Here is a 72,089-nt window from a genome sequence, read left to right on the forward strand (position 1 = left end):
CGGAATTGAAATCAGGGGTTTGGACCTTATTTACAAACGGAGCCTCGAATGTAAAAGGGTCCGGGATCAGAATAGTTTTAATCACGCCTTTGGGGGAAACCTTAATGCAAGCCATCAGAATGATCCCTTTAACTAATAATGAAGCAGAGTATGAAGCTTTGATTGCAGGGCTCGAATTGGCCCGGGGAATTGATTCCGAGGTTATCAAAATCAAATGTGACTCATAACAGGTGGTAAATCAGGTCTATGGGATCTTTGATACCAAAGAAGAACGTATGCAACAATACGTGGTAAAGGTCCAGGCCATTCTGGCACGATTCTGGGAGTGGTCAATTACTCATATCCCGAGAGGGGATAATGCAGAAGCGGATGCAGTAGAAAACTTAGGTTCATCGACGGAAATAAAGGGATCAGAGTCCGGAATGGTGGTACAACTGATGAGCTCAGTCCTTGATACGGATGGCTATTATAAGGTAAATTCGGTTAGTCTGGTCTGGGACTAGAGAAATGAAATAATCAACTACCTCGAGCACAGAAAGTTTCCTGACGATCCCAAAGCATAACGGGCATTACACACCAAAGTTGCGCGTTATAGCTTCAAGAAAGGCCAATTGTATAGAAAGTCTTTCCAAGGCCTGCCGGTCCGGTGGTTAGGAGCATCAGAAGCCAATTATGTCATGAGAGAAATTCACAAAGGGATATGTAGCAATCACTCAGGTGCAAATTCTTTGGTGCTGAATTTGGTAAGGGCAGGATATTACCGGCCTCGCATGGAGCAAGACGCCAAAGATTTCGTACGAAAATGTGATAAGTACCAACGCTACGCATCACTAGTACATCAATCGGTAGAACCCTTACATTCGGTTTTGTCCCCATGGTCGTTCATGAAATGGGGGATGGACATCATCGGACCACTGCCACCAGCTCCCAGAAAGGTAAGGTTTATTTTAATTTTGACTTATTATTTTTCTAAATGGGTGGAAGCAGGTTCTGATAAGAAGATCGGAGAATGCGATGTGGTCGACTTCCTATGGGAAAATATAATTTGCAGATTCGGAATACCAAAAGAGATAGCATGCGACAATGGGCCACAGTTTATCGGTGCAAAGATTACAAAGTTCCTCAAAGATTTGAAAATAGAGAGAATCACATCTTCGTCTTATCATCCGAGCGCAAATAGTCAAGCGGAGTCAACAAACAAAGTGATCATTGAGAACCTCAAGAAAATATTGGAAGCGGCAAAAGGCAAATGGCCGGAAGAGTTGCCCGGAGTTCTATGGGCCTACCAAACAACGGCCAAATCAAGTACAGGAGAAACTCCTTTTTCCCTCGTGTACAGTGTTGAAGCCTTAATCCCGGTTGAAGTGGGCAAACCCACTTTGAGATATTCTCAGACAAATGAAGAATCAAACAACGAAGCAATATTAATCAACCTAGAACTGCTCGAAGGATGCAGGGACTTGGCGCATGTAAGAATGCTAAATCAAAAGCAGAGGATGGAGCGATATTACAATCAAAGAGCCAACTTTCATTTTTTCAAAGCAGGAGACTTGGTTCTAAGGAAAGTAACCCAAAATACCGGGGAGCTCAACACGGGAAAGCTAGATCCAATATGGGAAGGTCCCTACCGTATTTCGGCTATCACCGGGAAAGGTTCATATGAGTTGGAGAACCAGAATGGAGACAAGTTTCCCAGCAACTAGAACATGGCACACCTCAAAAGATATTATTGCTGATGAACAACGCTCAAACGAAAAGTATGTGCTGCACTCTTTTTCCCTTTGTTCAGTTTTTGTCCCAATTGGGTTTTTCTGGAAAGGTTTTTAAGGAGGCAGCAACAGAAAGCATACTACGAAGACAGCAGCAATAAGACCTTTGATAGCAAGGCGAACGGACAATCTTCCACTTGGGGAAGATTAGATAATCTTTGGTTCGATAGCAAATTCCTATTGGGAAGTTAAGTTTGCTACCGAATAGGGGTTACCCGACTGTTTACGAGCACAAACCACTAGAGGACTGTTAGGTATTCTTTCGCTCGATAGCATGGATTCCTAAGGGGAAGTAAGATATGTTGTCGAGTGAAGGATTACCTAGCAATTCATTGGTGGAACCTCCAAAGGTACAAGACTGCTAGTGTTCAAATTCGCATTATTCGCATTCGAACACTGGGGGGAACAATATGAGGAAGGCAACAATGACTGCCACGTCAACCGGGAACGAAAATCTGGAAACAAAATGCATCATCGGGACCGGGGATTGCGCAGCTAGCCCCGTAGATTCAAGTTGTACAAGATAGCCACCAGCAATGGCAATTTCTTTTCTGCATAGTAAAATGCTTATGTAATTTCTGAAAATAGAAGGAATAAAACGAAATCCTTGTGCTTTTATCTTGTTTATTGTCTGAAAGATGAGCTAACTTTGTCATTTGAAAGTTAAACAAGTACTTCAAATGTTAATGCCGTAATGAACATGAGACATCCTCTTCAAGAGCACCGTAAACATAAGAGGGCCCTATCTTATAAAAATCCTCACGTTAAAGGGTTGGTTCCGGAAGAATCAATGCCCGGAATCTAAAATGCCATCGGGGAAAAATACACCCGAAGCCGTATATAAAAAGGACGCAAAAATCAAACTTGCACAACGAAACCCTCATGTAAAAGGGATAATGCTCGGAACCAAAATGCTTCGAAGAAGAAGCATCCGAAACTACACATAGTAAAACGCGAGCAGAACAACATGTGTAGAATGCTCGAGCAAATGAAAAAGTTAAAGACTTGCATGAATATTCAAATGAAAGTGAGACTCAAGCGATACTTGAGCAAAAAATATGCCTTTATTTATAAGGACGTGCCAAAACGACAAAAGTACAAATGGGAAAAGAAAGGAAAAGCTAAACTACAGTGCCTCCGGAACCAGGAGGAAGAGAAGTATTCGCATCCCCGGGAAACGTAGGTGGTTCCACTGATGGCTCAATGTTTTCCCCAGTTTGGTCTTCGGCTTCATCGCCTTCCGATCCTTCTTCAGTTTTTGAAAAATCAGAACCGAAATCAAAAAAAACTAAAGCATCAGACTGAGCTGAGACTCCATTTTTGTAGCCAATTCAAGCTCTCGGGCCTTAGAAATTTCGGCATCAATGTCAATGATACAGTTTTGGCCTCTTCCAAGGTTTTTCTCCTCATACTATACATGGAATAAGTTTTTTCAATAATGACGGAAGTTGCTCGATGCTTATGTTCTTCTTTGAGTTGAGTAACCTTGGCGAAAAGGTTTTCCCGGGCGGATCTAGCAGATTTGAGACTGACGTCGAGCTCGCAGACAGTTGAACTAAAGAGCCTATTATGCTCGATAGTTTTCCTGTACTTCTCTTCTAGCTGGACATGTTTCGCCTCCACAGCAACAAGCTCTTCACTTTTGGAGTTCAAGGCTGCTTCCAAGTTAATCACTCTTTCAGCGGAGGCAGCCTCACAGTAGGTTGCAGCAAGAACGGATGGACTTCTGCCCATTTGGCCTTGGCCTCATCAAATCTAACCCTCAGCGGTCCAATTTCTTGGATAAGGGTTACCACTTCTTGCTCGCTTTGCTGCAAACGAGCCTCCGAAACAACGGCCTCAGTAGCTCTGTTTTCCAGTTCCAAGAGGCAAAGAACAATCTGGTCCCGTTCTGCCAAAAGCTTATCCCGTTCAGAAGTAAGTTCTTCCTTCTCACGAATCAACCTTTGAATTCCCTCGGAAGCAAGAAAGCTGGCCTATAAAATAAGAAGAGGTAAAACTTAGAATACATTTGTTTAAAAGTAGAAGAAATAACAGAGGAAGGAAGGAACGTACTGCAGCGGCGTTATGCATAACATTGTTCAACAAACACTCTCCCGCGATTGTCTGAATCTTTTCCCAGTCTTTTTCTGTAGCCAAAGGCTTCAGGTAATTAGCAAGCTCCACCGACCGTGATAGCAGGTTGCACCCGGTAGAGACCGAAAGAATAATGTTCCTCCTCCTTTGTGGATCTTCATAAGGAGCAGCATAATTTTGCCCCAAATTCCCATGAACTGGGGACTGTGGAAGAGGAACACCTTCTTCATGGTCAGGTGCGGCCGATAGGGGTGGTGTAGCAATCGCTGGTAGAAGAGTGGACAAAGATGGGAATGATGTAGCAGTTGCTGGTGTTGGTGAAGGTGGAGATGAAGCTGATGGAGTTGAAGAGTGAGAAGCAGTTGCATCAAATACAGTGCTGGTTGTTTGATGCTCGCCAATGGCAAGGAGCCGATACTCAGCCTCGCAGCATCGGTTATAGCAATTGGGGCCCGGAAGCAGGAGTTGGCATATTCTACTAAATCAGATTCTCCCCAAAGTGCTGAGACGTCGTCTTCAGTTGGTGTAACTATCTCAACAGGTTGAGCATCTTGTTGAGATGATAAGGATCACCGCCTTCTACGTAAAGAATCCCCCTCATCACTAGCTTCTTCATTATCATCGATCATCACAGTTTCCAAGACCGGCCCGGAAGGAGGACCAGTCATCATCTCTACTGGAGATTACTCGGGGGCATCAATCTTTGCCCTTTTATTCTTTTTCCCGGTTGCGTAGGAACGTTTTATCTTTGTTTGTTTATCCTCCGGCGGGGGACTCCGTAAAGAAGTATTTGCACCCGAAACAGGCCCGGAGATACATGTTCGAGTAAGTGCTTCCTGAAGCAGCCTCGCTGCATCGGTAGGATCAGCCAGAACGTCCTCCTCGGAGGCAGGCGATCGTCCTCCACACTGAAGGACTTACTGTGCCAACCACACCTGGTAGCAAAGGCAAAATTCTGCAATCACGGAATCAAGCGCTCCGCTCAAAGAAAATGCACCCAAAGTAAAGGGATACGTAAAAAATTATGTAAAACCTTCCTTGGAAAGGGTCACTCGCTCTGATAGATCAGGAGCAATAATTTCCGACTCATTGCAGCGACAGTCCTGCTTCACAGCAGGAATATTGGAAGGACGAATGGAAGAAGGGTACCTGCTAACAACCCATGTACGAGGGTTAGCAGTAGGAAATTTTTCTTCAAAATTTTTCGAAGTACTAAGCCTTCTTGGGATGATAGAACCCACTGTTAGAAGAACGGAATCCTCAGTTTTGTTCTTGCTCTTTGTAGAACCAGCACGCTTAGAGGAAGAAGCCATTGGAAAAGAAGAAGGAAAAGATTTTGTGTTTGAAGAAAATTAGAAAAAGGATGGAAAACAAGGATGCAAATCAGAAGCTCAAGCAATTGTGAAACGCAAAGGAAAATAAAGTTGCGTATAAGAAAAATTTTAGCGGCTAAATTCATGGTCATGATTACCTCAATAATCGGCAAAAGCTATGTTGAATCATGGGATGACGCGTGTTCGGGGAATTAAATACGGAGAGGCGTGCGTCTAATCAACTGTTAGAGACCTTCAGAGGGAGTTATAGTAATTTCTGCCAAAAAGGTATTTCTACCAACTTTCCGGTAACACAAAGTTATGTCACCGGAAAGCAGGAGGACTATCTGTATAGGGTAAAATATGATATGATATATGGCAGACTAAAAGGAGGACACGTGGAATCCGAGATGGGATGGCTGAGGACCGAACGCAGCCACTCTGCCATTCACCGGAAAGGATAACGTTCATAAAGGTATATCAAATGCTCTGCGTCTGGTAGCATTTACTAAGAAATATTCTGCAGCATTAAGAGCGACGATCCGTTACAGAGAATTTGGCATTTATGTTCACCATTACATCTTCATCACTGACCCTCATAATTGACACTAAAGGAGGGCACGATCCTAGGACCTCTTTCCCTAGACATAGCTATAAATAGTGAGCTCAGTTATCATTGTAAGGGACACAAATTTTCTGGCAAAGCATATACTATATTATATACAAAGCTTTATACAATTTTACTTTCTTGCTTTCTGATCTCATCATTGTTGTGTCCGAAAATTGTATTCACGGAATCACCATCTTTGCTATTTCACCTGCATTCTAAGGCTAAGTATTGTATATTTCTTCGATTATTGTATTATTTCAGGATCAAATTAGTTCACTCGTCTAGAAACCACATATAAATTCAATTGTACCGTTTTACGGGTAAACAAGTTATTATCTTAATTTTTGATTCTTTATGGTTACTAGGGTTTAGTTTCTTGGTTGGTTAATACATTAACCAACCTAATTTGTTTGTTGGTGAACTTCTTGAATTAGAATTCTAGAACCAAAATTATTTTGATTTTAGAACAACAGAAACTGCGTGTATTCCTATCATCAAGCAATATATTTGCTACGATTTCGTCAAGTGATAAAGTTGAGAGTTGTACTTCTTCCGTGCTACTTCAATGTGAGTATTTGGAGCAAGGACAAACATAATCACAGATCATTGACGGACGAAGAAAAGAGTAGTAATATTGTTAATAGTATGAAAACTATCTGAGAGTTGTATCTTTATTCTGCAAGTTTTAGTACTATTTCTGTTTCTTTTTGGTTATTTTTAAGTTCTAACATACTTAATATTGCTAAAGATATCTACGCATACCAAAAGAAAGAATATGATTATGAAGAAGTTTAGAAACTACATGTTCCTATCCTTTTATGAGTTGATGCAATAAGGTTCAATGTTTTCAAGTAAGTCTGCATGGATGGGAAATAATTTAAATATTGTTCTCTTTTTCTTTTATTTCATGTGAGTTTTTCTGCAATTTTATATTATATCATATGATGCTAAAGCACTGTGGCACAGGTAATCCGTTGTTTTTCTATGTTTACCTTTGTTTTTCGTTTTGACCAATTACTTTTCATCTTATAATTGCTTTTAATTGTTCTTTTGCCAACCACTTTCATCTTATAATTGCTTTCAAAGTTTTGATATACATTTATTCTTAAACATTACTTTGAGTATGCAAACCTTAGAATATATAAAAGTGCTTCTAATTCTTTAGAATATGTAGAAGTGCTTCTAATAAATTTCCTTAAAAAAATAGATATAAGACTTCAACAGTGAACTTTAGGACAAAGAGTTAGGCAAAATCATTTTTTAAGAGTTGTAGGAGGGACAAACTACCTTATTATGTCCCTTTGATTCAACTTTAAGGCAAAACTTACTAAATGGTAGAAAGGTTTGAAGAGTCAGCAATCATGAATTTGGTTTGTGATAAATTGAGAGATATTATAATAATTATGTAAAGTCTTGAAAGGGGAAAAATATATAAGATAGATCGAGTTCTCTTTAAAAATTTAAGACGACACTTAGTTTTTAAAGAAAAACATGAACAAAAAGATTTATTCAGCACCGAGGAGAAGTATTAATTCTCCTTATACTTACTTTGGTTTGGACCATCTATATCTGATAAGAGAATTCTCCTCAATAAAGTCGGTAGCCCCGACCTGATATAATCATCTAAAAGTAGTTACAGTAGTAAATAGATGATATATGAACTTGAGATGAGGATTAATTTTAAAATAATATTTATATGATTTTTTTAAAACTTTGTACTTCTTAAGACGAGATACACGCGCGCGCTTATCATAAGACTAATTTATATAAAATCAAACGCGCTTATCATAAGACTAGTTCATATAAAATCACATAAAATGTATTTATTGATTTGATAAACACATTAATATTTTTCCGAATCCTCGATCTTCTATTTAAATATAGGTGGCACAAAAAGGCCTTTTGGTTCCTAAAATGATTTATAATGGGAATGACATTTATACTCATTAGCAATAAAAGGATGGCTTTTGTTTTGTAATTTGTGGGAACAACCCCACAAATGGATCAACCTTATCATGATTGTTTAAGATTGCTGTTTGGGATCTTGTTAATCATGTCTTTTATTATTTCTTTTTCTATATTATTTTTCCCATAGGTTGATGTCTGTTAAGAAATAAAGAACGACTAGTCATCATCGTTTATCCACGTTTGACCTAAAATTTGTTAATTAAAATAAGCCAAAATAGGACGAGCTAGCACACCTTCTTCAATAAACAACAAACCCCAAAAATAAGTACACTATTAACAAGATAATATTGTTTATTTAGACTAATGAAGTCTCCTTTTGGGATCATATCATAGTTAAACAAATATTAACGTTTAGGTGAACCAGACTACCCTTAGTCATATAAAGATGTATTCGAGGCGGACATACTACAAAAATTTCATATATATTTACAAATACTATCAATATATAGTCAAACATTAATAGTAGTCTTCGTACCGATCTTTATAAGCATTAATAAATCCAATCTTAATATTAAGGTACCCCACGACCCTTAAACTCTAGGTCGACCCTTACAAATACCGTAATAAGTTTTCTCATGTTCTTGGTAAACCAATATTTTTGCATCTCACCCTTGCTTTGATCGATAAAAAGAAAAAAGAAACAACATAAAAATAAAAATAAAAAGCAAATCATAGGAAAAAATAAATTAAAGCTCCATTACACTAAATTGTTTTAATACTTGAAAAAGGACTATGTAGAATGGAGAAATTTTGTCTGCTAAAAGAGGTGAACATATTTCGTAACTATGCCCGTATTAAGGTGCTTACAGAAAACTATTAGGTGGATTGTTAGAATATTGGCCTATTGAAGATGTGTCTTCAATCTACTAGTCGTCTTATTCAAATTTATTTAGCTGGGTTTGTTAGCACTATCTTGGTTAAAAGAAAAAAAAAAAGCACCACATTTGTTAACAAATAGATTTTTTTTATACCTTGTAGTTTGCATTCAATCAGATATTGATAATGCTAGATATAATTGTAATATGCATACCAAAAACTAGATAATTGTGTTAATCCTAAAAAATGAACACGGTTTAAAGGATATGTGATTTAGTTCAATCCGAATAATCTAAGAACAACATGTTATTAAGTTAAGATTAAAAAAAGATAAAACCAATCGTAATGCAACGATCTAGCCTGGTCTTAGATTGAACAGAGAAATTCCACCTCGATCAGACCCTCGATATGAGCTCGATTGCGAATAAAGAAGAGAACAAATGAAGAACAATTTGAACAATAGCTAGAAGACAAAAATAAACTTTTATTACTTTGATTTGCATGTCACATTGTCCCAAAATAAAAGAAACCTTCCCTTTTATATAGTAGAAAAATTTCATTCCTATTACAAGTCTAAATAAGGTAAAAATCTCATTTTTTGGTAAATGTCGATCTGCAGTTGATATCGGACGGGACTCGCGCTGTAATATCCGGTTGAGGGTAAATATTACGGCTCCCTACTCATCATACATAACCGTTCTCCGCGTTTTCCGTGGTCCAGAAACCTTACTTGGTTTGGGTCCGTTATTTCACCGTGCCCGATTCTAAACGCACCGTTCACTCCTCCCGGGTTCTGATACGAGGGATCCTTCGGCCTCGCTTGTATTCGTGTCGAGCCGTGCTTCCCTTTTGTTTCCTCATCGGTGAATCGGAAAATATTCTGCTCCCGATTTTACCCGTACACAGATAGTCCCCTCGCTTCTCGGGGAGCAGATTTATCGAAGCGATGGGAAGTGATGAATTAACCCTGGTTCCTTCTTCCATACGCTACAACCAAGCTGACGGGTCAGTGAAACGTCCCATCAGTCGCGTCGTTCTGACTTCGGACACATGTCAGTTGTCGGTTAACTGTCCCCGAATGCGAAACTTCACGCATTGATTACCCCTTCTCTATAAAAGCTTTGGTCCCTTTTTTACTTTTTTACTTTCCGATTCTATAGCTCCTTAATTTACCCTCGGACTCTTCACTCGTTCTTAACCCCTTCAAACCTTCATACATTATTTCCTAGATCTTCATATTTTCATCTCCCCCATCTTCAAACCTTCATACTCCATCTTCAAATCTGACCTTCATCCTTGTCTTCAAATCTTCATCCTTATCTTCAAATCTTCATCCTCACCTTCAAATCTTCATATTTTTCAGAATTCGATAGCAAAGACTTCGAAATTTGTGCCTCAATAGACCGGCCCTTCAACTTCTAACTCGGCCACGGATGTCGAGGTAGTCGTGCCTGAGGTGGCCCCGGAACCTCCCTGAAGAGCTTCATCCTCGGAGGCTGCTCCATTGATAATGACTTCAAATTCGAGAAAGCCTCCAGTCAACAGGACCGAGGCGATGGGGTATGGAGGTACATATGCTCCGTTACCGAGGATGCACTCCCTACAGTTCGGGAGGACTGCAATTGGGAGGGTAAGGAAGTGGTCGTCCCTAGTCCCGATGAGGACATTACCACTCATGTGGAGGGGTACCTAAGTGTTTACACTTACCCCTTCACCCTTGCCCCGATGGACCCTATAATCCTTAGCTTTTGCAAAAGGTACGAGGTCTGCCTTGGGCAGATTCATCTGTCCTTTTGGAGGATCATAATCCTCCTCCGCCATTTTGTCAACAACACTGAAGCACCTCGATTTACCATCGATCGCCTGCTTCATCTCTACAATCCCCGAGTTTTTCGATGGGGGTTCATCAAGCTCGTTTGTCGAGCAAGTAAAGCTCTGTTCTTAAGTATCGATGAAGATCGGGATCGAGACTGTTAGGGGAGATTTGTTCAGGTGAAAACAAAAGATCCCATTCCCTCTGAATTTTTTATGTTCCCTGAAAAGTGGAACTCAGCCCGTAAGTTCCTTTCCTTCCTGAGTACTTGGAATTTCTTTTGTTCTTTTTTCTTGTTGCATGTTCTTATCATCATGCAACAATCATCCAAGTTCCCAATGCAGTCCCTCGCTTCAAGGAGTGGATTGAGGGGATCTGCAAACAAATGTCGTATATTGAGTGTGAATGGCGCATACTTTCAAAGGGCAAGTGGGAGGCCCATTCCCATGGTGAGTGCTTCTCCCGAACAAGTCTACTTTTCATACTCAACCGTTATTTCTACTAAGTTCTTTTTCTTTTATAAGTTTTCCCAAGACCACTAAGCTTCAGCCATTGGACGAGGACGAGGCTTCGTCCTCACTTGTTAAACCCTCTGCTTCGAGACAGCCTGGAGCTGCTGCACAGGAGGAGCAAAAGAGAAAAAAGAGGAAATCTTCTGGCTCCCCGGACGCCGAAGCCAAGAAGAAGAGGGTAACTATCCGGGTCTAAAAAAGTAACAAGAAAAGTACCCAAGCCAGGGTACTGGATCCTGACTCCCTCTACCGGCTCAGGGATTACCCTGAAGACGATGAAGTAGAGTTCGTTGTCCATGGGTCGGCCATTAACAAAGAAGAACAGGCGGCAACCGGGGAAGGTGGCCGAGAGGCCAATCCCTCTTTTAGCTCGGGAACCAGAAGGAAAATCAGAGCATACGGCCTCCCGAGAAACTATCCCTAGCCCGAGGGAAATAGCCAGTGTCATTGACATTGCAGAATCATCGTCTCATACAGAGCCCATGTTCGATGAGGTTCAGGACGTCAAGGAGAAGCCAAATAAGATGGCACGGGCCGCAGACGAGGCCCTCAACATGTACTTCGATGGCGTGGACATGGGCACGCTGGAGGTTTATTCCCGATTTGGTCACCTGGAGATCCCAAAAAAGGATGTGTCGTCGGGAGCAGGCAAGCCAAGCTCGAGCCCAAAGATGGTGAGGCAGTTCCCTGCTCCGAGCGTGGATCCCGGACGTAAAAGAACGGTCATGTTTTACTATCTTGATGGACACCTGAGTGTTATCCGTTCTGGCGGGTGTAGCCAGCTATCTTCGTTGCTTGGTGATCGAAGAGGACCAGGCGAAAATGAATGAAGTGAGCACGTCGAGCCTCTTTAACGAGGCATAACAGGAATTGAATCGGGTAAGTTTCCCCATCCTTGTGCCCTTCATGCATCTTATTTAACTTCAGCGTGTCTTCATGATCTTATCGATTTATTTTTCAGGCTTTGGTTCTCCACTATGAAAGCTTCCTTCGGTCTCGGATAGATGTCAACCAGCTCGAGTTCGAGCTCAAGGAGCAAGTCCCGCAGAAGGACATGTACAGGGTGCTCAGCGAGCAAAAATATGAGGCCCTCAAGGATCTCCCCATTCTTCGAGCCGAGCTGGAGAAAGATCAAAGGGAGGCTTTGTCCGTAAAATGGGAGCATGCCGAACTGGTCGAGAAGGTAAGGATTTTTTAGGTTAAAAATGAGAGGTTACGCGTAGTGACTAAGGACGCAACCTCGCAGGTCCAATAGAAGATAGACTTGATTGACCAGCTCCGGGCCGAGATGAACGAGCTCAAAACTTCGGCCAAGATGCTGAGGAGAAGGATGGACCTTCTTACCTCATAAAAGGAGGCTAGGAAAGAGGAGTTGGCATCGGTCAAGGACCAGCTCCGAGTGGCGAAGGACAAGGCCGACAAGCGGTCTCAGCTAAATGACGAGCTTCGGGCACAACTGGATTCAGGCATCTCAAAATGGGACGACCTTGGCCGGGAATATACTGCGCTGAAGTCCAAGTTAGAGGCAGCCTCGATTGATACCTTAGAGGTCGAAGAAATGTTGGCCCAATATAAAACTGATGTAGAGATAGCCAAGGCCCGTTTAATAACAAAGGTCGAGTATGTAAAGCGATTGTCCCGGAGGGAAACCTTCGAGGAGATTCACACCCAAGGGTTTGATCTATCAGTTGAGATTGAAGAGGCCAAGAGGCTTGAGGTCGAGGCAAAAGAGCTTTATGAGCCCAAAGGTCCCGAAGGTTCCGGTGTCGAATCGAGCTCCGATGAAGATTATGCGGATATGCCTTAGATTCTCTTTCTCTTTTTTTTGTATTGTATATCTCTTTTTTGCTTATTTTGAGGTCGTTTTATCGTGCCTTTGTAAATATTTTTGAAATATTAAAATTTTCCCTTCGGCAACACTATGTCCTTTATTTTTTCAGTACATGTTTGCAATTTTTTATTTGAGGATCGTAGTTAATGCCTTGGCATAGAATTGGACGTGACTTAGAGAACCCGTTCTCCGGAAGATCGAGTGAGGCCCGGTTTTGATAATAAATCTGAGTTGTTTAGGCTTCGAAATATTGATAAAAAATGAAGAACTTTAAGATACTCGAGTGTTTTAGTCATATACGACAGTGTTTTGCTGAGGGTAACCTAGGTTTTAATAATACGTAAGGGCCTTACTTTCTGAGTAAGGACTTGAATATCTCCGAGCCATTTTAGGTTGGTCGTAGCCTTTTATATTCGGGCCCTACCTAATAGGCTCGGTGCCTTCTAGATTCGATAGCGTGGGCCATCCGACTTTTTATCGGACAACAGTCCTCGAGTCGGGGTAGCCCGTGGGCTCTAGTATTTAAGATCCATTATTCGTTCTAAGTAATTCAACTAATGCATCAATGGTGCAAAATGCGTAGTGATAAAATATAAAGGGCAAATTTCTTTTATTGCTTTGTATGTAAAGTACATAATCAGAGGTACATAAGCCTTATGTCATGGCAAGAGTGGGCTATATGTGTACAGTTCGTTTGATCGTTTGACCCTTACAACGAATCTTAATTACCAAGCCTTGGATTTTCATATCAAGTAATAACACCTTCTAAGGATCCTAACTTAGGGGGTAATGGCCCCCAGTATTTGAGGCCGAACTTGTGAGGGCTCGAATATTGTTGGTCCGGTGTAGGTGATCAGCAACTTCCGGCTTTAGGTCGGCCTTCGAAACTAAATTACCATGTTTTACTGTTGTCTCGTTAAAAATCTTTCCATAAAATCCACTTCAGAATAAAATCGGTTCAAGGAAAAAAGAGTACAACACGTGCTTTCAGACCTAATAGTCATATTTGCCCTCGGCCGAGTACCTGCACAAGTTAGTCTATAATATAATAAATATAAAAGGGGAATTGTGCTCGTACCTTAGCAGTAGTACCGCTTTAAGTGTGCCATATTCCAGTTGTTCAATAGTTGTACACCGTTTCCCGAGAGTTTATATGAACCTTTCCCAGTTATTCCGGCAACCCTATACGGTCCTTCCCAATTCGGGCCTAGTTTCCCATCCTTTGGGTTCCTGGTGTGTAGCGTTACTTTCCTTAACACCAAGTCCTCAACCTGAAAATATCGAAGGTTAGCTCTTTGGTTGTAGTACCTCCCTACTCGCTGCTTTTGGGCAACCGAACCAGGGCGGCTTATCGCCTTTCATCCAATAAGTACAAACTCGTGGTCATGGCCTTGCCGTTTGATATTTCTGTAGCATACTGGAACCTGAGGCTCGGTTCCCCCACCTTGACCGGGATTAAGGATTCCGCGTCGTAGACTAGGGAGAATGGGGTCGCTCCAGTACTCGACTTAGAAGTCGTTTGATATGCCTACAAGACTTCGGGGAAGATTTCCTTCCACTTTCCTTCTGAATCGGTCAATCTCTTTTTCAAGTTTTAGAGTATAGTTTTGTTCATTTATTCCTCTTGTCCATTCCCACTAGGGTGGTAAGGTGTTGATAATATCTTTTTGATTTTGTGGTCTTCGAAAAACTTACTTACCTTGTTGCCGACGAATTATTTTTCGTTGTCACAAACAATTTCGGCTGGTATCCCAAATCGATATTTTATATGATGCCAAATGAAGTTGATGACCTCTTTCTCCCGGACCTTCTTAAACGCCTGAGCCTCGGCCCACTTGGAAAAATAATCGGTCATGAGTAGTATGTATTGGGCTTTACCGGGCGCCCATGGCAGGGGACCGACGATGTACATCCCCTATTTCATAAACGGCCATGGCGGCATAACCGGGTGAAGCATATCTCCCGGTTGATGAATCATCAGGGCGTGTCTTTGACACTCGATGCATTTTCGTACGAAGTCTTTGACATCTTTCTCCATTTCATTCCAGTAGTAACCGACTCTAATTAACTTCTGACCCAGGGATTGTGCCCCTGAGTGGTTCCCGCAAGTGCCCTCGTGGACCTCTCTAATAGCGTATTCAGTCTCTCCCGGACCCAAGCACCTAGCTAGTGGGCCGAAGAAGGATCTTCTGAACAATTTTCCCTCGATTAAGCTGAACCTGGCAGCTTTGGTGCGCAGGGATTTTGATTCCTTGGGATCCGGTGGCAATTTTCCTGTCTTCAGGTAGTCTATGTATTTGTTTCTCCAATCCCAAGTCAAACTTATCGAGTTTACCTTGGCGTGACCTTCTTCTACCATCGAGTTTATCAGTTATACCACTGCCCCCGAGTTGAATTCATTGGAGTTGACAGACGACCCCAAGTTGGCCAGTGCATCGGCCTCGCTATTTTGATCCCTAGGTACGTGTTGTAGAGTCCATTCCTTGAATTTCTGTAAGGTCACCTCAAATTTTTCCAAGTATCTCTGCATCCATTCCTCGTTTACTTCGAATGTTCCATTGACTTGATTTACGACAAGTCACATTTGGCTTCGATCACTTCGGCCCTCAAGCTCTTAGCCAGTTCTAGACTTGCAATCATAGCCTCATATTCGTCTTCGTTGTTAGTCAATTTTACAGTTCTAATAGACTGCCTAATTACGTTACCCATAGGTGGTTTCAATACGATACCGAGCCCGGACCCTATCGCGTTGGAGGCACCGTCCGTGAATAGGGTCCAGATCCCCGAGTTAATACCCGAAGTGAGTAGTAACTACTTTGCGACCTCATGTATCAAAGCTGGCGTGAAGTCAGCCACAAAGTCCGCCAAAATCTGAGATTTTATAGCGGTCTAGGGTTTATACTCGATATCATACCCGCTAATTTCTACAACCCATTTGGCTAACCAGCCCGAGAGATCGGGTTTATGCATGACATTCCTCAGTGGATAGGAGGTCACAACGCATTTGGGGTGGCATTGAAAGTACGATTTTAATTTCCTAGAAGCACTTAGTAAGGCGAGGGCTAATTTTTCTAGGTGAGGGTACCTTGTTTCGGCATCGCCTAGGGTTCTACTAATATAATAAATAGAAAATTGTGTACCTTCTTCTTCCCGAACCAGGACACCACTTACCGCCACCTCGGAAACTACCAAGTAGAGGTATAGTTGTTCGTCCGCCTTCAGAGTGTGCAACAGGGGAGGCAAGGGGGGTCAATAGGTATCGCTTGAGTTCTTCCAAAGCTTGCTGGCATTCCGGAGTCCAAGAGAAGTTGTTCTTCTTTTTCAATAGTGAGAAGAACCGATGACTCTTATCCGACGATCTCGAGATGACGCGGCCCAATGCGACTATCCGCCCGGTCAGTCTTTGTATTGCCTTGACATTGTCAACTACGATGATGTCCTCTATGGCCTTTATTTTGCCCGGGTTGATCTCTATTCCCCGATTAGATACTATGAATCAGAGAAACTTGCCCGAGCTGACCACAAATTCACACTTCTCCGGGTTTAACTTCATGTTGTACTTTCTTAATATGTCGAAGGTTTCCTGCAAATGTTTCAAATGGCCCCATACTCGTAGGGACTTAACCAATATATCATTAATATAAACTTGCATTGATTTCCCTATTTGTTCTTTGAACAACGGTTGACTAGGCATTGGTATGTGGCACCGACGTTCTTTAATTCGAATGACATTACGTTATAGCAGTAGGTGCCGAATTCTGTTATGAAAGAAGTCTTTTCTTGATCTCCCATGTCCATCCGAATTTGGTTGTACCCGGAATAAGCATCGAGAAAACTAAGTATCTCGTGTCCGGCCGTTGCATCGATCATTCGATCGATGTTAGGCAAAAGGAAAGAATCCTTTGGACACGTCTTGTTTAGATCCTTATAATCTACACACATCCTAGGTTTATTTCCTTTTTTAGGCATGACTACTACGTTAGCTAACCAATTCGGGTATTTAACTTCCCAGATGGAACCTATTTTCAGAAGTTTAGATACCTCATCCTTGATGAATGCATGTTTGATCTCAGACTGTGGCCTTCTCTTCTACTTAACCGGATGGAACTTCGGATCCAAGTTTAATTTGTGAGTGTTTACCTCTGGTGGAATCCCTGTCATGTCTAGATGGGACCAGGTGAAACAATCGGCGTTAGCTTTAAGAAAATCAATAAGCTTTTTCCTGAGCTCGGGGGTAACCCCGTGCCCAGGTATACCTTTTGATCCGGTAGGTGCTCGATCAATATAACTTGCTCCAACTCCTTGATCGTCGATTTGGTGGCGTCAGTGTCATCGGGTGTTATGAAAGATCTCGGGATTCTATAATCATCCTCATCATCCGCTCCATGTTCCTTCTATTATTTTGGCTCGGCTGAGGCCGGTATCATTGATTTCTACTTAGTTTATTCTTCTTTGGTTAGTTCCCTGCTTTCAAGACCGCGGGCACCAGAATTACTTCATCGACGATGAACATTTCCTTTGCGATCGGTTGTTCTCCGTAGACTGTTTTTGACTCCTCCCGAGTCGAAAATTTCAGTGCCTGGTGTAAAGTCGAAGGCACCACTCTCATGTTGTGAACCCATGGCCTTCCGAACAAGGCGTTGTACCTCATATCCCCTTCGATCACGTAGAAATTTGTTTCTTGGGTGGTCCCGGCAGTGTTTACCAGTAAAGTTATCTCACCCTTTATGGTCTCGCACGCCATGTTGAATCAGTTCAACACCCAGACTGCCGGTATAATTTGGTCCTGCAACCCCAGTTGTTCTATGACCCTTGATCTGATGATATTGGCCGAGCTACCTGGATCAATCAACACACGTTTAACCCAAGATTTATTGATAAGTGCGGATATTACCAGTGCATCATTGTGAGGTTGTACGATGCCCTTGGCGTCTTCGTCGTTAAACGAGATGTCTCCTTCCGGGATGTAATCCCACATGCATTTCTTTCTCATGATAAAAACTCTGGTGCGCTTTATCATTGGACCTTGGGGGACATCAACTCCCCCAATGATCATGTTAATTACGTGTTGAGGCTCCTCTTGTTCAGCCTGTTTGTTGGCGTCCCTATTTTTGAAGTGGTTTTTGGCTCGCTTGCTTAGGAATTCTCGAAGGTGACTATTGTTGAACAATCGAGCAACTTTTTCTCTTAACTGTAGGCAATCTTCGGTCCTATGACCGTGAGCACTGTGGTACTTGCACACCAAATTAAGATCTCGCTGGGCAGGGTCAGACTGCAATGGTCTGGGCCACTTAGTCTCTTTGACTCTCCATATGGATGACACTATACTTGCAGTGTCCACATTGAAATTATACTCCGATAATCTTGGTGCCTCCATACTCCCGAGCGACATGTCAAACCCGCACTTTCTCATCAGGCCCCGGCCGCTCGGTCCTCGATCATTTCTCTTCTCGTTCCTTGTCAGGTGGCACTCGGATCCATTTTCCCTCTAATCCATATTATATGGCTGATATCGATCTCAGACCAGCCTCGGCTACTGATCAATGGTTCTCTTAGACCTGTCATCAGTTCTGATGGGATAAACATATCTTGAAGGGGCCCCGAGTTGGTCGTCTTCGACCCTGATCTTCTATTGATATCTGTTGTGGACCTCAGCCCAGATGACCGCTGGGTACTCCACCAAGTTTTTCTTTAGTTGTTGAGAGGCCACAGAACTTCGGGGGTTGAGCTCTTGAGTAAATGCCTGAAAGGCCCAATCATCAGCAACCGGTGGCATATCCATCCATTCCATCTGGAACCTCGACACGAACTCCCTAAGCATCTCGTTATCCCTCTGCTTGACTTTGAAAAGGTCTGACTTCCTGGTCTCGACCTTGATGGCACCGGCATGGGCCTTTACGAAAGCATCTGCAAGCATAGCAAACGAGTCGATAGAATTCGAAGGCAAGTTGTGATACCATATCATTGCTCCCTTGGACAAGGTTTCCCCAAACATTTTCAGCAACACCGACTCGATTTCGTCTTCTTCCAAGTCATCCCCTTTGATTACGCATGTATAGGAGGTTACATGCTCATTTGGATCTGTGGTCCCATTATACTTGGGAATGTCGGGCATTCGAAACCTCTTCGGGATCGTCTTCGGTGCCGCCCTCGGGGGGAAAGGCTTTTGAATAAACCTTTTGGAGTCTGATCCCTTCAATATCGGAAGCGCTCCCGGGATCTGATCGACCCTGGAGTTAAACGTTTCTACTTTCTTGTCGTTGGCCTCAATCTTTTTCTCGCCAGACTCCACCCGTTTTGTCAATGCTTTGAGCATCTTCATCACCTCGGAAGGTTTCCCGGGCCTGAATTGGCTCGGTTCCACGGCAACTTGTTCATCCCTCTGAGTATTTTCCTGTGACTGCTCGGGCTCGACCCTGTTAGGGGCATGGCTCTGGTTCTGTAACTGCGATATATCGCCATTTGCTGAGCCTGCAACATTTCGAAAATCAACCGCAGGCTCACCCCATTACCTTCGCCTTCGAGCGCCTCTCGAGCCGCTGGTCAGGGTTCCCCCGCGAACGCTATTTTCGGGATCAGTCAGTAGATTGATGTTGATAGCCATCTGTGAGTTAGCATCGACCAGTTCGGCAGCTGGGACACCATTAGGATCGACATGGGTCAAATCATTTCTAGGCATCACGTTATTATTCTTACCATGATGGCATGACTCACCGTCAACGTTCAAGTGAGCAGACTGAGAATTTGACAATCTTGGGTTTACCTGGAATCTAAACTTCAAAGAACAAACGTAAAATATGTTATGTTATGGAGATTCGTATCAAATCATCACTATTATCCTTAGCCCCACGGTGGGCTCCAAACCGTTTACCCTAAAAAATGAGTAACAATTAAATTTGTATGCGGTTTAAAAGATATGTGATTTAATTCAATAAGAATGATCTAAGAACAACAAGTGATTAAGTTAAAGATAAAATAAAAGATCAAACCAATAGTAATGTGACGATCTAACTTGGTCTTAGATTGAACAAAGAAATTCGACCTCGATCGGACACTCGATATGAGCTCGATTGCGAATGAAGAAGAGAACAAATGAAAAATACTTTGAATAATAGCTAGAAACAAAAATAAACTTTTATTGCTTTGATTTGCGTGTCACACTGTCCCAAAATAAAAGAAACATTCCCATTTATATAGAAGGAGAATTTCAGTCCTAGTACAAGTCTAAATAAGGTAAAAATCTTCTTTTTCCGGTAAATGTCGTTCCGTTATTGATATCAGACGGGATTCGCGCCGTAATATCTGGTTGAGGGCGTATATTACGGCTCCCTACTTGTCATGCATAACTGTTCTCCGCGTTTCTCGTGGTCCAAAAACTTCACTTGGTCTGGGTCCGTTATTTCACCGTACCTGATCCCAGACGTATCGTTCACTCCTCTCGGGTTCCGATACGAGGAGTCCTTCGGCGTCGCTTGTAGTCGTGTCGAGCCATGCTTCCTTTTTTTTTTTCTCATCGGGGAATCAAAAAAAACTCTGCCCCCAATTTTATCCGTACACAAATTGATATCATAAAAATAATGCGATTTCTGAGAACAAAAATGTTATCACCACTTTTAAATTTTATTGAAGAATTTTCACATGATTAATGTAAACACAAGTAAACCTCTAAAATATCAACTTGGCTAACGAGATGTACTGTTTAAATTTAAATATATATTAAGCCTAATTCTGCCAAAAAAAGCCACGGTGCCCTTACCATCACCCCATAAAACCATTGAAAAACAAAAATAGAAAAATATTTTTAAAAAAGTGTGTAAGTTATATATAACTAGTATTAAGTCCCGCGTAATGCGCGGTCGGAACTAAAGATTAAACATAAAAAGTTGTGACATGACTTGTTTTAGCAAATTTCATCATATTACTCTCACAAAATCGGAATTGTCATCTTGTTCCAATACGATATATCCAATAACATTTATTTTATTAAATTAACAATAACGACTCATATAATAATAAAATTATTTTTGACTGTAACTCAAGTAGCATAATTATAGAATTTATGAGACAGACAACATAAAAATATAACATGATTCAAAATAAGTAATTATTATTATTAAATAAATAAATGCTAAGTGACTAATAATATCTCAAATAAAATTACGAAAAACTATTTTATTTGTTATATTTAAATCTTGTTTGTTATATTTAAATCTCATTTGTTATTTAGCCATCATCATCATTAAAATCTCCGACCCCTTTAAAGATTTCCACTTCATATTTCTTTAGAAATACCCACATGAGGTAAGGATTCAACTTAATTTTTATTAACGATAATTTGAATAAAAATATTATATTAAAAATTATCTTGCTTGAATTTAAAAGGTGTTCTTGAATCAGATTGAGTCAATCATTATTGTAATGTCATTTTTTCTCCAAACATATTCTCTAATAAAATCTTGGCTTCAATAACTCAATTTTTTAATTCTTGTGAGTTTACATAATCCTTATGAATAATCTATAATATTAAAAAAATCATATCTTGACAAAAAGAAAAGAATAAAGTGTATTTATGTTACTTTTAGTTATATTTACATTTTTGAATGTATTATTTGAAATTATTATATTATATATGAAATTTTTGTTTTTACTTTATCAATTAAAATTTTAGTTACACATCATTATTCATAGTTGACCTTTATTATCATAATTCAAAAGACATTTTCAACTCAAATTAAGATAAGTCTTATCGTTTTGTATTTTACACTAAAATGTTTTAAGTAATTTTTTCACGTGTTATTCTAAGTTATAACTTTTAATTGGTGTAGAGAATAGAGAAGTTCTTTAACCGTTTGTCGTAAATCTATCGATATTTCATGATTGTCTTTTTAGTATTATATATCTAATTAGTAATTAATGTCTTTTTTATTTTTAACATAAAATTTTTGGATTTTAATTTCTTAAATCGTGTTTATGTGTGTTTGAGAGTTAGTGGAGAAATAGGGGTAAGGCACGTGCATAAGTTGGTTCTATTTAATTTACTCTTCTTCTTTTTTTCTTTTTTGTCTATTTCTGTGTCTTTTTATTTTTCTTATTTAAAGATAAGAGTTAAATAAAATGCAAAGATAAAATAGAGGTAATTTTTGTTGTTAATAAATATGTTTACTTTTCAAACCAAATTCAAATAATTATCCTCTAATCTAAAAACATTTTTTCCCTGGGATTATCTAATTTTGTAACTAATTTATAATGTATTGAAATGTGTGATAAAATAAAAAAGAAGTTCTATGTTTTTATTTGAAATCCGAATTTTGATTAATAAAATGATGATTATTTAAATGTAAAATAGTACTAAATTGTAGGAGATTTTTTATTTTTCTCAAATTTAAAATCAGTTTTTTTCTTCTAAATTCTTATCATTGTAATTGTAATAACGGTATGTTGTGGAAGTTTAGTTCCACTATAATAGGGCACTTTATTATGGATTTGAATTCACCGTTAATTTGGTTTAACGGGAAAGTAGCTATGCGATTTGTTTCTTTTGTAGGTTTTATTTTATAGATATTAAATTATGAATTATGTGTGGTCAATAATTAGTTACTCTGTCTGAATTTGAATTTAAACATAGAAGAAAAGTTTAATTTGAATTTGAAATAATTACAAGCAACATAGTAAAAAATATAAAAATTAAAACTTTATATTAAAAATAAAATAGAAGAAAAGTCTAATTTCTTATTCCATATAATGTAGAAAACAAAATTCTAAAAATATTGATATATTTTATACAAAATAATAAAAGAACATATAGTTTGGACGAAGTAAAAAATGTAAAAATCAAAACTTTAAATTGAAATTAAAATAAAAGAAAGTCTAATTGCTTATTTCATATAATGTAGAGAGAAAATAATATACGTATAGTACTAAGTACTTGACATATTAAGGAAAAATTTAAGACTTATAATTAGAATTATGATAACAAAAGTCGTACATATACACATAACTGAAATCATAATAAACAAAGAATCATAAAGGAAGAATACTAAAAAAAAGAAAGAATTATTAACAATATTGGTATTGGTAGATTTTTATAAAAATAATATGTCACGGCTCAAAATTCACTATAGGTCGTGATGGCGCCTAACGCCGCCGTCAGGCAAGCCAACAGTGATTTATTCATTTAATTACTCATTTTATTACTTTCGAAATCATAGTTTTTAATAAGGAAGGAGATTTATACTCCTAAATCCACGGTCACGTACAACATATGTATTTTATAAAGAATTGAAAGGCGTTAATGATGTACGAAACCATAAGCATCAACTAGTATAACCCCAAGACCCAGTGTCACAAGTGCATGAGCTTTTTTTAAGGAGTACAATAATAATACAACATCTGTCCAGAATGTACATAAGACAAGATAAAGTAAATAGTACGATGAAAACTCAGTGGACTGCGATGCATAGCCTGGAATGCAGCTCATATAAAGTCTCCTCAACAGGTGCCCACGCGCCAAGATGATCACCAAATAAACCTGTTAGATCCTGCACATTTAGTGCAGAAGTGCGGCATGAGTACGTAAATCAACGCGTACCCAGTAAGTATCTAGCCTAACCCCGGAGAAGTAGTGACGAGGGGTCGACATCGATACTTACTAGAGGTCCAATAAAATAATATAATAATTCATAACAGATATGAAGTGCACAACGATAGTGAGGTAAATCTGCAAGCTACATAATCTCCCAAATGTTTCTTTTAAAGTATGAATTTCTCGATCTTGTATTCTACCTTAACAGCTCAGAAAATGTCAAGTGCCAATATTAAATAAATAAGGAATACCACATAGAATGCCGAGCATTAGTGGAAAGATTATCTCGTGAATATTCGAATTACTAGCGATATAACGCACGTTTCTCCCAAGGTCATTCGGCCCAATCAAGAATAATGTATACACTGACGAAGGTCGAGAGGCACGAACCATACATGCATCTATTATACTGCCGAGGCGTTCGGCCCGCTCCACAAGAAAGGAACTAAGTTACCGAATTACGAGACACGTGCTTACAATACAGTACATGAGCTCAAAGTGAATATAATCTTTACCATTTCTCAAATAACTCGCTCACAACTCAAAGTAATAAGGCTCGGCCTAGTATACATATATTTATTTTTAAATAAATTTTAATTATAACTTCAATTAATTAAGCCAACAGAATGAGTTCAAATAATTCAAATATTACATGATAAGGTCCTAAGTCTACCCGGACATAAACATGCTTTAGCTACGTACAGACTCTCGTCACCTCGTGCGTACGTAGCACCCACAACTAGTTGCACATAACAATAAATAATACCTAGGGGTAGTTTCCCCCTCACAAGGTTAGACAGGAGACTTACCTTACTTCGAAGTTCCAAAACCGGCTCCAACGCCTCTCTAACTCTTCAATTCAAGCCAAACGATCCGAAACTAGTCAAATAACGTACAACTCAATCAAAATATACTCCAATGCTTATAATTAATCAATTCATAACAATCCCCAACTCCGCTCTAAAAGTCAATAAAGTTAACCCTCGGGTCCACGTGCCCGGATTCCAAAAATTTTCGAAGGTAAACTTTATCCATAGCGCCACAAACTAAAATATATAATTTATTTCAAATTCCATGTCCAATTTCGTGGTCAAACCCTAAAAATACCAAATTTCTAGTTTTTCTACTAAAATCCCAATTTCTATAAATTTTCATGCTTAAATCTATATATAAACCATGTATTTAACTCACAATGTGAAGAAATCACTTACCCCATAATAGATTATGAAAATGGCACTCCAAAATCGGCTCTTATGGACGAAATGAAGTAAAAATGGGCCAAACCCCGTTTTAAAAAAAAACCTGCCCAGAACATCCCGCTTATGCGGTCCAAAATGTCGCTTCTGCGATGACCGCTTCTACGGCTTCAATCTCACACCTGCGAGGACCCAGGCCAGGTCGCTGGCCGCTTCTGTGGCCCTGATGCACATCTGCGCCCTCGCTTCTGCGACGCCTCATCCGCAGGTGCAGTTTCGCTTCTGCGGAAACTCGACCACATATGCAGTCCCAACCTTTCCCCAACATATCCGCTTCTACGCTCCCATTTTCTCTTTCGCGATCGCGCAGGTGTGAAAAATATCTTCGCACCTGCGACCTCAGTCCAACCCTGCCCTTGCAGCTTCTGCGAGCCACTGCCTTGCTTCTGCGACACCGCACCTGCGGTCCTTCATGCGCATGTGCGAAAACACCAGCAATCAAAATTTGCAGCCTTTCCTTAAGTCAACAATCTGATCCGTTAACCATCCGAAATCCACCCGAGGCCCCCGGGACCTTGACCAAATATACCAACGCATCCCAAAACACATTACGGACTTAGTCGAGACCTCAAATCATGCTAAACAACATCAAAACTACGAATCAACGATCAAAAACCTTCTTTACACTTTCAAACTTCCAAACTTTGATGAACGCGTCCGAACCATATCAAAACAATAACGACCCGGCCAGTTATTTTGAGAATTTAAGTCCCGTTCGACAGCATAAGGTCTTGAGCATCTTCATATTATGTGAATTGACTTGTGTGCGTGGTCGAGTTCAGTTACTCGATGATTCAGAGTCAAATCGAAAGAAGGATTCTAGTTTTGGAAGTTTAAGTGGTAAGAGTTGACCGAAATTTAATTTTTATGTAAACGGCTCCGAAATTGGTTTTGGATGATTTCAACAGCTTCGTATGGTGATTTTGGACTTAGGCGTGCATCCGCATTTGGATTTGGAGGTCCGTAGGGTGATTTGAAGTATTTTGGCGAAAGTTGAAAACGTTGAAGTTTGGAAGGTGAAGAGGTTTGACCAATAGTTGACTTTGGTAATATCGTGGTCGGAATGTGATTCCGAGAGTTGGAACAGATCCGTTATGTCATTTGGGACTTGCCTGCAAAATTTGACGTCATTCTGGTTTGATTTGATAGGTTTCGACACGAGTTTTAGAAGTTGGAAGATTTGAAACTTCATAAGTTCGATTCTTGGTGAGATTCGCAATTTTGACGTTGTTTAATGTGATTTGAGACCTCGAGCGAGTCCGTGTTAGGTTATGGAACTTGCTGGTATGCTTGGACGGGGTCCCGGGTGTGTTTCAGATGGTTTTCATAGTTTTGGACAGGTTTGTTTCTAGTGTCTCGCACCTGCGAAAACCTGGAGCGCAGGTGCGGTTCCGCTTATGCGTGAGCCTGGTCTCTTTTGCGATCGTTTAGGCCTGGGAGCTCGCTCGCTTCTGCGGAAGCTGGCACGCAGGTGCGAAGACCGCTTCTGCGATTCCGCGATCGCTTATGCGAAGGAGTTCGCTTCTGCGCTCCTGTCAACACTTCTGCGGTGCCGCTGGTGCGGCTATATTGTCCTGAGATGCGGACCTGGGCCTGGTAAGTTAAGTTCGCAGATGCGAACGTCTGCCCACAAATGCGGTTGCGCAAATGCGTTTATTTGTCCGCATATGCGGAAGTCCTGGGCAGAGAGTTATATTCGAGGGTTTTGCCATTTTCTCCATATTTTGAGTTTTAGACCTCGGTTTTGAGAGTTCCTTTATGAGGTTTTCAAACAAATCTATTGGGTAAGTGTTCTTCATCTAGAATTTATTATATTTCATGATTTTATCTTTATTTTTATCATTTAATTTGAATTTTAAGTTGAAAAAAATGGAGGTTTTTGAAGAAAATTTTCAAAATGAAAAATCATAATTTTAGGGACGAATTAGTATCGGAATTTGATAATTTTAGTATGGTTGAACTCGTATCGGAATGAGTGTTCGGTTTTTGTAAAATTTGTCGGGTTCCGAGGTGCGAGCTCGGGGGTCGACTTTTGAGTCGATTTTTAGATTTTGATAAAGATTGAGGTTTTATGATCCGGAATAGTTTCTTATGAGTTTTATTTGTGCTTTAAAGATATTTTGGTTAGATTTGAGCCGTTCGGAGGCCATTTCACCAGAGAAGTTCATTTTAGAGTATCAGTGTGTCTTCTTTGAGGTAAGTATCTTGCCTAACCTTGTGTGGAGAAATTATCCCTTAGGATTTGAGTCTTCTATGCTAATTGTAGTCCATGTATGCGAGGTGACGAGTACGTGCTCGGACTTATTTATGAAAAATTAGCCCTTTAGGGTTCTTAGGTCCTTGTATTCACTGATTATGCAGTTGTTGTGTTATGAATACGTCTCTTAATTACTAGTTTCACCTCTACCTGCTTTAATTAGAATTAATTACTTCATGATCCACTCTTGTTGCTTATTTAATTCATCCGTACCTTAATTAAAATTGTTTTCTCTTCCATTGCCATGTTATCCTTTCCTAACTGCTTATCTTTATTTGAAGTTATAATTATCTCTTCCGTAAGTTTTCACCCTTAATTGAGGCTATGATTATCTTTCTGCTGCTAATCCTTATTGAATTTCTTGTATCTCTTTCCTAATTTCCCAACCTTAAAAGAAGTTAGATATCCTATAATTTAGTTGACTTGTCCTTATTAGGAATTATTCGACTTGTGTTAGCTCCTTCGTTGTCGAATTGTATATTGTAGACCGTTGTTACATAGTATTTCTTTTCTTGTTGAGCTGTTCTTATTATGACTAGCATTCTATATTGTGGCTACTCTTTGTGAATTAGTTCCTCTGTTTCTTTGAGTTCTGGAATTTCTGAGTCGACTTATTTGTCGTACCCTTGTATTATTTCCATTGTTACTGTTGTACTTGTTGTGGTGATGCACGAGGTTTCTGCCGTACTATTGCTACTATTGATATTTGCACATGCGGTATGACAAGGCGGGATATATATATATATATATATATATATATATATATATATATATATATATATGTGTGTGTGTGTGTGTGTGTGTGTGTGTGTGTGTGTGTGTGTGGGTTGCGCATGTGACGATACAAGGTGGGAATATTATTATGCACGTGTGGCGAAACAAGGCGGACATTTACTTTACTAATTGCACACGTGGCGAGATAAGATGGCTATGTCAGAGATTTATTTGTGGTGACTTGCGATGGCCTGGGGGAATTCTTGTTATTGATTTTTGTGTAGCGGTGCACTTACCTGTGCGAGTTTTATCTTGTAAAAAATTATGGGAAAACATCTTACTTTCTGTCCATTTTCTCTATACTTACTAGCTGGCATGAACTATGTTAGAACACTAGCACAAACATACACGCAGTTAATCACTCTTATCGGTTAATATGATGGATCTTGATATTGTTGAGTATTGATACACACCCTCGTCTAGTTCTATTGGCACGTGAGTCATCCATACAGTTTTTGTTTGTAGCGAAGGCACAAAATGCTAAGTGTTTAGGGTTCACAAATTGGAACCCGTGAATTTTGAATATTTTGAGGTTCGGTGCCTCGTGGTGATTATTGGATAAAACCTGATGTGAAAGCGGTTATTTTCATCTAATTGATACCTGTATTTCTTTTAGTTGTGTTCTCCGGTTTTAGACTGTGCCCAGCTTACCCTACTGTGTTGTTACTTGTTGTGTTTTGCTGCGAATTGTTGTTCCTATTTCTTATTGCAAGTACCATATTATCGTTGTCATTATGCATAGCTTTATAGAGATATCGTATTCCTGTTAGTCATACACTTATACTTGTTCAGTTTATTTAGTCCAGTAGGTGTCTTGACTATTCCTCGTCACTACTCCACCGAGGTTAGTCTTGATACTTGTTGGGTACTGCTGTGGTGTACTCATACTACACTTCTGCACATTTTTATGCAGATCCAGGTATTGCGAAGTCAGTCGATCGTTAGCTAGCTATTCAGATTTTGCGGTGGAGACTCAAGGTAAACCTGCTGTTGCGTTCGCAGGTTTCGGAGTCACCTTCTAGTTTTTTTTTTGTATTTACACTATTTACTACTATTTCGGAACAGATGTATTTAGAGGTTTTCTAGCAAACTCTGTAGAGCTTATGACTTGTACTATCGGTTTTGGGAATTGTAAATTTAATAGAGATTTTTATTTCAAAAATTGGTAGATGTTATTTAATTATTGTTGTTATTCAGTAAATGTTAGGCTTATCTAGTCCCTAAGACTAGGTGCCACCACGATACCCAACAAAGAGAAAATTGGGTCGTGATAAAAACATTCCAGAATGACGCCAAACTTTGCGCACAAGTCATAAATCACAATACGAACCTATTCCAAGACTTGGAATCCCAAACGGACATCGATAACACCAAAATTCATTTCAAATCAAACCTAACAACTTCTTAAACTTCCAAAACGCCAACCTTCCATAATAGGCGCCGAAATACTTTCGGACCACCCGATACTCAACCCGAATATATGCCCAAGTCCGAAATAATCATACGAACCTATTGGAACCTTCAAATCCCGATTCCGAAGTCGTTTACTCAAAAGTCAAACCTTAGTCAATTTTTCCAATTTACAGCTTTCGAAATTAGAATTTTCTTTCCAAATCAACTCCGAACTTCCCGAAATTCAATTCCGACCACACGTACAAGTCATAATACCTGATATCAAGCTACTCAAGGCCTCAAACCGCTGAAAGGCACGCTATAGCTCAAAACGACCGGTCGAGTTGTTACATAATAAAAGGCTTATCTCTTTATACTTTTGATGAATTCAAAATTATAATTTAGTAAAAAATATATTACATTATTTAATTTTCAGTAAAATATAAAATAAGAAAACTAATCAAATACTAGAGCAGAAAAGAATGTACGAAAAAAGTGGGATAAAGATAATCTTAGGATATTTATAATTAATTAATTAATAATTAAAATATAATTAAGTAACACTCAAAAAAATTATTGATAAATTTAGACAATTGAAGAATTTTGATAAGTATTACACAAGTTTTAAAAAAATAAAAATATTCCTAGAGTGGAAATGTATATTCATGTTATATTAAAAGAAATATAGTATCAAAATATTATGCCAATTGACAAGTTAATAAAAAGTCACATTAGTAAATGTATAGTAGTAGTAAGTACCTGCTAATTTAATAAATAATAAATAAGGAATAAATAATTTATTTGATTACTATATGATGTGTATCTTTTGATTTTGAACAGATTGTGTTATATTTCTGCACGATATATTAAGAAATAAAACAAAAAACTAATATTTATTACAACAATATGATATATCATATCATAATTTTATAAAATTAATATTCTATCCGTGCATCACGCGGGTTCTCACACTAGTATAACTTAAACAAGGAGAAAATGGTAAAAATGAACTACATTAGGAGTTTAGGACCATGTTGTTAGGACATAGTCGTAATAATATGGCAATAAGGGGGCAATTGTATGAAGACTTTGGGAGAATTAAAAAGCTCGAAATGTTATCCGAAACCAGGGTTAGTTGCAACTAAGGTAAAGCTCCGTCGTACACGTAAACATAAAGCGCATCTACACGTCGTACCTTCTGCATCAACGATTGTACCACTTCCTGTCAAATACAGTTAAAATCCCCATTTGCTGGCATTATCCACTATCCATTTTCCTCGCTCAAGAAAAAGAAAAAAAAAAGGAACTTCTACTCCTATATCTGACATCTCTCTCTATTTCTTCCGTTGATAGCTGAAATATCAAACAAAACTTGTCCTCCTTTTTCTGCATTCACTACTTCTCTTTTAATATCTGACATCTCTCTCTATTTCTTCCGTTGATAGCTGAAATATCAAACAAAACTTGTCCTCCTTTTTCTGCATTCACTACTTCTCTTTTAATTATATGTAATCTATTTGTGTGTGATATAACCGTCACCGCTTCGGAAATTCGCCGGTTTCTGACGTCAGCAATAGTTACCGGTCACCGGATCCAAAAGTCTTATATGTATGCGCCTCCCTCTTCTTTGATCTGCTTCTCATTTTTTGAATTAATGTTTAAATATTATTTGCTCAATAAATTGAAAATGGAATCTGACTATGATGTATTATTTTTAATTTTTTTTCTTATGAGTTTTACAATAAACGGGAAGATTGATATCTAGTTGTGTATATATTGAGGAGCAGTCATTGAAAGTCATCATTTGATATATAAGCTGCTTTACTTTGATTGGGAAATTGATGAGTTGTACTTTTGAAGGTTTCTAATTTTGCCTAATTCGAATTTAAGGTGAGACTTTTTTCATTTTTGGATAATATTTTCATTGTTTAAGGATTCATTTATTTACATGGTGTTTTACCTGTATCTCGAAATGGTAAAATCAATTAGTAATTTGGTCCTTGTTCTATCATTGAAAGAAAAATGCTTTTAATGGAGTGTTTTAGTACTACTACTTTTTCGTTACTCCTTTTTTTTTTCCAATTTGCAAGTCGTTTTAGTTTTTCTATTTCCTGATTCCTTGCTTCTCTCACTCAAAAATCAAACCGGAGCTTTAATGTTTTTCCTGGATACGAAACTGTCATCATAAAATGGTTATTTTTACAGAACCTTGAGATCTGTCCTGTGGTATTCGTTGAATCTGATTAGATTAGTGAAAATCAAATATACATGCCTTCTCCCCAAGTGCTCGTTCTGTTTCAACTATGAGAGGTGGTAAAACCCACACAAAATTCAGCAGAAGCAATACAATGTTTGGTTCTTTTAACCTGCCTAAAGTTCAGCACTATTTATACATTGTTTGGTTGTCATTTTTGTTGCTAACAAATAATACCTGCATAAGCTATGCATGAATCTATGGTTATCAAAAAAGTTATACATGAATGTATGCATTATTTTATGCAGATTAAAAGGTGAGATAAGAATATTGGAATTAGTAATACATAAATTAAAGAAATTAAATGACCAAAATAACCCTCATGTTTTAGATAATTCTTTTTCTGAAATTCAAAGAAAGCACATATTTTAAACTGTACATTTTACAAGAAATAATACCCATATAATAATGATTGCATTACAATCCCTGCATTATTAATCTCTACATTTATCCTGCATTACAGTCCGTGCATGACTTACGATCCATACTAGTATACTATTTAAATGTGTAAGAGTCCTGGAAATAAATAAACGACAATATGATTTAAATGGCAAATGTTGAAGTTAGTACCTATATAAGCCTTGCACAAACTTCAACAGTTTTACGAAGAGGCTATTTGCATGCTTCGCATCCATGACCTACGAGCCGCTAAAGGAGCATAACTCTAACATTACATCAACATACATTTGTATCTTCATTAAGAAAATGTAGACGTATGTCACCAATATGTTTGTGCATGCGTTGCCAAAATTAAGATAAAAGTAAAAGGCAGGAAAGTATCTAGAGGGTGAGCAATGGAGTAGTTAAAGTTATGAACCTTGGAGGGTTTGAATCATGCAACTAGTACAAGAAGCTTCAAGAACCTTGGAGCGTTTGAGTCATTCAACATTTGTTGTTGAAGTTAATAGTACAAGAAAGTAGTATGTCTAATAGAAGTTCAACTAGTTCCGATGTAGAAGCTTCTGCATAAGAATGCATGTGAATTACATTCATTAATGAGTAAAAACAAACAAAAAAAAAGGAAAAAAGAAAAGTAGGATTTCTTTAATTGGAAACCTTCAAAAATTATGAGGTAGACATATAACTATTTAAATACAAAATGACAATCATGTCAAACCAGATAGATCTATAGGTAGCCGTTAGAAGTTTTTTGTAGTTTATGTGAATCGACCATAAAGGACTAATTTTTAGTAGTTTGTGTGCATCGCGTCGACCAGACAAACCTAATATTTAGTAGTTTGTTTGCATCGACCGGACAAAGCTAAATATCTCATCATACTAAGGTTGAATGCAACACCTCAAAGTAAAATTAATGCTATTCATAATGCGACAAAATAACATATTTAGATAGTCTGAGAAGGGTAGGATATCAGTCATTTGAGTTTTTTTAGCTAATATCCACCAGGATTTATTATACCTATTTTTTGGTGATATCCAACGAAGGTTCGATATACGCATGATGATCATACACACAGAAGAATCTTCATGATATCAGACGCTACTAGATCTATGTTTTTTCCATCAGAGATTTTCTTTGGTTGTACTTGATGCTACAAAAGTGGAGTTGACACACGACAACAGACTAGGTAACCTACATGAACTAGCTTGTTATTGAAACTCCCTTGCAATCTACAATACTTTCGAGCAAAATCTTTTGGGTTTTTTGCTTGGGGCACACCTAGGTGTTTGCTGCAAGCATTCTTCACCCAACATGACCACTGCTTAGATAATGGAAGATCTCGGTGTGGGCACATTGAGAAATGAGAATGCATGCTTTCTAGGGTGCATTAGGATTTGTGAACATAGTTACCCTACTGGCTACTCTTTGCTCGGTCCATGGCATTTTTAATAGTAACAATGTATATCGTAGGTTTTAAGTGTGTGTCTTCTGTTGTTTAGGCTTATTAGCTAGTAGTGACATGTTGTACTAACTGGTATTTGATTTGAAACCTAATTATACGACCCACTTTACCAAGGCTCCCTTCCCTTACGGGAACTTTCTGTTGGGGTGACTGTGCCCCCTTAACCCAGTTTTATCAGACCAAAGGTCTCTTTTGAGCCTACCTTTGCTAAGAGAATAAAGAGAAAGGAAAGTTAGACTTGGACACAATCTCTATGCAGAATCACTGCTTACCTGCTCTCATGTCCGGTGGTTGTACTTACTGGCTGTTTTATTGTTATTAAGATATAAATAGTAGTAAAACTTTTGTCTGTTTCTACTATATTGAAATAACCGCTACATCATGTTTGGCACTAGAGATGACAAGGTTCAATTTAATAAGAGAACAAAACCATCATAGGATGATCCATTCTGCGACTGTCAAGTCATCATTTTCTAGCTTGTGAGACTCTATGGACCGCTTTGAAGATAAATTGAAGGTGAAATTTCATATTGTTATTTGCTCCCCTTCCAGTACGGGTTAATGTGCTAATTAGACAAAACCCCGAGAACACTTTGAAAATTATCAATCATTTATTATTAACCCATTCGAAATGAAATCTTTGTGGTTTAACCATATAGCTACTATCGGATCCAAAGTAGGGGTTTATGCTAATTAGAGAGGTTGTACATAATCATCAGTTGTCTATTATTAATCTGAAAGTCTTTTGCGAAATGAAATCTTTGTGCCAAAGAAGTAATGGGGAGTGGTGATAAGGCAGGACATGGCGCAACTTTATCTTATCGGGGACATGACCCTTGATAGGAGAGTGTGGAGATCAAGAATTAGGGTGGAAAGTTAGTAGGTAGTCAAACGTTTTTCTTTTTTTCCCCAATACCGGTAGTATTAGTGTTAGTATGATATCTTTCTTATTCCTAGGTTGCTATTACTACCTGCTGTTTGATGCTATCTTTTGCTTCAGTTTTCTTAATAATATCTTCTTGTTGTTATTTCTTGTTGCCATTGCTTGTTTTCATCTTTTCTTGAGCCGAGGGTCAATCAGAAATATCCTCTCTGCCCTCCCAAGTAGGGGTAAAGTCTGTGTGCTACCCTCCCTACACCTTACTTGTGGGAAATCACTGGGTTTGATGTTGTTTGACCATATAACTATCTAGTTTATCCAGGATTTTTATGTTATTTGCAATCCCAAGTATAAGTAGAAAGCTGAGAGAGTAAAAGTTTGTAGATAATCATTAGCGGTGTACCACTAAACCGGTAGTCTTTTTTTGAATGAAATCTTTGTGGGATACTGTATTTCCAAGATTGGATTTCATATTCGAATAAACCTCGTAATCGTAAGAAAGTGGGCTTTTTAGTTATGGGCCTAGCAAAAGAAAAATTGGGATAGGATTCTATAGGATCTTCCCCCCTTCAAAATCGGACGTGAAAGTTTCCTTTCATCCGGCTCAAGTAGGTACAGCAAATAAGGAAAGGAGTTCTCGTTTTCAAACTCTAGAAAATCCCAAAATAAAAAGGTCTACTCCTTACTCAAGTTCCCAGTGAAGACGAAACAAGATTTTAGTGATTCCGTCTTCTATTAATTCTTTATTCAAATTCAATTCCAACAAATAAAATATAAAATTCTTGAGTAGTCTACTTCCCTTTGAATGATAAATCTCTTAACTCTTAATAATTAAAGGAATACCTTGGAACCCATAAGGGATTTACTTGTCTATATATTGTTCCATTCGATCTTTTAGGTCCCGACTTCACCTCGATGGTTAGGCCACCACGCTCTTAAAGTCTATACGCGATAGATAGACTCCTAGAACCATGACATATTTGCTTACTTGAACATAATTTCTTTCCACGAAAAGAAAGGAAATGGTTCATTCCACAAAATAAAAAGCTTTTTTTACGAGGTACAAATAGAAATTCCTCTTTATTTGATTTGTTACGAAATCGACCATAGATCAATTCCCTTTTTATTTGGGAGTATTGACTACACCCCAATTCTGAGCTTCATGTTACTCTTGCCAAGTGACATGTCAGGTCCAGGGCATCCCAATTTGATTGACTGGGATGACAGTTTCTCCTTCCGAGTCTGTAAAATCAGAATTTCGATCAAATCACACATCGCAGTATACTAGGCCAAACCGGTAGTCTTTTTTTGAATGAAATCTTTGTGGTTTGACCATAAAGCTATCTATTTGATTCGAACAGCTCCAATAGTCATTGATATTTTCATATAGATATTGGAATAGGAAGGTCCATTACGTAATAACAATTAGTATCATGCCATCTTTTATTGTTTATCACCTATTTGAAATCTTTCTCTTGCATATTCTTCATCAACCAGATTTAGAAGATCTATTTGGGATATTGGAAGTGAGTTCTCCGGTTTGTTCAAACCTCGAATGTTCCACCGTATGCCTGCTTTCTCGCACCAAAACAAGTATCAGGTAATTTTGTCCATCAAACCTTTGGCAGATGAGAATAATTCACCTAGTGTATGTAGCCTCTACGGGAATTTGAACTCTGGCCTCTATGGCTTTCATGTAACTTCATTGAGTGCTAGGTCACCCTCTTGGGTTTAAGTTTAGGTCCATATTGCTAATTATATATTGAGGGGGAAGAAGAAAGGTTATCATTATTGTTTTGAAGCAGCTTTTGAATGTTTAATCACTTTCTTTAATCTGAAAGTTAAAAGGCAATGAATAATTCACCTGAACTCACCTGTAAGCTGGTTCTCGAGAGGCTTGCTTACTGAATATCATTCCCAGGCCCCTTTGAAACCTGAACTAGTGTACCCGACACATGAAATAATAGATCTGAACTCAATCGTCCTTTTAGAACTGTAACTCTTGGTGTATGGTTTATTCACAGGCCTTAAATAACAATAAAGTTGGCTTTCAGCTCAAGAATCGCCATTATTGCTACAAGATGGCCAAGGTTTGTTAAAACGCCACATGTCTGTTATAATGCTAAGACCATAACCCCGATGCGATCACATTCCAAAGTGTTTGTTGTCCTGGTATACCCATCCTTAACCCACCACTCCAACCCGTTAAGAATAGATTGTATTTCTTCCTTCTGTATATTGTACTTGTCTACTTGGAACCTTTAATATAAAGACATTATTACTGTTGAGTTCTGAAGGGTTACATTTCATTTCATCTTGATTATCTAATTGATGAATCCCTTGAAGAGGGTCCTGTTACAATGTCTTCACAACCATATAAAAACTTACTTTGAGATTATTTCTTACTCAACAGTTCTGTTTCCTTTTTCGTCTTTAGTATGGGTGACATTGTTCTCTGGAATTGTGTGAAATTGAGAATGTGGAAGTCCTGTGATGCACATGCGAGAAAAATCGTGATTGATATTTTCCCTTGTGTTTCAGTGTTGTAGACTGCAGGAAAACATTTATTCTGCAATTGCTGGGGTACAATTTTCTTAGGTTTCACAGATTTCAGCAAAATATTTATGACAACGTAAGCTAAATTTTACTTCAGAGTCATGGCATCAAGATCTTGTGCAAACTTTTTTGACTTGGCATCTGTGGAGATACTGGATATACCTCAGATTCCTAGAGCTCTTCCCCGGGTGATGACTGTTCCTGGAATCATCGCTGGTGGTTATGGAAGCAATGATGGGGATTCAGATAGTATAACATCTGCTTGTCATGAGCGAAAAATTATTGTTGCTAACATGCTGCCTTTGCATGCTCAAAGGGATACAGCAGCTGAAAAGTGGTGCTTTAGTTTGGATGAGGATTCTCTTTTATTGCAACTGAAGGATGGCTTTTCACCTGAAACTGAGGTTATCTATGTGGGTTCTCTCAAGGTTGATGTGGAACTGAGTGAACAGGAGGAAGTTACACAGAGACTACTTGAGGAGTTCAAGTGTGTGCCTACCTATGTACCTCGTGACATCCAGGAGAAATTTTATCATGGCTTCTGTAAGCAACAATTATGGCCACTTTTTCACTACATGCTTCCCATGTGCCCAGATCATGGAGATCGTTTTGATCGTCAGCTCTGGCAAGCTTATGTCTCAGCAAATAAGCTATTTGCTGATAAGGTTATGGAAGTGGTCAATCCCGAGGATGATTACATATGGGTTCAAGATTACCACCTCATGGTTCTTCCAACATTTTTAAGAAAGCGATACCATCGAGTGAAGCTTGGGTTTTTTCTTCATAGCCCATTTCCATCATCAGAAATTTACCGAACTCTCCCAGTTAGGGATGAAATTCTAAAAGGATTGTTGAACTGCGACCTGATTGGATTTCATACATTTGATTATGCGCGTCACTTTCTGTCGTGCTGCAGTAGAATGCTAGGTCTAGATTATGAATCTAAACGAGGACACATTGGACTTGATTACTTTGGTCGTACAGTTTACATAAAAATTCTGCCAGTAGGAATACATAAGGGTCGACTGGAGTTGGTGTTAAATCTTTCTTCTACATTTGCTAAAGCTAAAGAAGTTCAAGAACAGTTCAAGGGAATGAAAGTCATTCTTGGTGTGGATGATATGGACATCTTTAAAGGTATTAGTTTGAAATTACTAGCTTTTGAACACCTACTACAGCAGCATGAGGATTTGCAGGGTAAACTTGTCCTTGTCCAAATAGTAAATCCTGCTCGTAGCTCTGGGAAAGATGTCCAGGAAGCTAAGAGGGAGACATATTTGACTGTTGACAGGATCAATCAAATTTATGGAAGATCTAATTATGAGCCTGTAATTTTGATTGATCGTCCAGTTGCTCGCTATGAGAAGACTGCATATTATGCTGTTGCTGATTGTTGCATAGTCAATGCTGTGAGGGATGGGATGAATTTAGTGCCTTACAAGTATATTGTCTGTAGGCAGGGTTCTCTTGGTATGGATGAGGCTATGGGTATCAAAGCTGATTCTCTTAGAACTAGCATGCTTGTTGTGTCAGAATTTATTGGTTGTTCACCATCATTGAGTGGAGCAATTAGGGTAAATCCATGGGATATTGAGGCTGTCGCTGAGGCTTTAAATGTGGCCATCACAATGTCGGATTCTGAGAAAGTGCTTCGTCACGAGAAGCATTACCGCTATGTTAGCTCTCATGATGTAGCTTATTGGGCCCGTAGCTTCATGCAGGATTTGGAGAGAGCATGCAAAGATCATTACAGTAAGCGATGTTGGGGCATTGGTCTTGGCCTAGGTTTCAGAGTCATCGCACTTTCGCCAAGTTTTAGAAAGTTGTCCATAGATCACATTGTTTCCTCATATAGGAGGACACAGAGAAGGGCGATATTTTTGGACTATGATGGTACTGTCGTACCTCAGTCATCTATGGTTAAAGCTCCAAGTGCCGAAGTTATTACACTGTTGAACACTCTAAGCAATGACCCTAAAAACACTGTGTATATTGTTAGTGGCAGAGGAAGGACCTCATTAAGCGAATGGCTTGCTCCATGTGAAAGGCTTGGAATAGCTGCTGAACATGGATACTTCATAAGGTACAGAGCTAACCATCTTTTATTTGTAGGGTTGCTTTCATGCTAATTGTCAGATAGTCTCCTTGATTTGCAGTTGGACTGTTGTTTTTCATCTGGAATTTGTGTTCAAATTTTCTTGTACACGTTCATGTATAACAAGGTCTATTGCTATCTCTTGTTGCAGGGAGAGTAAAACCTCTGATTGGGAATCTTTGGCTTCTGATCTTGAATGGAACGAAATTGTGGAACCTGTGATGAAACTTTACAGGGAAGCAACTGACGGATCATATATAGAAACTAAAGAGAGTGCATTAGTGTGGCACCATCATGATGCAGACCCTGACTTTGGCTCCTGCCAGGCAAAGGAATTGTTGGATCATTTGGAAAGCGTACTTGCAAATGAACCTGCAGTTGTTAAGAGGGGCCAACATATTGTTGAAGTCAAGCCACAAGTAAGCCTTCTCCTCCTCTTTTTTTTTGTGCGTGTGTGTTCCTTTAATGATACACCACAAGCATGTTGCATAATGCTATTCAAAAGTCTTGACGTATCTTTGTGTGCCTTGCAGGGTGTGACCAAAGGATTAGTTTCAGAGAAGGTTCTCTCGATGATGGTTGATAGTGGGAAACCGCCCGATTTTGTTATGTGCATTGGAGATGATAGGTCAGACGAAGACATGTTTGAGAGCATATTAAGCACCGTATCCAGTCTGTCAGTCACTGCTGCCCCTGATATCTTTGCCTGCACTGTTGGGCAAAAGCCAAGCAAAGCCAAGTATTACCTCGATGATACTGCCGATGTTCTTAGACTGCTTGGAGGCCTTGCTAATGCTTCTTGTCCAAAGCCAAGACATACTGCTCAATTCCAGCTCGCGTTTGGCTCTATTATTTGAGCGGGCAAACAAGTTGCAGTTCATGTACATAGTTCTGCTTTTGGGAATTTTTCTTTTACAGATGAGGAATGAGTTCCATCTTAAATCCTAACTTAATGTGATGAATGACTGGATACAGGCTTTGGGCATTTCCAAGTTATGCTGGATTCAGGGCTTGAGGTTTGCAGGCTACTTAGTGTAGAAAGTATCATCAGGGCTAGAGTTCCTTTTTCAAAGTACAGTTTTGCAGCAGTCCTGGTGCCTGCCCTGAATGATTTAACAGGTACCGTTACTTTGTACAGATACACGAATCTTTAATATGAATGACAGTTTGGTTTATCTCACTTGAGTTATCTTAATGGATGAAATGCATCGTTTGAATTCTTCATAGTAACTTGTAGCCGAGGCGTGTTTGTGCTTGGGGCAATGACTCTGCTAGTGAGGTTCTGACTGAGGCGCGTATATTGCTGGTTGAAAACTATTTCCAAACCTCCTCTTTGGCCTGGGTTCGCCCCTGGCAGATGAGAATTTTCGGAAGGGCTCCCTTCGGAGTTCAGCCCCCAAAATAAAAGACGACTTTCTGAAATGTCATTGAGAAATGATCGATTGACTCATTTCTGCCTTAAAGTAGCAGCAATAGGTGCAAACAAAGATGACTCAGAGACAAGATTATGCATCGTGTGAACTTTAGGACTTCAGGTCATACAGAAAGAAAAAATATTTAAAAAGCAGTAGCTTTGAGAGCAGGAGTTATTAACAAGTAAAGTTTTACGAAAAATCTAACAAGAAAAGTCTAGGACAGTAACTTGCCCATGTGAGTAAAGAAGATGAAATCGAAAATATTTCTAGCTTTAGGCCCTTCTTTTGTTATCCGGAAAAAATATTCCTGATATTTTTAGAAGCAATTTCTCTGCGTCTCTTCAAACAGAAATCGGTAACATACAATTCACCCTATATTTTTATTCATAATATGGAATCTAAACCATTTATTGTGGTTTTAATCAATCAAAACAAGAAATGAAACTGCAAACAACTCGACAATTTAAACTTCTTTATATTATTGCAGAGTGGATGGGAAGTTGGAAGAGAGATTTCAAACTTTGAGCCTCAACCCGATTGGTTTCCTTCCCACCATATTTCAGCCAAGTGATGATTGGTCTTTTCAGTGGGATGATACGAGTCAAAGAATATATGTTCCTTCACATTTTTGCATAACTCGTAAGCCTTTGCTTTTCCACAAATACCAAATCCTCTGTATGGACCAAGGCCGCAGCATCCTGTCTTTGCTTCTGTGAAACCTTTACATAACAAAATCTTTGTTATCTGCTATTTGAAATTTTATAAGGAAAGAAAGAATACAGGACAACAGAAAAAGGCTTGAGGCATCATATTATCTTGTCTTAAAAGAGGGATTGTTTGATTCCATTTCCAACGTGGAACTCTTGAAATCTCCTTACTTGTCATGTTTCCTCATTAGTGTTAGGTGTTTGCCCTGGTTTTCATCATATTTAGTTTTCCTATATCTTGAAGGAATGACAACATATTTTACCATACTTGATTTTGTCTGTTACAAAAAGAAAAATACAATTCTTTCATATTTTGCTAGTCCTTTTTGTTGAAGGAAAACGTTTTGACTTCTATAAATTAAGGATACTTCTTTCTCATTGACTAGCATCCACAATGTAGTCCCTAAGAGGTTTGATAGTCTTGTTTAGGGAGAGAATTTGTGAGACAAGTGTTATGCTGTCACTTGTGTGTGCCTATTTGTGAGGTTGTTCTCTCGATATTTTGTACTCGCTTTTATATAGTAGAGTGTGCCTATTTGTGAGGTTGTTCTCTCGATATTTTGTACTCGCTTTTATATAGTAGATTGCTCATCTCGTCCTGTGGACGTAGGTCAATTGACTGAACCACATTAAATATTTGTCTCTTTTGGTATATTTTTCTTTTGTTATCTGATTTATCGTCTTTCAAGGTTTGCTTTACTAGCTTCCGCATTAGACCTGATTATTTTGGTCCTAATAAGTGACATCATAACGAGGTTCAAGACAGGTTCATCTAGGTGGGTTTAGTTCTAGCCGCAACCTATTAGACGGAAGTCATGATTTTTGTCTGAGAAATTTGACCGGAGTGCTACTCACGTTGAGACAAACTTTGTGATAGAGATTTGGAGATTTAGAGATACGACTTGTTGAAGATTTTGTGAAGAAGGTGAATCAAGTTTATTTTGTCAGAAAATTTAGGTCAAGGGGGAGAATTGTCAGGTGTTTGCTCTGATTTTCTTACCATATTTGGTTTTCCTATCTCCTGAAGGAAAGACAATATATTTTGCCGTAATTGATTTTGCCTGTTATAAAAAAAATATAATTCTTCCATATTGTAACGACCTGACCGGTCGTTTTGAGCTCTAGCATATCGTTCGGCGGTTTGAGACCTTGAGTAGCTTCACTTTATATATTATGACTTGCGTGTATAGTCGATTTTGATTTTCGGGAAGTTCGGAGTTGATTTGGAACAAAAATTCTCAACTCAGAAGTTTTAAGTCGGAAGAGTTGACCAAGGTTTAACTTTTGAGTAAATGACCTCAGAATCGAGATTTGAAGGTTCCTATAGGTTCGTAAGGTGATTTTGGACTTGGGCGTATATTTGAGTCGAGTATCGGATGGTCCGGGAGCGATTCAACGCTTATTATTGGAAGTTTGCATTTTTGAAGGTTTGAAATTTGCTAAGTTTGACTTAGAGTGTACTTTGGTGTTATCCGACTCCGGGCGGTGTTCCGGGACCTTGGATAGGTTCATTTTATTGATTGAAACTTGTGCGTGATGTTTGGTCGTGATCCAGCATGTTTAAGTGTGATTCAGACGCGTTCAATGAAGTTTGATAGTTTAAAAGTTAAAAGAGATATTTTGATCGTCGATTCATGGTTTTAATGTTTTTCGTGGCATTTCGAGACTTTGGATACGTTTTGATAAGGTATGGAGACTTGTTGGTGTGATTTGACGGGGTCTCGGGTGTGTTTCGGACTATTTCTCTATGTTTTGCAGCTGTTGGTTTCTGGTGTGCTTGGTATGCATCGCGATTGCGGACGCAGGGACGCGAAGGGTTAAGTAGACTGGTGAAGACTTTGTTCTTCGCGATCACGTAAAGGGTGTCGCGATCGCGGTGCTTGGTCAGGTTGTTCTTCGCATTCGCGTGGTGAGAGGCACGAACGCAATGTGTTTGTAGGGATGGCCTGGGTTTGGAAGGTTGTTCATCGCGATCGCGTGACTTGGTTCACGATTACGTAAGGTATTTTCTGAGGCTTAAGATTTTGGCCTTCACGTTCATGGAGATGGGCTTGCCTTCGCGTAGGCTTGGGCAGGCTGAGCTTCATGATCACGAGAGGGTCCTCGCGTTCGCGTAGAGTGATTTCTGAGCGTGGCTGATTTGGCCTTCGCGATCGTGAGGGTGTTTCCGCGATCGTGAAGAAGGGCGTCTGGGTAGTGTATAAGAATTGAAATCGGATCTTTGCTCATTTTATCTCATTTCTTCCATTGGAGCCGATTTTGGGGCAACTTTGAAGAGTCATTTTAATCATCTATCATGAGGTAAGTGATTCGTACTCATTGTGAGTTAAATACATGGATTATATATGAATTTTAATATGAAAATTGGTAAAAATTATGGGATTTTGGAAGAAAACTTAGAAATGTTATTTTTGGATTTTGACCACGAAATTAGACATGGAATTGGTAATAAATTAAATATTTGAATTCATGGTGCTATGAGTAATGTTTATGTTCGAAAATATTTGAAATCCGGGTGCGTGGGCCGGGGTTGACTTTTTTGACTTTTCGTGTGGAGTTGGGAATTGTTTATAATTGTTAAATTACGAGTCTTTGAGTATATTTTAATTGGTTTGAACGTTCTTTGACTAGTTTCGGATCGTTTGGCATTGGTTGGAGGTATTAGAGAGGTGTTGGAGCCGGTTATCAAATTTCAAAGCGAGGTAAGTCTCCTATCTAACCTTGTGAGGGGGAATTACCTAGTAGGTGCTACTTTGTTATGTGTTATGCGCTGTGGGAGTTACGCACGTATGAGGTAACGAGTGTCCGTGCATATGCTAGAGTTCCTGATTATGTCCGAATAGACTTGGACCCACGTCATGCTTTAATTGTAATATTTGAGTTATTCTTGCCTATTTAAATGCTTTAATTTACATTTTCGCATGAGACTAGACTTGCGTAAAGTATCAGACTTACTATTTTAGATTTTTGACAAGCTACTTGATTAGTATTGGAAATTGTAATTCCTTTACGGATTTCTCCCACGTTATGCATATTCGTCCTAAAGTTTTGTTGAATTTTATAACTCATATGTATATTCATGAGCGGGGCTAGTGACCCATCAAAGTTTCATACTCTAATGGGATCGGGCTGTTCGCCTCGGCGGTATTATGTAATATACTCTTATGGGATCAGATTGTTCGCCTCGGTAGTATCATGTAACATATTCTTATGTGATCGGGCCGTTCGCCTCGGCAAAATACACTATTCTTATGGGATCGGGCCATTCACCTCGGCAGAGTGCATATTCTTATGGGATCGGGTCATTCGCCTCGATAGAATACACTATTCTTATGGGATCGAGCCGAACACCACGATATGATATCATACTATTACTCTTACGGGATCGGGCCGTTCGCCTCGACAGTATCGTGCATAATAATGATAAGGAGTCAGTGTACCTATGAGTTTTCCTGACTTGAGATATGATATTTTATCTGGTGTTGACCATTATGTATTTCATTCGAGGTAGTATCCGTTTATTGAGGACTTTGTATTTATTCTTCTGTTAAGGATCGTGTTATGTACATATATTTGATCTCACTGTTTTACTTGCCATGATTCGTACCTGTCTACTTTGATTATACTTGATTTATTGGACCACTAGTATGTGTTGATGTCGACCCCTCCTCACTACTTCTTCGGGGTTAGGCTAGATACTTACTGGATACGCGTTGATTTACGTACTCATACTACACTTCTGCACTTTTAAATTAATTTTCTTGCATTTAAATTATTCAAATATTTATTAATTACTCCTTCAAATTATTTTGTGATGACTTAATCATCCAAATTTATTGTTTACATCCACATATATGCTTTATAACATTTTTACTTCATTTTATATACTTACATCTGCATTTTTTAAACTATTTACATATTTTTGCAATAATAGCCTATATTTTATAATTAATTGCATTTCGTCATTTTATTCAGGATCAAAATAATATTTTATATTTTTATAACCTTTATCTATTATTTTAAAAAAAGTTTAAGTTGCATAAATAATATTTTTTCAATATTTTATTAAATTATTTTCCCTTAATTTCTTGTATTTAAAATCTAGCCCAATCCTACGCCAACTTTCGGACCAAATTAATGTCCTAAACACCCCAAATCCTTAGCCAAATTCCTAGAGCCCAAACCAAACAACCCCCGTTAATCCAACCCGGTCACTACCCGTTCATTCGACCCGCCCTGCTTCTCCTCTAATCCTGGCCGTTGATCTCAAATGATCAACGGCCCACAACCACTCCCTCATTTTTAATTACCCTCGCCCAAACCCTAATGCCCATTCTCCTGAGATAGCCGCCCCTAAATCCTCTCATCCTCTCCCCTTTCTCTGAGAAACCCTAGCCACCTCCATTCATGTCACGACCCAAACTGGAGGGCCATGACTGGCACCCGGCCATACCTGCCGAGCACCAACACACATTTTATCTAACCTTTCATATTATCTATAAGGGCCGACGAGATCAATATAAATGGTAGACATGAATCCTAAACAACGAACAATGACAGATAATGGCATGAACCATACATGGGACGACAAGACTGTCAAGAAACTATATGTAAGGTACGAGCTACCACGTTGCCATGAAAGACTATACAACAAAAATTAGCCGACAAGGCATTCCAAACCATACATGAGTCGACACCTGTCTATGAACCTCTAAAGGAACATAAGTGCTGCAACATTGCCGAAACATGGCCCCGACATACCCATAATGTCTATAACAAAAATGCATACCAAGACCATGGCAAGTCCGGAGAAGGGATCTCGCCAATAACCGCTGAACTAGGCATCCTACTATGGTAGGGGAGCTTCGTCTCTTGTCTATCAGGACCTGCAGCACGACATGTAGCGTCCACAAATAAAAAGGACGTCAGTACAAATAAAGTACTGAGTATGTAGGGCAGGAAAGCATAAGTAAGAACAGTAATATAAACAGGGATAGAGAATATACAACATGTAACATCTGGGTACCTCTGAGTGCCACTGACATGAACTTCATGATACATATATATATATATATATATATATATATATATATATATATATATATATATAAACTTTTAAAACATACGCCTCTGTGGGCATCATCATCATCATATCGTACCCGGCCATCATCAGGCTCGGTAGAATCGTACCTGGCCACGTGAAGCTCAGTGAAACCCAACTGATCAATGGTTGCACAATAGGTGCCGTACCTAGCCGACTATAGCGCGACTCGGTAGAGTAAAATAGATACATATATATGATGCGTGCTAGACTCATTGGAATCACATTTCGAACCTTTCGGAGTGACGTAAGGTCGGTATCCTCTGTACACGTTATTAGGACCAACTCTTCATCAAGAATCTTATAAGAATCACAAAGTACCAACAACATTGATAACATAAGAATAAGAGGAGTAACATCAACATCAATCGTTCCATTAGAAGGGAGACAATGTAAGTACTACTAGCTTCTAAGAGTAGAGTATCTTTGAAAGCTCGTTCATTACATTATGTACAATCGGAGTCGTGAAAAATAAGGAAAGGGATAGACTCACATACCTTGTATATACTTCCCAACCTCAAGCTATGCCAATGTCACGACTCCTTAGTCTACAATAAGAGAAATGACACTATCATTACCGTTTAAGCATCGTAACTATTATGTATCGATCGTAACCTATTTTACGATGAAATAGGCATCACCTCCCCTATTTATATGATTTCCCACAAGTCAGAACAATCACCAAACAGCCCAAACAATATCATTAATGATCATATTGAGCCTCCCAAAATAGTTCACCAACCAACAACATTACTACCAAGCCTTTTGATATATATTTCACAAGTTCTAGCTTCAACGACTTAGCCGCAACTTGGATAATCTTAAATACATGTAGATTAAGAGGTTCCTTACCTTTAAACAGAAATAACAACTCCAATTTGACATTAATTGTCCACAAAATATCCCTCCAATGCTTCCACAAGAACAAGGAAGCAAAACTAGTAATCAATTCGGATTTTTCGACACTAGAATCACTTTAGAAGACTTGAAATCACCTAGGGTTGATATTAAAAACTTTAGGGAGTATTTACAGAACATAAACCACTTAAAACCACCTCCCACACGGGATGAAATAATACAAAAATCAGCAACAACAAGAAGAACAAGAAACTTACTAGCGCCACGGGGTTTCCGACACTTGATTTGTGTTGTTTGCCCTTTGTTTGGGTCTTGGATCATGAGAGAACCTTGAGAGAGTGTTTCTAGGGTTCTAACGTTCGAATGTACTGAAAAAGAATGACTTAAAACGGGGTTTAGACATCTTATATATATATATCCATGTCTTAAACCGTCTATGTGGGCCCCATAGAGAGCTGCTTGGTGCAGGCTCGCGAAAATACGAATATCTCTCTACTACGAGATCGTATCGATGAACGGTTTAATGAGTTAGAAATTAGACTCATAGATATTCAATTTTGTGGTAGATCACCCCGTAATTCCAAGTAAATTGGGAGAAAAGCGTAGTAACATTTGACCTAAAGTTTAAGTAAAATTATGAACGTAAGTTGCGACAACTTTGTCGACTTTTATTTCATAACTCATTTGACTTCAAGACTTATGATATGGATATTATATGATTCAAATACATTAAAACATGACCTGTTGGGACAATTAAGAACCTCTAGTTTTACCCGAAAATACGGGTTACAACATTCTCGATTCGTTTAACTTCTAATACTTGTTAACCAATCTTATACACCCTTGTATCGTTTAAAACCAATAGGATTAACTTCTTATCATCTCAAAGATAATCTCTTCTTGGATTTACATCGACTATCTTACGGCGTGATCTAACTTATGCGAATTTGGGTTGTAACAACCTCTCACCCCTTAGGAACATTCGTCCTCGAATGTAAGGGTTTATGGGGAGTCTAACTCATCGTGGATTCCGATGAAAATTTTCAGCTGAGTTTCCCCTATAAAATGGACACTAGCCAAACTTGCAAGCAGTTAAACCCAACCTATGGCCTTACAAGGTTATACAAAGCATTATGTATATGTACATTATCTTCATATCACCATTTTGTATTAAAAAAAAATATTCACAAGCTATTGCTTACCTCATAGAGCCGTTTCACCTTCTAATGCATCCTGCTTTCCCCCGGCATGCTCGTTATCTTCAATCTGGAACAAGTAAGGGTATTTAGACTTCATCCCCTCTTCTGCTTCCCATTCATTTCTTCCGTATTCTTGTTCCTCCACAATACTTTGACGAAAGCTACATCCTTTGTTCTCAACTTGCGGACTTGTCGGTCTAATATAGCCATCGGCACTTATTCATATGATAGATCCTCTATAACTTGTATATATTTGATAGGGACGACCCGAGAAAGGTCTCCAATATATTTTCTCAACATAGATACATGGAATACCGGGTGGACAATATCCAATTCGGATGGCAATTCTAACTCATAAGCAACCTGTCCAATTCGTCCAAGAATTTTGTACGGCCCGATATACTGCGGACTCAACTTACCCTTCTTTCCAAAATGCATAACACCATTCATTGGCGAGATCTTCAGGAAAACCTAATCACCAACCTCAAATTCCAAATCACGACGTCGGACATCGGAATAAGACTTTTGCCTGCTTTGTGCCATCCTCAGTCATTCTTGTATCACTTTCACCTTCTCAATGGCTTGGTGAATCAAATCTGGCCCATATAATTCTGTCTCACCAACTTCAAACCATCCAACTGGTGATCTACATCTCCTCCTGTATAGTGCCTCGTAGAGGGCCATTTTAATACTGGAATGGTAGCTATTATTGTAGGCGAATTCTATGAGTGCCAGATGGTCATCCCAATCCCCCTTGAAATCTAGAACACATGCTCGTAGCATATCTTCAAGTGTCTGAATGGTACGTTCAGCCTGTCTGTCAGTCTGCGGATGGAATACAGTGCTGAGATTCACTTGTGTGCCTAAACCCTTCTGAAAAGACCTCCAAAAGTTAGCCATAAATTGAGCTCCTCGGTCTAATATAATAGATATCAGCACACCATGAAGCCTAACAATCTCCTTGATATACAACTTCGCATAATCTTCAGCTGTGTAAGTTGTCTTAACTGGCAGAAAATGGGCACATTTTGTAAGTCGATCAACTATCACCCATATGGAGTCAAACTTATGATAAGAGCGAGGTAATCCAATAGTGAAGTCCATATTAATCACCCCTATTTCCAGGTCGGAATCTCTATATTCTGAATCAATCTACCGGGTTTCTGACGCTCGATCTTTACTTGTTGACAATTAGGACACTGGGCTACAAATTCTGCAATAGACTTCTTCATGTTATCCCACCAATACTGCTCCTTAACGTCATGATACATCTTTGTCGAGCCGGGATGGATAGAATATCGGAACTGATGAATCTCAATCATAATCTTCTCTCGCAACCCTGCCATACTAGGCACACATAATCGGCCCTGGTATCTCAGCGCCCCATCTCCCCCGATCTCGAAAGCTGTAATCTTACACTGCTGAATGTCCTTTCTCAATCTTACTAAGGTAGGATCTTCATATTGCTGTGCTTTTACCTCGGCTACCAAAGATGATTCTGCTGTATTCTGTACAGTAACACCTCCTTCATTAGAGTCTAACAATCTGATTCTCACATTGGCCAGCTGGTGAAGCTCTTTGGTCAACCCTTGTCTACCTGCCTCAATGTGTATTAAGCTTCCCATTGACTTACGGGTGAGAGCGTCTGCCATAACATTGGCTTTACCGGGATGGAACAATATCTCGACATCATAATCTTTCAATAATTCAAGCCACCTACGCTGCCACAAATTCAACTCCTTCTACTTGAAGATGTATTGTAAACTCTTGTGATCTGTGTAGATGTCAACATGGACGCCGTATAAGTGGTGCTGCCATATCTTCAAAGCATATATTACTGCAGCCAATTCCAAATCATGAGTCAGGTAATTCTTTTCATGCTTCTTCAATTGTCTTGATGCATAAGCAATCACCTTCCCACGTTGCATCAATACACACCCCAAACCTATACCTGAGGCATCACAATATACCACATAACCTTCTGTTCCTTCTGGGAGAGTGAGCACTGGCGCGGATGTCAATCGATTCTTTAGCTCCTGAAAACTACATTCACAAGCGTAAGACCACTGAAACTTGGTAGCTTTCTATGTTAACTTAGTCAATGGTGCTGATATAGAGGAAAACCCTTCTACAAACCGCCTATAATATCCTGCTAGCCCCAGGAAGCAGCGGACTTCTGACGGTGTTGTAGGTCTCGGCCAATTCTTCACTGCATCGATCTTCTGAGGGTCGACACTAATACCCTCGCCAGATATCACATGGCCAAGGAATGCTACTGAGTTCAGCCAGAATTCACATTTGGAGAGCTTAGCATATAACTTATGATCCTGAAGGGTCTGTAATACTATCCGCAAGTGGCCCGCATATTTCGCCTCCGAACGAGAATACACCAAAATGTCATCAATGAGTACGATCACGAACACATCAATATAGGGCCTGAATACACTATTCATGAGATCCATAAAAGTTGCTGGGGAATTTGTTAGCCCGAACAACATCACCAAGAACTCAAAGTGCCCATATCTTGTCCGGAAGACCGTCTTTGGAATATCCTTCTCCTTAACCCTCACCTGATAATACCCTGAACGTAAGTCAATCTTGGAGAAATATTTGGCACCCTGGAGTTGGTCAAACATGTCGTCAATCCTTGGAAGTGGATACTTGTTCTTTATAGTAAACTTATTCAACTGTCGATAATCGATACACATCCTTAACGACCCATCTTTCTTCCGTACGAACAAGACTGGCGCACCCCAAGGTGAAGTGCTAGGCCTAATGAAACCCTTATCCAGCAAGTCCTTCAACTGTGCCTTCAACTCTCGCAACTCTGCCGGGGCCATCCTGTATGGAGGGATAAAGATCGGTTGAGTGTCAGACAACGCATCAATGCTAAACTCAATCTCCCTTTCAGGAGGAAGGCCTGGGAGTTCATCTGGGAAAACATCTTGAAATTCATTGACCATGGGGATTGATTGTAGAGTAGGTGGCTTCGCCTCCGCATCCCTAACGCGAACAAGATGATAAATGTAACCTTTTGAGATAATCTTCCTTGCCTTAAGATAGGAAATAAACCTACCTTTCGGCGTAGCAATGTTCCCCTTCCATTCAATGACGGGTTCACCAGGAAACTAAAACCTAACCATCTTCGTACGACAGTCAACATTTGCATAGCATGAGGCCAACCAGTCCATTCCCATTATCACATGGAAATCAGCCATTTCTAACTCAAATATATTTGCCGAGGTCTGACGACTACAAATCATCACAGTGCAACCTCTATATACCCTTCTAGCAATCACAGAATCTCCTATCAGAGTGGATACCGCAAGCGGTTTACTTATCAATTCAGGTTCAACGCCAAACTTATTAGCCACAAAGGGTGTAACATATGATAATGTAGATCCCGGATCAATCAGCGCATATACATCATAAGAAAACACAGACAATATACCTGTAACAACATCCAGAGACGACTCGAGATCCTGTCGATCTACTAAAGCATAGGTTCAATTTTGAGCACCACTCGAACTCGGCACTACACCTCTACCTCTACCACGACATGTCGACTTTGAAAACCCTGTGCTGGAGGTCGAACTAACGAGGAAGAACCAGACACAGATCCAGTTGGCTGAGCCATACCACCACCTCCTCTGTTAGGACAATCCCGCATCATATGGCCAGACTGTTCGCAAGAATAGCACGCATCAGAACCTCGACGGCACAGTCCAAAGTGGGCCTTGCCGCACTAATCACAACGAGGTGTTGGGGGTCTCATATGACTAGTATCCCTATGATATTGTGAGCCTGATGCCCTCGAACTATGACCTGAACCATAATAGGTAAATCGATCATACCGAGGCCTCTGAAACTGTGGAGGAGCACTAGCTACAGGTGGCGCCGAACTCCTAGAAGACTGGGGCCTGATACTGCCTCTGAAGTCATCAGAATACCCTGCAAATCTCGCCTTATTATGCTGGCTCCTATCCTTCTCCCTATTTTCCCTTTGCTGGCGCTTACGATCCTCTAGGGTCTGGGCATAAGCCTGAATACGGAAAATATCCATGCCCTCTACCAAAGAGGCTGTCGTGCACTCATTTATCAGATGTGGTCCAAACCCGTTCACGAACAGGTGCACCCTATCACTCATATCGGCCACCATATGGGGAGCATACCTTGCTAAAGAATCAAACTGCATACTATACTCTCGTACACTCATATTACCCTGTCGAAGGTTCAAGAACTTATCAGCTCTAGCTCGCCGTATCTCAACTGGCAAGTAGTGCCAAAGAAAGGCCTCAGAAAATTCCTTCCACACAGCTGGAGGAGCATTCGGACCCCTAGATCTCTCCCAACTATCATCCCGGAAAATCGCTAAATCCCGTAGCTAATAAGAAGCCAACTTTACTACCTCCGTATCACTAGCATGCATAACCCGCAGTGTACGATGAACCTGATCAATAAAAGTGTACGGGTCCTCCTTGGGGTCTGATCCGGTAAACACTGAAGGGTCTAGATTAATAAAATCACAAACTCTCACACTAACCGGTTTATCAGCAGCACCGGTATTCTGCCTCTGAGCCTGAGAAGCGACCAAGCTAGTCAACAACTGCACCGCAGTGCGCATATCGTGGTCTGTAGTGCCAGATGGAGGAACTGGAGGTACTGGGTGCCTCCTAATATCCTCTAGAGGAGACGGAGAGGTATGAGACGACATCTCACTCTGAGCCTCACTTTGGCCTGCTCTGGCTGGAGGCACCTAACTGTTACCCTCTCCTGCAGCTGTATCAAGCTGTTTACTAATTGCTTGCTTCCTAGTTGAAGGCATCGCTGAAAGAAAACAAGGTGAATATTAGATATGAACACTTACGACTCAACTCTACGCACGATATAGATTCAGGAAGAAGGTAACAACCCTAGATGTCATGTAGCCTCTTGATTATAAATGTGGCGCGCTACACATCCATAATCAAAACTCTACTAGACACGGCTCATAGACAACCCCTAGGACAGACTTGCTCTGATACCAAGTTTGTCACGACCCAAGCTGGAGGGCCATGACTGGCACCCAGTCATACCTGCCGAGCACCAACGCACATTTTATCTAACCTTTCATATCATCTATAAGGGTCGATGAGATCAATATAAATGGTAGACATAAATCCTAAACAACCAAAAATGACAGATAATGGCATGAACATATATAACATGGGACGACAAGACTGTCAAGAAACTATATATAAGGTACGAGCTACTACGTTGCCATGAAAGACTATACAACAAAAATCAGCCGACAAGGCATTCCAAACCATACATGAGTCGACACCTATCTATGAGCCTCTAAAGGAACATAAGTGCTGCAACATTGCCGGAACAGGGCCCCGACATACCCATAATGTCTATAACAAAAATGCATACTAATACCACGGCAAGTACGGAGAAGGGATCTCGACAATAACCGTTGAACTAGGCAGCCTACTATAGTGGGGGAGCTTCACCTACCTATATATCAGGACCTGCAGCACGACATGTAGCGTCCATAAATAAAAAGGATGTCAGTACAAATAAAGTACTGAGTATGTAGGGCAGGAAAGCATAAGTAAGAACAGTAATGTAAACAGGGATAGAGAATATACAACCTGTAACATCTGGGTACCTCTGAGTACTACTGACATGAAATGTATGATACACACACATATATATATATACATAAACTTTTAAAACATACGCCTCTATGGGCATCATTATCATCATATCGTATCCGACCATCATCAAGCTCGGTAGAATCGTACCCGGCCAGGTAGAGCTCGGTAAAACCCAACTGATCAGTGGTTGCACAATAGGTGCCGTACCCGGCCGACTATAGCGCGACTCGGTAGAGTAAAATAGATACATATATATGATGCGTGCTAGACTCATTGGAATCACATTCTGAACCTTTCGGAGTGACGTAAGGTCGGTATCCTCCGTGCACATTATTAGGACCAACTATTCATCAAGAATCTTATAAGAATCAGGAAGTACCAACAACATTGATAACATAAGAATAAGAGGAGTAACATGAACATCAATCGTTCCATTAGAAGGGAGACAATGTAAGTACTACTAGCTTCTAAGAGTGGAGTATCTCTGGAAACTCGTTCATTACATTATGTACAATCGGAGTCGTGCAAAATAAGGAAAGGGATAGCCTCACATACCTTGTATATACTTCCCAACCTCATGCTATGAAAATGTCACGACTCCTTAGTCTACAATAAGAGAAATGACACTATCGTTATCGTTTAAGCGTAATAACTATTATGTATCGATCGTAACCTATTTTACGATGAAACGGATATCACCTCCCCTATTTATATGACTTCCCACAAGTCAAAACAATCACCAAACAGCCCAAACAACATTATTAATAATCATATTGCGCCTCCCAAAATAGTCCACTAACCAACAACATTACTACCAAGCCTTTCGATATATATTTTACAAGTTCTAGCTTCAACGACTTAGCCGCAACTTGAATAATCTTAAATACATGTAGAGTAAGAGGTTCCTTACCTTTAAACAGAAATAACAAATCCAATTTGACATTAATTGTCCACGAAATATCCCTCCAATGCTGCCACAAGAACAAGGAAGCGAAACTAGCACTCAATTCGTGTTTTTCGACACTAGAATCACTTTAGAAGACTTAAAATCACCTAAGGTTGATATTAAAAACTTGAGGGAGTATTTATAGAACATAAACCACTTAAAACCACCTCACACACGGGCTGGAACAATACAAAAATCAGCAACAACAAGAAGAACAAGAAACTTACTAGCGCCACGGGGTTCCCGACACTTGATTTGTGTTGTTTGCCCTTTGTTTGGGTCTTGGATCATGAGAGAACCTTGAGAGAGTGTTTTTATGGTTCTAAGGTCTGAATATAATGAAAAATAATGACTTAAAATGGGGTTGAGGCATCTTATATATATCCATATGTCTTAAACCGCCTATGTGGGCCCCATAGAGAGCTGCTTGGCGCAGTCTCGCGAAAAAATAAATATCTCTCTACTCCGAGATCGTATCGACTAACGGTTTAATGCGTTGGAAACTAGACTCATAGATATTAAATTTTGTGGGTAGATCACCCCATAATTCTAAGTAAATTGGGATAAAAGCTTAGTAACATTCGACCTAAAGTTTAAGTAAAATTATGAACGTAAGTTGCGACAACTTTTGTCAACTTTTGTTTCATAACTCGTTTGACTTCAAGATTTATGATACGGATATTATATGATTCAAATACATTAAAACATGACCTCTTGGGATTAAAAACCTCTAGTTTTATCCGAAAATACGGGTTACAACATCCTTGATTCGTTTAACTTCTAATACTTGTTAACCACTCTTGTACACTCTTGTATCGTTTAAGACCAATAGGATCAAGTTCTTATCATCTCAAAGATAATCTTTTCTCGGATTTACGTTGACTAATTTACGGCGTGATCTAACTTACGTGAATTTGGGTTGTAACAATTCAAATCCCATCCCTAATCCGATATCACATGGAAAATCTTCCATATCCCCCCTTTTTTTTTTTTGCTCACACGATGGTTCTTACCATTTCCTCAATGTTACAATATTTGGTACTCGATTATTTATAGAAGCCGAGTCATTGGGTGTTCGTTCAACTCCAATTTTGTACTGTCCTCATGTTTCTGACCTGATACACTCACTACCAGGCCATATGGGCCAGATTTAGTGAGATCTGTTACTATTTTTGTTCTATGTCTTGAACTAGGGTTCGCCTGATTTCTCCTAAATTGATTCTGAATCGATTTCGCATGCTATTCTTTCCTTTTTTTATGTTTAATTGAATGTTTTTCCTTGTTTGTATGTTTACTTTTGCTACTATATAAACCCCTCTTTCCCGTTCCCCTCTAAGGCTTAACGATTCATTACTTAACTAATGTTACCACTATTGTTCTCTCAACTCTCATCCTTCTATACTTTCTATACTCATAGCCCTTGTCCAGCTGAAAGACAAGGCCACCGGAACCCTCTCTATCAACCTCCCTAGCGCGAGCACTGCTCGGGGCTCATTTGAGGCTCCTATGAACTCTGACGCACTAGGATTTGGGTTTTTTGGTTGTTCTCTTTGCTGCTGATATTCGAGCTATTGCTGACACTTAGTTTTATCTTCTATTTATTTGTTGAATCCATAAAATGGTAAGTGTCTCGACCTTTTCAATTCTATCCTCTTTGCTTGTTTCCAGTGCTTCGCTTACCCATGTTGTTTGAACCAATATGACTCCAATATTGTGTTATTATCATTGGCAATTTTACTTTCTTTGTAGCTATTCTGCAATTATGAGTCTTCAAGGGTCACAACTTGTCTAGATTTTTCAAACTCCAATATGTTCAGCTTGAATGACTGTGTACCTTTAAGTTTACTTTGGTGTTCTGCTGCTTATTGTGAGATTTTCTCATGCCTTATTCTGGATTCTCGCACTAAAATTCCTAGGGAATCATCTCCTACCCAGAATTTGCCTTAATGAACTTCTACTGATAATTCCTTTATGTGAACTTTGTTCTTACCTGCTTACATGAAGCATATTTGTTGTCGCAATGCTTTAACCAAACCCATTGCTTTGTCTTTAGTGTTTGGTCAATCCTGCATTCTTTGGTATTTTTTATGCTTCTAGTTGAATCCTAATACATTTAGATTCCATGATCATGCATAGTTGACTAGCTTAAGTTCTGAGTCTGCCTGTTCTATTCAACCTTAAGATAATATGTCTTCCTGCCATGATACCTTTGGACTGTGAGATCTCTTTATTATACTCAACATGATTAGGCTTCTCATCAATTGCTTGCTTGCCTATTTGTCATGTATAATTGTCATTTCTTGACTATGACCCTATCTGACCCTTTATGATTTAGACCCTTAAGTTTTTAAAATCCTTTTATGGCTAATTCTCTATTTCGAATTCATTCTAGAAAGCCTAGCATGTTCACCTTATATGTGTTTAATATGTTTACCCTGTTAAGCCAAAGTGGCATGTCTCCTTAACCCTCCTAGTGTTATGACTATCCTTAGCATGTTGTCACCTGCTTAATGATTTAACCTATGTTGCATTTACCATGTTGCAAAATCGAGTCTATTGATTCTCCTAGTTTCATGTTCTTTGTTTAATCAATACTGTCACTCTTGCTTCTGAAATGCCAATGTGTTTATGAATCCTGCTAAATGTCATATAACCCTATCCCTATGAGTTGTTGCTTTAGAACTGTTTGGTTGATTTCCATGTGTGGCCTATCAATTTATTTGGTAAATTGGTCAATATTGTAACTATTGAGCTGGATATGAGTTCATGTGTAGCTTTGGGCTGTGCAAATGGGCATACTCTCCTGGTTTGGGAAGTGTTTGGATCTGGGCCTGCTATTCGAGTGAAAGAGTCTATTGAAGGCCCAGGCAGTGCTGGGTTAGCTCTTCTTGAGTCTGCTTTATTTGTTGGGACTATAATCATCTCGATTCTGTAATATTTGAGTCTGCTTCTCCTTTTATCTTTGATCATGTAATAATTTATAAACAAACGATGGGGAGATTAGTGAAAAGGGGTTGGGGTATTCTAATTTTTGCATGAACGGGTAGAAAACTTGCCTATAGGATCTAACTGTCTTGTTTGATATTCGTTGACGTGTTCCTATTCTGCACACTCATAGAAATCATGTTTATAGGAAAACACACACACTTCAATCAACCTGTCTAAAGCTTGTTTAAGTATTTGCTATACTTGTTTTCGGGTTTAATATTGTGCACACTTAGACAACATACCTATAGGATGAAATAACATATGCTTTGTTAATCTAGATACCATGCCCATTAGACTCCAACTGATCAATCGGTCAATCGCTTCTATTGCTTTTAGTACACTGTTCATCTAGATATCATGATTATAGGATCTTAATCAACTAATCAATTACTTTTGTTGCTTCATTGTATTGCCACACTTAGATGACGTGCCTTTAGGGATAAAGTATTTTTAAATCAATTTCAATTGTCAACTGTTAGAAATCCTGCCCATTGGGTATTGTTAATCGTCTTAGACAGTATGTTTATAAAATCAGCGATATTAATCATGAGCTTTCAAGCAGTGTACCATCTCATCATACAAATAAGTAGAGATCATGCGTATAGAACTTGCAATGCTTTTAATCTGCCAATGCGTTTGTCTAAAGCTGCAATACTGCTTGTACGATACTGGAAATAAGAATTACATAGAAACCATGCCTATAGGACTTAACGACTCTAATGCGTCTTAATTCTAAAAACTATCTACTGCGTAAGCTGCCACGTGCATTTGCTGTCTATGTGTAGAGGTTAACTTGAGCCTTTTATTGTCTTTATGTGAAGTCCTATATGTTTTGAATGTGCGCTAGTTTTATTATTTTTGAGCATCCTAAGTAGAGTCTAGAATCACCTAATAGTAGGTCCAAAGCTTCCTGGACCATAGGCATGGGATGAGTAGTGCACGCATAGGCCACGACCTAGAATTGAATTAGAGCGCCTTTAGGTAAACAACTTTAACGTAGTAATCGGGTAGCAGGAGATGATAGTCTGTGCCCGCTGAATAATATGAGCAACCCCTACCTCAAGGGAGTTGCGAAGTATTATTTATGTTGTACAAGGTGATCCTTTAGGCTAAAAAACTTAGGACCCCCCTTCTTTATATGTTTATTGTTCACATTTAGTCATTGAATATAGACTAATCATGTTGTACCTTGTAACCTCTAAAGACTTGTCTTGATTATCTATATAGTCTAATTGTTGCCCGATTTTATTTTCACGTGTTCATAATAGAACCTTTAAATTCCTTGTCTTCCCTCACTTATATGATCACTTAGGACAATTGTAATTCGATAATCCTGCATAGTGTAAACTTCGGTCATGACCCATAGTTGTGAACCTCAAAAAGTGCCTAACCCCTTTTCTTTGAGGTAATTTGAGCCCTTACCCGATCTTTGGTGATGTAGACTAGTTAAATTAGAGTCATTCACAAATAGGTGCCCTAACGCACCTTAAAAATCGTTAGGTGATGATTCTTCTCTTAATACCCATTTAAAAGAGTTGTCACACGTCGAAGCCTGCTTTCGCGAGAAAACGGGGCGCGACAGCATGACGACTCTGCTCGGGATTTACACTTAGGCTCTTACCATAACGAAGTTGACTTATGTGGATTATTTTATGCTATGTACATCCCTTCCCTTATTTTCCTTTATTTTGTTTAAATTGCTATAACATGCACATCCCTTCCTTTATTTTCCTTTATTTGTTTAAATTGCTATAACATGCACATCGCTTCCTTTATTTTTCCTTTATTTGTTTAAATTGCTATAACATGCACATCCCTTCCCTTATTTTCCTTTATTTGTCTAAATTACTACGACATGAACATCCCTTCTCCGTTTCCCTTTATTGCTATGACATGTACGTCCTCTCTCCATTTTCTTCATCTTGTCTAAGACTGCTATATCATGACTCTCCCATCCCTATTTCCCTATTTGCTTCATTACGTCCTCGCACATTTTCATGAGTTAAACTGACTTCTCTCTTTTGTCTTCCTTTTCTTTTCTCTTTTTTTCCTCCTCCTGTTCATCTTTACCATATTATTTACTGTTTTATGCACTTTTATCATGCAAATATTTGGCAACGTGTTACTATTTTTGCATAAAGCATGATTTCAACATCATACTCCACTTGTGCTTATTATCAACATAGTGATGCTTGATGAGCGTCCGCACTTTCCTAAAACATCCTTTTTAAATCGGAAAGGCTCATTTGCGGTAGACTAGTCGATCAACGGTGCAGTCAAAAATCCCGTGCCTTTTCCTCTCAAGTTGTCCACTTGAGAGTACCAGTCTAGACCTTTCTAGAAAACCATACTCTGATTTGAAATGTACATGCATCATGATAAACCTAGTGCAGATTGAGACGTCATTGACGTGACAATCCGCTTAGATGAACCTCATCCAAAGTCCGACGGGATTTCCATAAATCCAAAGGACACCATCATATTATGTGCATTGCTTGGAGAAAACGTGCCAACATGTTGATCACTATTGTGTAAATAGCCGATTCTAGAGGGGAAAAGGGCTAACTTTTATTTGTTTGCAGAAATGAAACACGAAATCCTCAGGTTCGGTATGGTCCAGAATATCCCGCCTTTGTTGATTGACTGGTGGAAAGACCTTGCACCCTGTGACAGAAACCATGCGAGGAGAGTACTTGGTGACCTATCATCTTTGCTGAACATTCGACCAAACATGGAACTGATCGAGGCTACTACCATGTTCTGGATGAGAAGAGAGATGTTTTTCGATTTGGAAATCTAGAAATGACTCCTCTTCTGGAAGAAATAGGGGGTTTCGCCAAGTTACCATGGGATAGTCCGGGACTATTGGTGCCAAAGAATCACACTCCACGCGATTTTCTGAAGATGTTGGGTTTTAAGAAGAATGATGAGATGGTCTGTCTGAAGAAATCATACATCCCCTTTGAATTTCTCTATGAGTGTAATGGGCATATCAAATCATATCGCCTTCATCATGAGGAGCTAGCCATTACCTCTTTGGGATGGGTGCACCGCCGGGTTTATATTTTCATAGTCTGCTCCTTGAATTTGTTGATCTTTCCGATGCAAGGGGGAAGAATTCATACTCGCTTAGCCATGGTCGCCAGGACCTTAATGGAGGGTATTGAGGGACAAAAGTACACTATCACCCCGATGATCTTAGCTGAGATGTACTGTGCTCTGGATCGGTGCAAGTATGGATCCGGACACTTTGAGGGTTGTAATCTCGTATTGCAAGTTTGGCTTCTAGAACACTCTCATAGGGGTGAGTATCGTCAAGAGCGTCTGCGAAGGCCACTGAATGACTACATTGCCAGTCATCTTCCAAAGAAGATGACGTTCATCCCCGACAGGTTTGCAAAGCAATCTGACAGACGACCAAGTGCATTGGATGTTTGAATGGTTTCCTAGTAGTGAGTTCATGATCATATCCAAAGGAACTACTCACTTTGTACTGATCGGGCTGCGTGACATCTACCCTTATGCTCTTATAAGGGTAATGAGGCAAGCTGGAAGGAAACAATCATACCTCGGGTTTCCAACATGGTTCAGTATAAGGCATATTTCAAAGGGGATGTCATCCCATTCAAGTTCGAAGCGCAACACATGTGGAACCAAAAAATCATCGTGGAAGGAGAGACTATTGAACCAAACAGATATCACACCGGTCATATGTACTAATATCTCTCATGGTTGGAAGACGACATAGCTGGGGACATCAAACCGGGAGTCAATCTGAAAGATAGGATCATAGATGAGGTGGCTGAAGCATATGTGAAGTATAAGAGGCTACACAAAAGAGTGTTCGAATCGGAAGCTAAGCATCTGGAACAGCATAAAGTGAAGATGGAGGCGATAAGGGAATGGAAGGAGATTGCCAATAAATCAACAGAGAGGTTAGAATATCTAGAACAAGGATTGATGGAGCTAGAATGGAAGATAAGAAAGAGGCTTTGGGATTGTCAAGGCATGGATGATGATGAAGGAGGGAAGGTGGTAAATGCTTACTTGCTCCTGGACATGCGTGATCTGGGGAACATGATTGATGGGGTCAAGACAGCCAAGCATGGAGAAGTTCCTTCAAGAACCAAGTAGATTAGGAGACAATGTCTTTTACTGCTTTCTAGATTAGATTAGATTTCGATGTAATAAGTCTTAATTCCATTAGTGACTTTGTTATTATTGTCGATTTAGTGAAAGATTGATTTGGCTTATTTTCGCACTAATGAAATGAGGCAAACGTTGGCATGAATTTTCTCCAATTCTATATGTCGTTTAGGCCTACCTCAGGCCCAATGAGGTCCCCAATGCATGACCTTATGTGATACATGCTTAAATATTGCAAACACTCTTTTTCTTTGTCTTAATGTCTTGGGTACCTTTTGCTTTTTTCTTTCTTTTGATTATTCCCATTCCCAAATGTTGGTTCGTGCATAATGGCATCATCAGCATACCACACCAGATCGAGAGGTCCTCTTCCTCCTCCTCCTCCACACAGCGACCCGAAAAGTAAAGGCAAAGGCAAATGGAAGATGGATGTTTTAAGTGGTATTCGAAAATACAATGCTACCATGGTAAAGAATGTTGAAACCTCAGATGACAGAAGTACGCAGGACAGGATGAGTTGGTCTTATGTTTGGAGCAAAAAATCCTGGAGTTGCAAGGTGAGCTTGAGCAGGTCCGAAATCTGGCAAACCTCTCTCTTACCCTAAATGTTCCTGACATCAACTAGCAAAACACAACTACTCAGAACCAAACACCACCACAAAACACACAAAACCAGAATCCACCACCCATAGCTCCTAATCCTCCCGCACCGCACCAGTATCACAATCCCGCTCCTCCCAAAAACCTTAACCCACCACCAGTGCAAACCCCTCAAAACACCACCATCACCTGACCTAATATATGCAAACCACCACTTATCACACTCCTCAAAACACACCACAACCTACCCCCGATCCCCCTCAAACCTCGATCAATGATCAGCCATATACCCAAGTTCCAGGAACCCATCAAGGCAACCCGATATATGTGTAAACCTATACATACCTGAGCCAACCGAGAAGAACCTGCTCATTCGAAACATGGTAGAAGAACTCAAGAAACTGACAGGGAAGTCTAGAGTGTTGAAGGTGGGAAGGGTGTTGAAGGTTTAAACTACGAAGATTTATGTATTCAGCCAAATATAGAACTGCTGGAGGGTTACAAACCTCCCAAGTTTGAGATGTTTGATGGCACTAGCGATCCAAAGGTGCATCCGAGAACTTACTACGACAAGCTTGTAGGAGTGAGTAAGAATGAACAAATCCGCATGAAACTGTTCATGCGAAGTCTTACAGGAGACATATTATCTTGGTTTATCATTCAGAATCCGAAGAAAGGGCCAAATTGGGTAAGCATGGCATCAGATTTCATGGATAGATTCAGGTTCAATACAGAGAAGCCAGACGTTTTCTACATTCAAAATCACAAGAAGAAGCTGACAGAAACCTTCTCGCGAGTATGCTACTCGTTGGAGATCAGAGGCCGCCAAGGTAAGGCCAGCACTTAAAGAAGAACAAATGAACAAGTTCTTTGTTAAATCTCATGATCCGCAGTATTATGAAAGGCTGATAGTTATCGAGAATCACAAGTTCTCAGACATCATCAAGTTAGGAGAAAGGATAGAAGAAGGAATCAAGAACGGGATAGTGACTAATTTCGAGGCACTGCAAGCCACAAACAAAGCCTTGCAATCAGGGGGCATTTGGAAGAAGAAGGAAGTGGATACCGTAATGGTGGCCCGGGACCCTAAGTCTCCCCTTACATACTAAACGCCTCCACCCATATATCAACCATCACCTCCAAAATACCAATACCCTGCCACCACCTACCATGCCTATAACACCCAGCCTGCATATTACTATTCACCTCCACCCGCCAGCCAAAACTACCCAAAGCCATGACCAACTTTGACCGCAAAGCTCCCAAACAATACACCCCAATCGCTGAACCCATAGCCCAACTGTATGAGAGATTAAAGGCCGCTGGTTACGTCACCCCTATTCATGTTGTTGCTATTAGAACCCTTCCCAGTGGATTAATCCCAACAAAACTTGTGCCTATCACTCGGGCATGAAGGGTCATACCATTGAAGAATGCCACATGTTAAAGGACATTATTCAGACACTGATCGGTACCAAGGTTATACAAGCAAAGAAAGCCACACCAAATGTCCGTAATAACCCTCTCCCGGATCATACAAATGAGGGAGTAAATGTATTGAAACCGAGGAGGAATGGGATCAGGAGGGATCCATTGGACTTATTCGAGAGGGGGATACTCCCAAAACATCTTTTGTCACCCTCTCACCGTTTGAGGTACAAACTCAGGCACCGTTTGAGGCCGAGGTAGCTACACCTTTCACTGTGATGGTAGCTCCCACACCATCTTATAATTCCAATGCCGTCCTATGGAATTATGTCGTGGAGGTAAGAAGGAAAGGAAAAGGCTAGATGGAAGAGACAGGTGCTGCACAAGGTATGACTAGAACTGGCAGAGTTTATACACCTGAGAATCTTGGAGGAACAAGCAAAGAAACTATATCTAAACCACCTGTCGTTGCGACAGGCACTGACGATCTTTGGAGGAAGGTACATGCGAGGGAATACTCTGTTGTTGATTGCCTGAACAAGACTCCCACCCAGATATCCATTTTGTCGTTATTGCAAAATTCAGAGGCACACAAGAATGCCTTGATTAAGTTATTAAGCGAAGCTTATGTGCCCACTGGTATCACTAGCGGGGAGATGGCTAACATGGTCAGACAAGTACTAGAGAGTCATAAAATTACTTTCCACGAAGACGAGTTACTGCCAGAAGGGTTGAGTCACAACAAAGCATTGCACATCATTATGCAATTTGAAGATAAGTTCATTGCCAGGGCCTAATAGATGGAGGTTCGAGCCTGAACATATGCCCACTGACCACTCTGAAAAGATTAGGTAAAGTCCTACATGAGATATGGATGGGAAACATGAATGTGAAAGCGTTCGATGGATCTCAGAGAGCCAATATTAGAGAAATCAACCTTGATCAACAGATGGGCCTGACCTGGTTTGATGTCGATTTCCAAGTGCTAGACATATCCGCCACCTACAACAAGTTGTTGGGACGACCATGGATACACGTAGCTGGGGAAGTCGCTTCTACCCTGCACCAGGTTGTGAAGTTCGAGTGGAATCATCAAGAGGTGATCATTCATGGAGATGGAAGCAACCCTATTTACACCAACCAGACCGTACCAGTCATCTAAAATAGGAGGAAATTGGGAGGAGAAACATACCACCGCATTGAGCGAGTAAACATAATTAAGAAGGATCGATGGTGGAGCAATAAGATAGAAAGAATATTGATGTAGTTGGTTTTAACATCAGGCAAGGGTCTTGGCCGAAAGCTTCAGGGATCATAGATTCCATACGACCACAGTATCATGGCACGACCTTTGGTCTCGGATATGAATATACCGTACAAGAGTACAAGGATTGGACACCACCATGGCGCATCGATTACTATCCGCTGGAACAACCCATACCACCACTTCACCAGACATTCCGCTAGACTGACATGATTTGGGGATCCGAGGAAGACGCGATTTTGGCCGTATGAGGAAGCTGTTTCTAAACTAGGAAGACATGGACTGCAGTGCAATTTTAGAGGAGGAGGAGGAGGAAGACCTTACTATTCAGACATTAGGAGAAGGAGTTGTTCTCAAGAACTGGACCGCTGCATGGGCCCGAGCTCGCCGAGTACCTAGGTAGCCTTGGCAGAATAAGCATGATTTATTTTAAAATTGGTTTTGAGAATTTAAGACATTTTTAATGTTTTGTTTTGAAATAATTACTTGAGCCATCGAGTCGTACTTGTTGACAATATTAAGCTTTATTAATGCATTATTGCTTTTCGTATTTATTATTATCTTTATACATCCTTTTCAGCGTAATTATTACATATCCTGACGAACCTACGACTGTGACATGTAATGAGACAACGCAACATCAGGAAAGTGATTAGGAAGATTTGGAAGATGATATAATACCTGAGGAAATTGTCAAAAAAGTAGAGAATTTTGAGAACAAACCAAAGTCCAACTTGGAGGAAACTGAGGCAATTAACTTAGGGGATTCTGAAATAGTCAAAGAAACTCGCAGAAGCATTCATCTATCACCGTCAGAAAAGGAAGAGTATATCAAGTTTCTAAAGTAATATGAGGATATTTTAGCATGGTCCTATGACAACATGACTGGGTTAAGCTCATCCATAGTAGCTCACAAGCTACCTACCAACCCCATGTGTCCGTCGGTAAAGCAAAAGCTAAGAAAATTCAAGCCAGATATGAGTCTGAAGATAAAAGAGAAGGTTACCAAGCAAATCAAGGCCCATGTCCTTCGAGTGGTCGAATACCCAACTTGGTTAGCCAACATTGTGTCGGTTCCGAAGAAAGATGGGAAAATCAAGGTATGTGTTGACTATTGAGAACTGAACAGAGCAAGTCCTAAGGATAATTTCCTGTTGCGCAACATACACATACTGATCGACAACTGCACTAAGAATGAACTCCAATCCTTTGTTGATTGCTTCGCAGGATCCCACTAGATTTGGATGGATGAGGAGGATGCCGAAAAGACAGCCTTTGTCACACCATGAGGGATATATTATTATAAAATGATGCCATTTGGTTTGAAGAATACTAGGGCCACCTACATGAGGGCCACGACGACTCCTTTCCATGATATGATACACAAGAAAATAGAGGTGTACATGGATGATGTTATCATCAAATCTAAGAAAAGTTCAGATCATATAGCAGAGCCGAGGAAGTTTTTCGACCAACTTTGAAAGTACAATCTAAAGATAAATCCTGCAAAATGTGCTTTCGGCTTTCGGAGTCCTTGCTGGGAAGTTGCTGGGTTTCATAATCAGCCATCGTGGTATTGAGCTAGCCCCGTCGAAAATCAAAGCTATTCAGGACTTTCTACCGCCAAAGAACAAGAAGGATGTGATAATATTTCTAGGACACCTCAATTATATCAGCCGTTTTATAGCATAATCAACAGTGATATGTGAGCCGATCTTCAAGATGTTGAGGAAAAATGCTGCGAAAAGCTAGAGTGAAGAATGTCAAAAGGCTTTTAACAAAATTAAGGAGTACTTATCTAAACCACTCGTGTTGGTCCTGCCAGAATCAAGAAGACCTCTACTGTTGTATTTGTCTATATTGGATGGAGCCTTTGGTTGCGTTCTGGGGCAACATGATAAAATCGGGAGGAAAGAGCAGGCGATATATAATCTGAGCAAGAAGTTTACACCTTATGAGGCCCGATATTCTTTACTAGAGCGCACCTGTTGTGCTTTGACATGGATAGCCCAAAAGTTAAGACATTATTTATGTGCGTATACTATATATCTCATATCAAGGATGGATCCGCTGAAATACATCTTTCAGAAACCTATGCCTACGGGTAAGTTAGCAAAGTGGCAGATATTGCTAAGTGAGTTCGACATCATTTATGTGATTCAGAAGGTAGTCAAGGGGCAAGCATTGGCCGATCACTTGGCAGAGAACCTCGTAGACAGAGAATACAAACCATTGAATATGTATTTTCCCGACGAGGAAGTGTCGTTTGTAGGTGAAGATATTTCCAAAACATATGACTGTTGGAGGATGTTTTTCGACGGAGTAGCAAACTTCAAGGGAGTGGGCATCGGGGCTGTTTCAGTATTAGAAAACGGTCAACATTATCCGGTATCAACATGAATGTTCAGGAGTTGCTGGTAATCTGAGATTCAGATCTATTGGTACACCAGGTACTAGGGGAATAGGCCACCAAGAACACTAAAATATTTCCATACTTGCATTGTGTACAAGAGTTGATCAAGAGGTTAACAAAGATAGAATTCAAGCATGTTCCAAGGATCCAGAATGAGTTCGCAGATACATTAGCCACCCTGTCTTCCATGATACAACATATGGACAAGAATTTCATTGATCCTATCCCAATAGAGATTCGTAAAGCAGCCAGCTTATTGTGCTCATGTTGAAGAAGAGTTTGACGGAAATCCATGGTTCCACGATATCAAGGAGTATTTGGAGAAAGGAGAATACCCAAAAAATGCCACACACACTCAAAAGCGCACTCTTCAAAGATTGGCCAACCATTTCTTTCAGAGCGGAGAAATTATGTATAGAAGGACTCATGACTTGGGATTACTGCGATGCGTCGATGCCAAGGAGGCATCTAGATTGCTTGAAGAAATACACGCTGGAACTTTCAGACCTCACATGAACGGGTTCGTTCTGGACAAAACAAATATTAAGAGCAGGATATTTCTGGATGACCATGGAGACAGACTGCATCAAATATGTTCAAAAGTGTCACCAATGCCAGATACATGCTGATATGATACGGGTGCCACCCAACAAACTCAATGCAACGAGTTCACCTTGGCCTTTCTTTGCTTGGGGCATGGATGTCATCGGACCAATTGAACCGCTGCTTCAAACGGATACAAGTTCATTTTAGTGGCTATAGATTACTTCACAAAGTGGGTTGAAGCTGCTTCCTATAAGGCTGTGACTAAGAAGGTCGTAGCAGATTATCCGGGATGGTATTGTTTGTCGATTTGGAGTACCCGAGTCAGTCATTACTGACAATGCCGCCAATATCAACAGTGATATGATGAAATCTATGCGTGAAACATTCAGGATCAAGCATCAAATCTCTACAGCGTACAAGCCGCAGATGAATGGAGCCATAGAAGCCGCCAAAAAGAACATCAAGAAGATATTGAGGAAAATGGTGGGCAACTATAAGCAATGGCATGAGAAGCTACCATTTTCTTTGCTCGGGTACCGCACCACGGTTTGTACGTCAACCGGGGCAACCCCCTATCTATTGGTCTATGGTACTGAAGCCGTTATTCCCGCCGAAGTGGAGATTCCTTTCTTAAGAATCATACAAGAGGCTGAGCTCAGCGATGCAGAATAGATACGGAGTCGATATGAACAACTGGCTCTCATTGATGGCAAGAGGATGAATGTAGTATGTCACGGCCAACTATACCAGAATAGGATGGCAAGGGCTTTCAACAAAAAGATTAGATCGAGGCAATTCACACTGGGGCAATTGGTGTTGATAGGGATCTTCCCGCATCAAAATGAAGCAAAAGAAAAATTCTCACCCAACTGGCAAGGCCCCTACATGGTTCACCGAGTACTGATAGGAGGAGCACTTATACTTGTAGAGATGGATGGAAGAATTATGGCCAAGACCTATCAATTCACACACAGTCAAGAGATATTATGTTTAAGATTATGCCTGCACTTTCTATTTGATGTAACCTCAACTACGCTTGACCTGATTCCCGTTTAAGAGGGGATACGTAAGCATCCCTGTGGGTTCGGTCACATCATAATCAAATCTTCATTCCCCCCTATGGTCAGAAACTGGGGCAAGATTGCGAGTTCGTCAATCTCATTATGTCAAGGATCACCAAGAAGTATATCGCCAGAAGTATGCATTTAAACCGTGATAGAATTTTGAGGAGGGTCCTCAAAATTCCAAATTGAGGAGGTTGCAGTGTCTCAAAAGTGTCACAATCACCGGTTCAAAAATATTATTCGCTTTTATGCATTATCACATATTTTGAACAACTGCATTTTTTTAAAAATGATTTGTCACAAATGTATATTTTTGAAAATTTCATTTTTTGTAATAGCCAGATGTTACCTAGGGTAACTCGAACAAGGCAGCAAGACAAGGAGCAAAGGCAAAATGAAGAATCAAAGGCACGAACCAACCTTTCCCCTAAAAACTCACGATTTTTCTTTGGATGCAGGCATAACGAACATGACAAGCATGACCGTAAATTCATAACAAGAATGCTATCTTTACTGACAGAAGTCACCAAGTGCAAATGTGCCAAGCTAAGAATCGCTTTCTTTCTCATATTTAATCTTCGTCTTTCTCTGCATATGGCTAAGAACGACCCTCATTTTTTGCATGAGGCTAAGCACTGCCTCCATCATTGCATAAGGTTAAGAACTGCCTTCCTTGCATGAGACTAAGCATTGTCTCCATTCTTTACATGAGGCTAAGCACTGCCTCCATCATTGCATAAGGCTAAGCATTGCCTTCCTTGCATGAGACTAAGCGCTGTCTCCATTCTTTTCATGAGGCTAAGCACTGCCTCTGCCCTTGCATAAGGTAAGAATTGCCTTTCCTCATATGAGACTAAGCACTGTCTCCATTACATTGCATGAGGCTAAGCATTACCTCATCATTGCATAAGGCTAAATGCTGCCTTTCTCTACATGAGACTAAACATTGTCTCCATTACCTTGTATAAGGCTAAGCATGCCTTTCCTTGCATGAGACTAAGCACTGTCTCCATTACATTATACGAGGCTAAGCTCTGCCTCCATTATTGCATAAGGCTAAACTCTACCTTTCTCTGCATAGGGCTAAACACTGCCCTTATCACACACAAGGCTAAGCGCTGCCTTGTCTCGTTCTCGCGTACAACTAAGCATCAGCTGTTCCCTCTATCAAATGATCGATATCTCCACATCTTTGCATTTCATAGGCTAAAACATCGCCACATCGTCAGAAGGTGTCATAGTCTAAAGGCATCATCCTTATAGCCCGAAGACATCATGCCATGGCCTGAGAATCTCTCAAAACTGCACATCATTATTCAAAGGGGTCATATTCCAAAGGTATCATCCTCATGTCCTGAGGACACTATTTTATGGCATGCGAATCCCTTATCATACGCTGTATGGCCCAGGACGTCATGGTCTAAGGACATCATCCTTATCGTCCAAAGACAACTCTCATGGTCCGAAGGGAATTTGCATCATGTTTAAATTTCTGTAATGACCCCATATATTCGCATGCATCGTGTTTTAAGTTTTGCAGGTAACTCGGGAGGCAACCGTCCTACAAACGGGAGCAATTCTCGCTCCGGTTTCCGTTCACAATGTTCACATCCTTCGATCATCTCAAACGTAACTGATGATAAGCAATTGATTACTCTTTGTCCCATAACCGTTCAAATACTTTCCTTATACATCCGTAACATTCAAATTCACATTCATAGCTCCACCTGAAATTATCCATTACTAACGACACTATCATATCCAAAAGATCCTTTTCGAAATACACGATCACTCTTATAACAACTCCATCAATTTCGTTCGCCGTTGGATCCAGAATTACACACAGCCTGATTCCCGTAACACCAGGGATATGGAGGCAACTCAAGAACTAGGGTTTGGCCCCCATTTTTTCATAAACGCATGATTCCCACTAATTTCAAACCAAATTGGTCATCATTTTCTTTACCCGACAACTCTTTCATCATTCCCGGATAAAGAGGGGCAGCTGTTGATACCCAATTTTCCCCTTATATTTTTATAAGTATCCTACATACTTTCAAAATATCATTCCTGCATCATCACCAATTTACAAGAATCATATAAGTACTTTCTGCAATGTTTCATAATTTTTAAGGCTTTAAAATTAATTTTCTTGCATTTGAATTATTCAAATATTTATTAACTACTCCTTCAAATTATTTTGTGATAACTTAATCATCCAAATTTATTGTTTACACCCACATATATGCTTTATAACATTTTTACTTCATTGTTTATACTTACATCTGCATTGTTACTATTTACGCATTTTACAATAATAGCCTATATTTTACAATTAATTGGATTTCGTCATCTTATTCAAGGTAAAAATAATTTTTTATATTTTTATAACCTTCATCTATTATTTTAAAATATTAAATTGCATAAATAATATTTTTTAACTATTTTATTAAATTATGTTTCCTTACTTTCTTTTATTTAAAATCTAGCCCAATTCCAAACCAATTTTCGAACCAAATTAATGGCCCCAACACCCCAAATCCCTAACCCATATCCTAGAGCCCAAACCAAACAACCCCCGTTAATCCAACCCAATCGCTACCCGTTCATTCGACCCACCCCGCTTCTCGTCTAATCCTGACCGTTGATCTCAAATGATCAATGACCCACAACCACTCCCCCATTTTTAATTACCCTCGCCCAAACCCTAACACCCATTCTCCTGAGACAGCCGCCCCTAAATCCTATCCTCCTCTCCCCTTTCTTGAGAAACCTAAGCCGCCTCCATTCAAATCCTAGCACTAATATGATATCACATGGAAAATCTTTCATATCCCCTTTCCTTTTTTTTTGCTCACACGATGGTTCTTACCATCTCCTCACCGTTACAATATTTGGTACTCGATTATTTATGGAAGCTAAGTCATTAGGTGTTCGTTCAACACCGATTTTGTACTATCCTCATGTTTCTAACCTGATACACTCACTACCAGACCATATGGGTCCAATTGAGTGAGATCTGGGGTTCGCCCGATTTCTGCTAAATTGATTCCGAATCGATTTCACATGCTATTCTTCATTTTTTATGTTTAATTGACTATTTTTCCTTGTTTTTGTGTTTACCTTTGCTACTATATAAACCCCCCCTTTCCCGTT

At 39.7% G+C, this 72,089-nt stretch overlaps 4 protein-coding genes and 1 non-coding gene across 12 annotated transcripts; 4 read left to right on the forward strand and 1 right to left on the reverse strand.

Moving 5' to 3' along the window:
• Positions 1-889: 889 nt before the first annotated feature.
• LOC138909607 (uncharacterized) lies at positions 890-1,703 on the forward strand. The gene is made up of 2 exons (XM_070200814.1): positions 890-935; positions 988-1,703. Exons 1-2 carry the CDS (start codon positions 890-892, stop codon positions 1,701-1,703), a joined length of 762 nt encoding a protein of 253 aa, XP_070056915.1.
• A 15,755-nt stretch (positions 1,704-17,458) lies between these two features.
• On the reverse strand, positions 17,459-18,100 carry LOC138909608 (uncharacterized). Its single transcript, XM_070200815.1, has one exon. The coding sequence runs from the start codon at positions 18,098-18,100 to the stop codon at positions 17,459-17,461; it is 642 nt and encodes a 213-aa protein (XP_070056916.1).
• A 12,134-nt stretch (positions 18,101-30,234) lies between these two features.
• Positions 30,235-41,061, forward strand: LOC104099360 (probable alpha,alpha-trehalose-phosphate synthase [UDP-forming] 9). Of its 8 annotated transcripts, none has more exons than XR_011415381.1 (6): positions 30,235-30,577; positions 35,463-35,565; positions 36,507-38,604; positions 38,768-39,035; positions 39,150-39,735; positions 40,519-41,061. XR_011415381.1 is itself a non-coding variant. In XM_009606330.4 (5 exons), exons 2-4 carry the CDS (start codon positions 36,623-36,625, stop codon positions 39,471-39,473), a joined length of 2,574 nt encoding a protein of 857 aa, XP_009604625.1. In that variant the 5' UTR covers positions 30,235-30,577; positions 36,507-36,622; the 3' UTR covers positions 39,474-39,497; positions 39,592-39,796. The 8 variants fall into 8 exon arrangements, 2 of the variants coding, with proteins under 2 accessions (XP_009604625.1, XP_070055870.1); XR_011415382.1 differs by lacking the exon at positions 35,463-35,565 and adding an exon at positions 35,990-36,055 and having other exon boundaries at positions 36,515-38,604; XR_011415383.1 differs by lacking the exon at positions 35,463-35,565 and having other exon boundaries at positions 39,150-39,497; positions 39,592-39,735.
• Positions 39,861-40,011, forward strand: LOC117277501 (U4 spliceosomal RNA). Its single transcript, XR_004507804.1, has one exon. It is a non-coding gene; the product is annotated as a U4 spliceosomal RNA (small nuclear RNA).
• A 24,126-nt stretch (positions 41,062-65,187) lies between the features above and the next one.
• LOC138909609 (uncharacterized) lies at positions 65,188-68,541 on the forward strand. Its single transcript, XM_070200816.1, has 3 exons — positions 65,188-65,301; positions 67,557-67,843; positions 68,259-68,541. The coding sequence occupies exons 1-3, from the start codon at positions 65,188-65,190 to the stop codon at positions 68,539-68,541; spliced, it is 684 nt and encodes a 227-aa protein (XP_070056917.1).
• Positions 68,542-72,089: the final 3,548 nt, after the last annotated feature.

The sequence above is a fragment of the Nicotiana tomentosiformis genome, chromosome 4 (genome assembly GCF_000390325.3).
Source record: "Nicotiana tomentosiformis chromosome 4, ASM39032v3, whole genome shotgun sequence".
NCBI classification, from domain to species: domain Eukaryota; kingdom Viridiplantae; phylum Streptophyta; class Magnoliopsida; order Solanales; family Solanaceae; genus Nicotiana; species Nicotiana tomentosiformis.

Bases quoted from the DNA above. Each gene is read 5' to 3' on its own strand.
- LOC138909607 (XM_070200814.1), top strand. From the start codon at position 890: ATGGGGGATGGACATCATCGGACCACTGCCACCAGCTCCCAGAAAG. The intron at 936-987 runs GTAAGGTTTATT...GGGTGGAAGCAG, and splicing joins TGCCACCAGCTCCCAGAAAG to GTTCTGATAAGAAGATCGGA.
- LOC138909608 (XM_070200815.1), bottom strand. From the start codon at position 18,100: ATGTCGCTCGGGAGTATGGAGGCACCAAGATTATCGGAGTATAATTTC.
- LOC138909609 (XM_070200816.1), top strand. From the start codon at position 65,188: ATGGACTGCAGTGCAATTTTAGAGGAGGAGGAGGAGGAAGACCTTACT. The intron at 65,302-67,556 runs GTACCTAGGTAG...CTATCCCAATAG, and splicing joins CATGGGCCCGAGCTCGCCGA to AGATTCGTAAAGCAGCCAGC. The intron at 67,844-68,258 runs GTTCGTTCTGGA...TGAAACATTCAG, and splicing joins TTCAGACCTCACATGAACGG to GATCAAGCATCAAATCTCTA.
- LOC104099360 (XM_070199769.1), top strand. From the start codon at position 36,623: ATGGCATCAAGATCTTGTGCAAACTTTTTTGACTTGGCATCTGTGGAG. The intron at 38,605-38,767 runs GTACAGAGCTAA...CTCTTGTTGCAG, and splicing joins GAACATGGATACTTCATAAG to GGAGAGTAAAACCTCTGATT. The intron at 39,036-39,149 runs GTAAGCCTTCTC...TGTGCCTTGCAG, and splicing joins TTGTTGAAGTCAAGCCACAA to GGTGTGACCAAAGGATTAGT.